Below are 72,089 nucleotides of genomic sequence, written 5' to 3'. Positions count from 1 at the left end.
ATAATTGCATTTGCCTGCCAGTGTGTGTCAGGCCCACAGACTGTACTGAGCCCACTGCCCACCACTCATATCGGGTGGCACAGTACCTTGCACGCATAGTACCACTAATCTAAAAAAAAATGACAGGCAGAGGCAGGCCACCCCGCAGGGGCCATCGTGGTCGTGGTGCTGTGATTTCCTTTGGCCCTAGAATAATGCCCAGTGTTCAGAGGCCACGTACCCTGAACTCGAAAAGTTCTGAGGACATAGTTGACTGGCTAACACAGGACACCCAATCTTCTACAGCTTCTGCTCGGAACCTTGACGCACCATCCTCTTCCAGCTCAGCTTCGGGCACCTCTCAAGTTACCACTCGCCCGCCTGCCGCCACCACCAACACTAGCACCACAGCCGCTTCACTTGATCTGTCAGATGAGTTATTTACACATCAGTTGGAAGAAATGAGTGATGCGCAACCATTATTGCCAGAGGATGTAGATAACAGGGATATGTCTCCGTCAGGCAGCATTACACACATGGACGTACGGTGTGATGATGATGATGTTTTACCCGCTGCTGCTTCCTTTGCTGAGTTGTCAGATACAAGTGAAGCGGTTGATGATGACGATGTGTCCGTGGATGTCACATGGGTGCCCGCTCGAAGAGAAGAAGAACAGGGGGAAAGTTCAGATGGGGAGACAGAGAGGAGGAGGAGACGAGTTGGAAGCAGGGGGAGGTCGTCGCAAGGAGCTAGTGGCACAGTCAGACAGCACGTATCGGCACCCGGGGTCAGCAAGACAGCACGCCAATCAACGCATGCTGTTGCCACCACCAGAATGCCGTCATTGCAAAGCTCAGCAGTGTGGCATTTTTTTTGTGTGTCTGCCTCTGATAACAGCGATGCCATTTGCAACTTGTGCCAAAAGAAACTGAGTCGTGGGAAGTCCAACACCCACCTAGGTACAACTGCTTTGCGAAGGCACATGATCTCAGATCACAAACGCCTATGGGATCAACACATGATGAGTACAAGCAGCACACAAACTCAAAGCCACCATCCTAGTCCTGGTCCAGCATCTTCAGCCACGTCAACCACTGCTGTCCTCCTTGCCCCCTCTCAACCACCCGCCACTCCGCCTCTCACCTTCAGCAGTTCCTGCTCATCTGCCCACAGTCAGGTGTCTGTCAAGGAAATGTTTGAGCGTAAGAAGCCAATGTCACAGAGTCACCCCCTTGCCCGGCGTCTGACAGCTGGCTTGTTGGAACTCTTAGCCCGCCAACTTTTACCATACAAGCTGGTGGAGTCTGAGGCCTTCAAAAAATTTGTAGCTATTGGGACACCGCAGTGGAAGGTACCCGGCTGAATTTTTTTTTCACAAAAGGCAATCCCCAACCTGTACTCTATTGTGGAAAAGGAAGTCATGGCATGTCGGGCACACAGTGTTTGGACAAGGGTCCATCTGATTACTGATACCTGGTCTGCAAAGCACGGTCAGGGCAGGTATATCACGTACACTGCGCATTGGGTAAACCTGCTGACGGCTGCCAAGCATGGAATGCGTGGCTCTGCAGAGGAGTTGGTGACACCGCCACGACTTGCAGGCAGGCCTGCTGCCACCTCCTCTACTCCTCCTACTCCATCCTCTTCACTAACCTCCTTGGCTGAGTCGTCTTCTGCTGCTGCGTCTTGCTCCACATCAACTGCATCCCCCCAGCTCCCCAGGGGCTATTCCACATCCCGGATACGACAGTGTCACGCCGTCTTGGGGTTGACTTGCCTGAAAGCAGAGAGTCACACCGGACCAGCACTCCTGTCCACCCTGAACGCACAGGTGGATCAGTGGCTGACCCCGCACCAACTGGAGATCGGCAAAGTGGTGTGTGACAACGGAAGCAATTTGTTGGCGGCATTGAATTTGGGCAAGTTGACACATGTGCCGTGCATGGCACATGTGTTGAATCTGATCGTACAACGCTTTGTGCATAAGTACTCAGGCTTACAGGACGTCCTCAAGCAGGCCAGGAAGGTGTGTGGCCATTTCAGGCGTTCCTACACGGCCATGGCGCACTTTTCCGATATTCAGCGGCGAAACAACATGCCAGTGAGGCGCTTGATTTGCAACAGCCCGACACGTTGGAATTCAACACTCCTAATGTTCGACCGCCTGCTCCAACAAGAAAAAGCCGCCAACGAGTATTTGTATGACCGGGGTGCTAGGACAGCCTCTGCGGAGCTGGGTATTTTTTTGCCACGTTACTGGACGCTCATGCGCAATGCCTGTAGGCTCATGCGTCCTTTTGAGGAGGTGACAAACCTAGTCAGTCGCACCGAAGGCACCATCAGCGACATCATCCCATTTGTTTTCTTCCTGGAGCGTGCCCTGCGAAGAGTGCTGGATCAGGCCGTAGATGAGCGTGAAGAGGAAGAGTTGTGGTCACCATCACCACCAGAAACAGCCTTATAAGCATCGCTTGCTGGACCTGCGGCAACGCTGGAAGAAGAGTCTGAGGAAGAGGAGTCAGAGGAGGAATGTGGCTTTGAAGAGGAGGAAGACCAACCACAGCAGGCATCCAAGGGTGCTCGTTGTCACCTATCTGGTACCCGTGGTGTTGTACGTGGCTGGGGGGAAGAACAGACCTTCAATGAGATCAGTGAGGATGAGGAACGGGACATGAGTAGCTCGGCATCCAACCTTGTGCAAATGGGGTCTTTCATGCTGTCATGCCTGTTGAGGGACCCTCGTATAAAAAGGCTGAAGGAGAACGACCTGTACTGGGTGGCCACGCTACTAGACCCCCGGTATTAGCAGAAAGTGGCTGAAATGTTACCAAATTGACGGAAGTTGGAAAGGATGCAGCAGTTCCAAAACAAGTTAAAAAGTATGCTTTACACAGCGTATAAGGGTGATGTCACAGCACAACGGGAATCTAACAGGGGAAGAGGTGAAAGTAATTCTCCTCCTACCACGACAACACCGGCAATGACAGGACGCTTTACAGACGTGTTGTTGATGGAGGACATGCAGAGCTTTTTAAGTCCTACGCATCGCCACAGCCCTTCGGGGGTTCACCCTCAGAGAACGACTCGACCGACAGGTAGCAGACTACCTCGCCTTAACTGCAGATATCGACACTCTGAGGAGCGATGAACCCCTTGACTACTGGGTGTGCAGGCTTGACCTGTGGCCTGAGCTATCCCAATTTGCGATAGAACTTCTGGCCTGCCCCGCTTCAAGTGTCCTGTCAGAAATGACCTTCAGCGCAGCAGGAGGTATTGTCACTGAAAAGAGAAGTCGCCTAGGTCAAAAAAGTCTAGATTACCTCACCTTTATTAAGATGAATGAGGCATGGATCCCGAAGGGCCTGACAGTGGGGGATGCATTTGACTAAAAAAGGCCTGATGAGATGCCTTGGGCTAAAAATGGTCCACACGCTGCTGTATTTAATCTCTGCATGCCGGATGACTTGCGTGACTTCTCCGCCACCAACTAGGGTTCAAGCCGCAATGTTTTAGTGCACTTTCTGCCTGGAAAACAGCAGCGGCTGCAACAATACCTAATCTTTCAGGCATGTGTACATGCTTAATTTTTCTGGCCTCTGGTGCTGCACTGTGGCTGCAAAAACAAAACAAAAAAAAAGGCACATACATGTGTCAATTCCCCTTCGTGATCGTTACCTTGTTGTGGTGAAGGGGCTTGCGTATCACAATGAAGCGACGACCTCTACACTGCGTGCAGAATTATTAGGCAAATGAGTATTTTGACCACATCATCCTCTTTATGCATGTTGTCTTACTCCAAGCTGTATAGGCTCGAAAGCCTACTACCAATTAAGCATATTAGGTGATGTGCATCTCTGTAATGAGAAGGGGTGTGGTCTAATGACATCAACACCCTATATTAGGTGTGCATAATTATTAGGCAACTTCCTTTCCTTTGGCAAAATGGGTCAAAAGAAGGACTTGACAGGCTCAGAAAAGTCAAAAATAGTGAGATATCTTGCAGAGGGATGCAGCACTCTTAAAATTGCAAAGCTTCTGAAGTGTGATCATCGAACAATCAAGCGTTTCATTCAAAATAGTCAACAGGGTTGCAAGAAGCGTGTGGAAAAACCAAGGCGCAAAATAACTGCCCATGAACTGAGAAAAGTCAAGCATGCAGCTGCCAAGATGCCACTTGCCACCAGTTTGGCCATATTTCAGAGCTGCAACATCACTGGAGTGCCCAAAAGCACAAGGTGTGCAATACTCAGAGACATGGCCAAGGTAAGAAAGGCTGAAAGACGACCACCACTGAACAAGACACACAAGCTGAAACGTCAAGACTGGGCCAAGAAATATCTCAAGACTGATTTTTCTAAGGTTTTATGGACTGATGAAATGAGAGTGAGTCTTGATGGGCCAGATGGATGAGCCCATGGCTGGATTGGTAAAGGGCAGAGAGCTCCAGTCCGACTCAGACGCCAGCAAGGTGGAGGTGGAGTACTGGTTTGGGCTGGTATCATCAAAGATGAGCTTGTGGGGCCTTTTCGGGTTGAGGATGGAGTCAAGCTCAACTCCCAGTCCTACTGCCAGTTTCTGGAAGACACCTTCTTCAAGCAGTGGTACAGGAAGAAGTCTGCATCCTTCAAGAAAAACATGATTTTCATGCAGGACAATGCTCCATCACACGCGTCCAAGTACTCCACAGCGTGGCTGGCAAAAAAAGGGTATAAAAGAAGAAAATCTAATGACATGGCCTCCTTGTTCACCTGATCTGAACCCCATTGAGAACCTGTGGTCCATCATCAAATGTGAGATTTACAAGGAGGGAAAACAGTACACCTCTCTGAACAGTGTCTGGGAGGCTGTGGTTGCTGCTGCACGCAATGTTGATGGTGAACAGATCAAAACACTGACAGAATCCATGGATGGCAGGCTTTTGAGTGTCCTTGCAAAGAAAGGTGGCTATATTGGTCACTGATTTGTTTTTGTTTTGTTTTTGAATGTCAGAAATGTATATTTGTGAATGTTGAGATGTTATATTGGTTTCACTGGTAAAAATAAATAATTGAAATGGGTATATATTTGTTTTTTGTTAAGTTGCCTAATAATTATGCACAGTAATAGTCACCTGCACACACAGATATCCCCCTAAAATAGCTAAAACTGAAAACAAACTAAAAACTACTTCCAAAAATATTCAGCTTTGATATTAATGAGTTTTTTGGGTTCATTGAGAACATGGTTGTTGTTCAATAATAAAATTAATCCTCAAAAATACAACTTGCCTAATAATTCTGCACTTCCTGTATGAGTGTGTTGGCAATGGCAACGTTGGCACACCCCAGATGATAAGGTCGTTGCTTCATTGTGAACAGACCAAAAGCGATCGGCTGGATAATTTTGCATAGAAAAAACATTAACTTTCTTTGTGATCATCTAAGGTGATCATTAAAGCCTACTAGGCCAACAATGGGCCCACACTGCAGAATCATTGTTTTCTGGGTCACTTAACTGTCACTGAACTACCTCAGCACGACCATAGGCTTTGAAAAACCGCCATCGCCTGCAATCTCCCAAACGTGCGCACGAGCACAGTCATCACTACACCAAGATTGACGCATAGAGGAATAAAATTTATGTCATGAGTGTGTCAACTATTGACATTTTTTTGCGGTTGTCTAAAATCTATTCGTAACAGGGATTAAACTGATAAGAATAGTACTACTTAACACACCAGGGTGGCACAGTACATTGCACGCGCAGTGCCCCAAATTGGAAGTAAGAGGACCAACCAAGCATCTTTTTCCATCTCCCGGTTCCTAAAATCTATTCCATACACCGGCCCCTGATAGGGGACTTAACAGGGATTAAACTGATAGGAATAGTACTACTTAACACACCACTCATATCGGGTAGCACAGTACATTGCACGGTGCACGCGCAGTGCCCCAAATTGGAAGTAAGAGGACCGACCAAGCATCTTTTTCCATCTCCCGGTTCCTAAAATCTATTCCATACACCGGCCCCTGATAGGGGATGTAACAGGGATTAAACTGATAGGAATAGTACTACTTAACATACCACTCATATAGGGTAGCACAGTACATTGCACGGCGCACGCGCAGTGCCCCAAATTGGAAGTAAGAGGACCGACCAAGCATCTTTTTCCATCTCCCGGATCCTAAAATGTATTCCATACACCGGCCCCTGATAGGGGACGTAACAGGGATTAAACTGATAGGAATAGTACTACTTAACATACCACTCATATAGGGTAGCACAGTACATTGCACGGCGCACGCGCAGTGCCCCAAATTGGAAGTAAGAGGACCGACCAAGCATCTTTTTCCATCTCCCGGTTCCTAAAATCTATTCCATACACCGGCCCCTGATAGGGGACATAACAGGGATTAAACTGATAGGAATAGTACTACTTAACATACCACTCATATAGGGTAGCACAGTCCACTGCACGGCGCACGCGCAGTGCCCCAAATTGGAAGTAAGAGGACCGACCAAGCATCTTTTTCCATCTCCCGGTTCCTAACATCTATTCCATACACCGGCCCCTGATAGGGGACGTAACAGGGATTAAACTGATAGGAGTAGTACTACTTAACACACCACTCATATAGGGTGGCACAGTACATTGAACGGCGCACGCGCAGTGCCCCAAATTGGAAGTAAGAGGACCGACCAAGCATCTTTTTCCATCTCCCGGATCCTAAAATGTATTCCATACACCGGCCCCTGATAGGGGACGTAACAGGGATTAAACTGATAGGAATAGTACTACTTAACATACCACTCATATAGGGTAGCACAGTACATTGCACGGCGCACGCGCAGTGCCCCAAATTGGAAGTAAGAGGACCGACCAAGCATCTTTTTCCATCTCCCGGTTCCTAAAATCTATTCCATACACCGGCCCCTGATAGGGGACATAACAGGGATTAAACTGATAGGAATAGTACTACTTAACATACCACTCATATAGGGTAGCACAGTCCACTGCACGGCGCACGCGCAGTGCCCCAAATTGGAAGTAAGAGGACCGACCAAGCATCTTTTTCCATCTCCCGGTTCCTAACATCTATTCCATACACCGGCCCCTGATAGGGGACGTAACAGGGATTAAACTGATAGGAGTAGTACTACTTAACACACCACTCATATAGGGTGGCACAGTACATTGAACGGCGCACGCGCAGTGCCCCAAATTGGAAGTAAGAGGACCGACCAAGCATCTTTTTCCATCTCCCGGTTCCTAAAATCTATTCCATACACCGGCCCCTGATAGGGGACGTAACAGGGATTAAACTGATAGGAGTAGTACTTCTTAACACACCACTCATATAGGGTAGCACAGTACATTGCACGGCGCACGCGCAGTGCCCCAAATTGGAAGTAAGAGGACCGACCAAGCATCTTTTTCCATCTCCCGGTTCCTAAAATCTATTCCATACACCGGCCCCTGATAGGGGACATAACAGGGATTAAACTGATAGGAATAGTACTACTTAACTTACCACTCATATAGGGTAGCACAGTCCACTGCACGGCGCACGCGCAGTGCCCCAAATTGGAAGTAAGAGGACCGACCAAGCATCTTTTTCCATCTCCCGGTTCCTAACATCTATTCCATACACCGGCCCCTGATAGGGGACGTAACAGGGATTAAACTGATAGGAGTAGTACTACTTAACACACCACTCATATAGGGTGGCACAGTACATTGAACGGCGCACGCGCAGTGCCCCAAATTGGAAGTAAGAGGACCGACCAAGCATCTTTTTCCATCTCCCGGTTCCTAAAATCTATTCCATACACCGGCCCCTGATAGGGGACAAAACAGAGATTAAACTGGTAAGAACAGATTTTTTTAATAAAAAAAAAAGAGGACAGCCTTTGCGGAGCTGGGTATTTTTTGGCCACGTTACTGAACGCTCATGCACAATGGCTGTAGGCTCATGCGTCCTTTTGCGGAGGTGACAAACCTGGTCAGTCAAACCCAAGGCAACATCATCGACCTCATCCCATATGCGTTTTCTGGAGCATGCCCTGCGAAGAGTGCTGGATCAGGCCGTAGATGAGCATGAAGAGGAAGAGTTGTGGTCACCATCACCACCAGAAGCAGCCTTGTGGTCGTCGATTGCTGGACCTGTGGCAATGCAGAGAGAGGAGTCTGAATAAGAAGAGTCAGAGGAGGAAGGTGGCTTTGAGGAAGTGGAAGACCAACCACAGCAGGCGTCCCAGGGGGCTTGTTGTCACCTTTCAGGGACCCTTGGTGTTGTACGTGGCTGGGTGGAGGAAGAGACCTTCAATGACGTCAGTGAGGACAAGGAACGGGACATGGCTAGCTTGGTATCCAACCTTGTGCAAATGGGGAGTTTGCGGTTGTGCAAATGGACTGTTTGCGGTTGTTTGCGGTGCGTTAAACGGGGAGTTTGGTCTGTCACTGTGAAGCAGGCGTAACCCTTACACTACCTGATCGATCCAACATCATACCTGATCATATACACACACTGGATGTTTTAAAGCACGTTATTCCAAACAATTTAGGAATGTTAGGTGATTTATGCCCTTTATGGATTAAAACCCGACTCTGCGTCAACTATGTAATTTTCCATAGTAGTTTTGCCATGGATCCCCCTCCGGCATGCCACAGTACAAGTGTTAGTGCCCTTGAAACAACTTTTCCATCACTATTGTGGCCAGAAAGAGTCCCTGTGGGTTTTAAAATTTGCCTGCCTATTGAAGTCTATGGCGGTTCACCCGGTTCGCCCGTTCGCGAACATTTGCGGAAATTCGCGTTCACCGTTCGCGAACGGAAAATTTTATGTTCGCGACATCTCTAATCAGCACCTAGATTCAAAAACATTTGCAATTGCATATAATTTTAAATATAGTATAGCCACTGAGCTATTCAATAAAATGGATCTGTATAGCGCCACCTGCTGTTTCTCCATTTCCTTATTTCTCTCTCCACCTCATTGAGGTGGTCATATATGCTCAGTTTAAACCTTCAACTATCACCAGCCTTATCTTCTATTAGGACAGCTACAGGGAAAGAGCTACAGCAGAAAGGTCACACCCTCTGAGAATGGACACACCACTGAGCTGCCAGTTTGAAATCAATGTAGCAGAACAATTGGAGCAAAGAATGAGATCCATGTGTGGTACAGGATTGGTTCTAGCTTTGTTAGAAAGAGATTGTCATGTACTATATTATGTCTGATTTTCATTTTTTTAAAAACCCCTTTAAGGGTAAAAATTCACTTTAGGCTAAAATGTGTGAGATATATGTAAAGTAGAATTGTGACACAAACAACCTGAGCAATGGATAAACAATGTCACAAAAGTGTTAACACTAGATGTGTCTGTGACTCTAGGGTACAAATTTTATTATTACATGTTCAATGCTACACTTTAAACAGCGCAGTGAGCAACATACCGCCAAATATCCCAAATACATAAAACACAAGAAACTCTCTAAGGAAAGCAAGGTATGCATTAGAAAAATGATATGCTATGGTAAGCAACACATGATACTAAGCAATATATTTCAAAAATTCGAATCGCCGGTTCGCTGAATAAAAAAAAAAAAAGTGGTGCGATCCTAAGATATTCACGGCGAATTTTGTTAAAAAAAACAGCTATTTCCTGGCTGCAGAGAGCCTTTATAGGGGTGTAAAACACTGTGCCTTAACACGCATAGGGAGTCTGCTTTGGTAGTGAAACAATACTGTGAGTCAGTAAGACATGTAGATGACAGACGTCGCACTTAGAATCACTGCACACTTCACTTATTTGGGCTGTCACGGGGCCAATAACTCAAGTATGAACCCAGCCTTACAGGTTGATGTTAGCGTCAAGAAGAAGCGCACTCCTTTTACACCGTCATCAGCTGATTCCACATAGATGTCTACAGAACCTGTTCTATTAAACGCTTATACAAGTAGAGCCCCCCCCTCCCCCCCGACAGAGTGGGGAGTGGGTGCCAGAATTAAGTTTGTGTTGACGTCACTGATTATTTTGCCCTTCCTCTGATCCATCAGAACAATAACCCCCAAAAAACTGATCCGCCTTCACTCGGTCAGCATTTGGTGAGTAATTATCCATAGATACACAATATAACAAAACAAGTCTGGGATCATATCAGAAAACCTAAAAGTAATCAAAGCCACACATAGATAAATACAAAAATAACATCTTTATTATTCAATACAACAATGAGTAAAAAATGCAGGGAGTGTTGAAAAGTGGAAAAAACAGGCAAACCCCAAAGCAGAGGTAATATGTGGTAATAAATATTTCATAGGTATATAACCATAACTTGAGACATATTGTATCACCAGTTAATCCAACACAGAAAGTACTGATCAATGAGGTAAAGTACAGTACCAGTAACATAAATGATCTACCCCATAAATGGATCATCCCTTATCCCAGGAAAAAATTTCCTCTGCAGCTCAATATGAACAGCAAATTCACTGTGTGAAAAACTGGGTATAGCACTAATAAGAACGGTTTGCTGGAATTACCGAGCTGTATAAAGGCAATTTGGATCCGCAGTCAGTGGAGCAAGGTGTAATAGGATTGTTCCTATTACCCAGGCTGTAACCTCCCCTACTGAACCCTGTTCAACATAAATGCTGTGGAATGATTCCTCCCTATCCTGTCCCTACACCCTGAATAATCTTCCCCTGCACTTGTAAATCGTTTTTTAGCAAAATGAAATCTACCCTAGCACTGTCCCTAGCGCCTGCTGACGTCTCTTCCTGCACTAAGTACACTGGTAAATGGCTGATTCCAAGATGGCTGAGGCTATTTATAGGGCTGTGACATCACAGGGGCTGGCTGGCTGCTGATTGGCTGCATGCATGTGCAGTAAGCCGGACTGGGACTGATGCACACTGGCGCAATATTAATAGTTTTTGTTCGTGACGCCAATTGCAATGTGCGCAGGTTATAGTCTCAGGGCCCTTTAAGGTGTTATAACTCACGTACCAGAGGAGGAATGCCAGAGTGGGGATAATGTCTCTGTGTAATGTCAACGGTGTCTCCTACCTTGGTACGGCTGGACTCCTGGATCCTGGCTCACATGCAATAAAATGAGTGTTGTCAGTAGGAGTAACTGAGGAATGAATGGAATCCTGACTTGGAGTAAAGTTCAACTTGTCTTTACTTAATGGCAGCATAAATCCATACGAGTAACAGCATTAATGTAAAGGATTGAACTGGCACTCATATATGGAATATAAACATGGTTTAATAAAGTAGGAATAATATCACCTGTCACATATATATCTTCAATAAAATACAATATCAATAAAATAATAACAAAACCAATAAGTTAAAATATATGTATCAATTCAATGGTACAGAAGCCGGCAGCACCAAATGTCTATGGGCCTATTGTGGTCCTAGGTGGAATGGTATAGACAATAGTGCTGTCGAATGGTATAAGACAATAGTGCTGTCGGTCTCTGTTGATGCGGGACATTCCTAATATATAGGATACCTATGGAATCCATTTGATTGTATATGAAATCTTTCATGCACAAGAAAATTACCATTTGCAGCTGCAGAGACCGACAGCACTATTGTCTATACCATTCCACCTAGGACCACAATAGGCCCATAGACATTTGGTGCTGCCGGCTTCTGTACCATTGAATTGATACATATATTTTAACTTATTGGTTTTGTTATTATTTTATTGATATTGTATTTTATTGAAGATATATATGTGACAGGTGATATTATTCCTACTTTATTAAACCATGTTTATATTCCATATATGAGTGCCAGTTCAATCCTTTACATTATTTAGACTTCATTTTGAGGGGTGTCTCAATTTTTGAGCTAGAGCACCTACCCTGAGGGGACATTGGTGAGCGGGTCCCCTTCTTTAATTATTCTTTGGAGTAACAGCATTAGTCTTGGGTCCCAGCAGGTATTGGCAATATGTGGCAGGAATCAATATATATTCTGTTTCTTGTCATATGCCTAGTAAATCTGGCAGGTATGTATCTTCTGCTTTGTCTGTCTGCTTGGTGTGGGCCTGACTAGCTGAGGAGGAATTTGGCTTCTCCTGGTCTCTGGATTAACACTCACAGTTCTGCTCGCAGGGAATAGTTCGTCCTGGAGATCTGTAGTTCTGGAGGTGCTGCTTTCTTGTCCACCAGCACTGAGGCGGATGGCTCAGTCTGGGAAGAGGGATCCTTGGCCTCAGCCGAGGCTGGATCCTAGGTTGGGATCCCTGTAACTGGGAGCTCCTACCAACACAGCCTACCCCAAGCAGGGGGGCTGGTGCACTAACTAGAACTTTCTTCTCCTCCCCATGAGACAGGACATGGGCCAACCCACTTCTGCTCAAAGAGGGGGGAGCTAGACTGGAATGAACTATTCCAGTCTAGCAATACTAAACTGGATAGGGTTCTGCTAAACATATTGCTGCCACCTGCTGGTGTACATGGAAATTACAGCATAATATATAAAACAGGTCTGGAAAATGCACATAATTGAGAATGCAATGTTAGATTACACGAGATGACAATACACATACACACCTAACATGTTGTAGCGGGGAGAAAGAGTTTAGTGACATACTCCGGGATGTTACACATGCCATTATGGGTTATCCTGCCTTCCCAGAGTTTCTTTCTCCATGTCCTCACACGTGCAGCAGCCATTTTAGGAAAAAATGTGATTCGTTACCATGAAGCGCGAGTAAATTCGGCTTCGGTGCGAATCGAATTTTTCCTGAAATTCGGATCGAATTCCACTTCATCAGCTTCGATTCGCTCATCTCTAATAGCCACAATTATTAAATAGAATTTGAAACAGTAGTGGTTTTCTATTGTGTTTTTTGACATTCTGAATCCAAATTAGTTTCTGACCAATTTTTTCATTGTCGCATTCCAAGAGCTATAACTTTTTTTTTTCTCCCCATCAATTTAGCCACACGAGTGCTTGTTTTTGCTAGACAAGTTGTAGTTTTTGATGCATCATTTTGGGGTAGACTTAACTCATTGATTAACTTTAATTTACTCTTTCTGGGGGGAATGAAAAAAAGCAATACCATTATTGTAATTTTACGTTGTATATTCTGCTGCATAAATAACGTGATAACTTTACTCTTTAGGTTAGTAATGATTACAGTGACACCAAATAATATAGCTGTTTTAACTTCTAATTTTGCACAATAAAAAAACATAAAAAATAATCTTTTTTGTATCCCATGACCCATCACATTTTTATTTTTCTCTCTATGGAGCTGTATGGGGGCCAAATTTTTGCGAGATGACTTGTAGATTTCATTGGTATCATTTTAGGGTACAAACAATGTTTTGATCACCTTTTTTATTTTTTTCATTGAAAAGTATTTTTTCTATAAAAAATGTGCGTGCGTTTTAAATAAAATGTTATTTCTTTTTTTTTTCTTACACTTATTAGTTCCACAAGGAAATTTTGACATGCAATTCTCAGATCTTTTCTATAATACACTGTACTACTTATGTAGTGCAGTGTTGTAGGCTTTCAGTAGGATACTTAAAGGCAACATATTAGGCTGTGCCTCTGGAACAGCCTAATAGGCATACACTGAAGGTAGACCTCGGGACCTTCACTAAAGCCCCAGCTGCTGTGTACAGACATCGAAACCCCAAGATCTCATTCGTAGGGGTGCCAATGGCTGACAGAGGGAGCCACCTCCCTCTGAAACAACTTAAATGCCGCTGCCACTATTGACCATGGCATCGGGGGGTTATAGCAGGAGCTGATCCAGGCCCTTACAGCAGGAGCCCAGCTGTCATAAGAAAGCCGAGCTCATGCTCTTCACTACATATAACTCTCCTATATATGATAGTTTGTAATATACTTTCGGTCTCTAAGTCAGGTGAATCGGCTGGTTGGGAACTCGGTGAAATGACACTCCTCTTCTGAAAATCCTGCTTCCCCTGATGTCATGACCTTTGTCAGGTTTCTGGCCTGGGCTACTTACAGGATGTCACTTCTGCTTCCCAATACAGGGGAGGTGCTGTGGATGGGTCCAGAGAACTATTCCTACCCCTAGTGCACGCACAGATTAGGAGTATTCAAAGCTTTGCCCATGCCCGAGAGAGAAGAATAATTTTGGGCCCATCCTCAGTACCTCCCCCATCTTGGGCTGCAGAAGTGACATCTCGTCCATTGCTCTGGCGGGAAACCTGGTAAAGAGCGTGATGTCAGCAGAAGCTGGATTTTCAGAACAGGAGCACATCAAGAGACTGGCTCCCGAGCAGCCGGTCTACACAACTTTGAGATGGTAAGTATATTATAATCTTTCTTCAGCAGATGACTTTTGTGTAATTAATGTGGTTTTGTGGGGCCTACTCGTTTCTGGAAAACCCCTTTAAGGACAAAGCTGTCACAGCTGTATGATAGTAAATTTGTATGATGGTAAATTGGCAGCATCTAATTAGCTCTAAACTACTATCCAGAATAGTATATTCTTAAACGTATGCAGCTAGATCTGCTACCCAACACTATAATATCACTGGAATCTGTTCAGGGACAAAAGGGGGGCAGAGACAGTTGTATCTAGGTCATGGTGGCTAAGCGGGTCTAAAGGCCGCTCCTTTGGCACATGAGAAAACACCACCATAATTAATGGTACATGGAATGTAAAAGAATTAGCATTAAGGGCCAGGAGATTCTGAATTTTCTGCTTTTCTCAGGGATAACACGTGTCAGATAAGTGGGGCCTGCAAGAATGAAAGGAGCTGTGGGAAGAAAAAATCCATATCAGAGAGTGAAGCATGAGCTCCTGAGTGGTCATGAGCCACCCTAGAGCTTGTGTAGGAAACAATCTTCGATGATGTTGAGAGGAAACCAAATTCTTGTGGTTTCCTCTCTAGGAGCTTCTTTAATTGACACATACTGGAGATTAATGTTGGTACTTGTGGTGGATGTCTCTGGATAAAGGATTGTGCTTTTTATGCCTATTGATCGTGCCGATCTACTGTATTTATTTTCCTCACATTACCTGTGATCAATGCTATTATCTTAGCGTATTAGCGTAAGGTAAGTACAAATTATGCCCTGTCCATATCCCAATAGTGAGGTATGTTTAGCGCATATGCCGCACTCTCACCGTCCCACCACACAAACACACTCACAATCCCAGCAGTACCTGTGATCTATACGTATCTGTTCCTTCGTACTCTATTCCATATCCCTGGCTCCTTGGCTGTCTGCAATGGACTTCTGCTCCCCACCTGACAACTTCTGCAAAAAAGAGGGTCACGTATGCCTCTGCAGCCAAAGACTGGCCTCAGAGGTGACATGTAGCACATCACTGCTAGGTCACTCGTCCATGAAGAATTGACAGGCAGGGACTGGAAGTCCAATGAAGACAGCCCACGAGCAATGGAGTTGGAATGGAGCAGCAGGTAGGAGGTAACTATAGAGCTCTTCACAGGTCCCACTGGGTGGAGAAGAGGGGGATGATAAAAAAAAAAATCCTGGACAAAGCCTAAACCTTTCCATATATTAACCAGCCAATTTCTACCAAGTTCCCCGGTGCTGCTGTCTAGGTCTCCTGCCATACCTCTGCGTACTTGTAATGATGTGGCGCATTCAGTTATCACCCATCGTGGTAATGTCGCAATGGCAGACATTGTACAGAATGTGGTTAAATGGCCATTACAATGACCTGATATGGTGCAGCCGAAGTTGCTTCATATAGCACATTAACCTAAAGGCTCATTTAGATTATTCGCTATGCCTCAACCTATCTATTATCTGATCAACAAATAAAATCCCCATGATAGGAAGTTGCACCGGAATATTGCTGGGATTATATTTCTCTAGAAATGATGTAGAGGAGAAAGCTCTGGCTTTCACAGGAGAGCATTGCACAACTTGTGATACATGGCCACGATCCGAAGGGAAGGCTTTATTTTATAAGTTCCAAAAGCTTGGGTTTTTCAGTGGAAAATTATCTAGTGAAGAAATATTTGCATTGTGGCGAACCTAAAACGACATGGCCGTGGGTGCTTATCCTTGAACATGCACTTTGGGGTTTTTAAGCTATCACCCCCTCATTTCTCATTCGGGGGTGAGTCCCCAGACAGACTGTATGCTATGAGTAATGAGATGCTCCACACACTGGGATTTTCTAATGGAAAACAAATGTCATTTCTTTTTTTTTCCGTAGTTTCTCTTGGAGACCAAAAAATAAAACATACGGTTCTCTTCCAAGTGGTTTTAATTTAACGGAAAAAAAGGAAGAAGCAGAAGTTTTAACTCTTTCCATAATGTTATGGAAAAAGTGGTGCACTGAGGTTTGAATTGAAGCAGTTAATTGTGAAGAATGTTGTAATGTTGCCATCTTGCAAAAGAAACGGTAAAGAAAAAGACTTAGTATTATTCACTCTTGTCTTGGTGCAAAACATCTTTAAAAAGTAGCATAAAACTGTGTATCCAGAAATAGAAAATAGAATTTCTATTAACAGACTGCATGTAATATAGAGAAAAATAGTCAAAATTTTAGGCTACTTTCACACTTTCGCGTTGTTGTTTTCCAGTATTGAGATCCGGCTGAGGACCTGAAAAAAGTTTCAGTTTAGTCCTCACGCATTCTGAATATCTTTCATTCCGGCAGCATTAAATTTTGTGACCGGACACAAAAACGCTGCAAGCTGAGGTTTTGTGTACGGTCATAAATACGGAAAAAAAAAGGATCCGGCACTGAAAACCGGATCCGTTACCAATTGACTTTCAGTGTATTTAGCGACGGATGCGGTTTTTTTCCATTTTGATTTCACACTAAAGCATCCTAACGGAACGGATGCACCCTGATGTGCAAAATCAAAATAGATGCGTTTAATTCTGGTATTTAATTCTAATACAGGAATTAACAATGCAAGTGCGAAAGTAGCCTTAGAAAATTCACTTACAATCCTCTATGTATGTACTGAAAAACAGAAATATCAGCTAACAACCTTTACCTTACAGTCCTTTGCATCAGCGCACAGGAGAATAGGAGAAGGGAACACTACTGGAGCAACTTGAGGTCTAGTGGGAAAGGATTGTAGGTGGTCTATGGCATAACCGCAGCAACCACTTGCTTATGGTATCTGACCATTATGGAAAGAGTGCTGTTGTTGGCTGAGGGAAGCTGGTCATCTATAAAAACTACACATCTGCCACTTCTAAACAGCCAATAAAACTCTTAGGTCGGCAGTATAGCATTATACGCAGTGGGACTGGGTTCAGTAATGAGATGTAGGTACAGAGTTAGTTACCAGAACAGCATAACTTGGATGTCCCCAGAACAAAAAGGTATACCATGGCCTGAGCCGCCAATAACTTCACTATGTCTAATTATTAGATCATATGTAACATACATATTACATATTACATACAATACAGTAAATAATATACGGTATGTTACATTGTAACATCATTACTTCTATTTTTGTTACCCATTAAAAGGTATCAAACCTGCAATACTCTTATTTAGTTTCTCTTAGGGCTCATGCACACGGCTGTTGCCCCGCCGTGGTCATATTGCAGCCCGCATACGGCGGGTCTGCAATACACAGGGCACCGGCTGTGTGCACCCCGCATCACGGATGCATAGAAACATAGAATGTGTCAGCAGATAAGAACCATTTGGCCCATCTAGTCTGCCCAATATACCGAATACTATGGATAGCCCCCGGCCCTATCTTATATGAAGGATGGCCTTATGCCTATCCCATGCATGCTTAAACTCCTTCACTGTATTTGCAGCTACCACTTCTGCAGGAAGGCTATTCCATGCATCCACTACTCTCTCAGTAAAGTAATACTTCCTTATATTACTTTTAAAATGGGTCCGCAAACACGGAGATGCGGTGCGGAAGCACAGATCGGAACCCCACAGAAGCACTACAAAGTGCTTCCGTGGTGTTTCTGGCCGTGCCTCCGCACCGCAAAAAAGTAGTGCATGTATGGTCGTGTGCATGAGCCCTTAATCAGAGAACTAAACCATTATAGTGTATGTAAGATTTCATCGTTTCGTTACTTAGGGCATCAATTAGTAAAGCTCCAGTACCTACAAGAGTGGAATGTAGCATATTGATAAGATTTTTATAATTCCGGTCCTGGATAAACACTAACGTAATTGCTTTCGGGGCACTTTATGGGGCTATGGATCTTCCCACACTGAGAGGTATGTACAGTAACTTGGATGGGAGGCACAAAGGAAAAGGACGGGAGTGGTAGTAGTGTGTGTAAGGAGAGTCTGAGAGTAAAGGGTTTCAACACTTCTTATAAAGTTATACAATATCCCAATATACTTTCTGTATGAATTCTGCATAGTTTTTAAGATCTCTGTTTACAGTCATTGAATATCACCCTTCAGGGAATAGAATGCAAATTATCATGTTTATGTCTGAAGAAGGGGAGCAATACCCATAAACGTGGTCCACAAGAGAGCCTCCAGAGGATAGGTCATCAGTATAGCAATGTGCAAAATCACAGATCTAACATAACGCAGTACACGTCACCCTGTAGACAAAAAACCCTAAAACCCACAGCTATCAGCCGTTATCAGCAGGAGAACCTGTGCAAATGGAAATGTGGCTCTACAGCTGACCTTTGAAATATCTCCCTGCAGTCGTGTGTTACTCCCATCCATCTGTCCCTTACCAAAGGACTTTCCATCTGTCCCCTCACTCATACTGTCGGTCTTTTGGTAAAAAGTGGGGCAAATGAAAGGTAGCTTGACTGCAAGGTCAGGGTTTGTTTATAGTCTGTAGTCATGGAAACACATAACCCTGCGCAGAAACTGCATACACAGAATAGAATATTTGTAATCACTACTCCCTTTACTTTATTTTGCATGCGTTGGGTCAATAAAAATGTTTGAAAAAGTGTTCATAAGTGTCATGTATTGTACTAGTCAAAGGTCTCCATATCCCACAACCTCATTAAAATTGCTTAGGGCTTTTTCACCTGGTGAGCCCTACACAGTGATGCAGCTTAAAACAGGTCATTTCTGGAATCAGTTTGACTATGTGGGAATTCCTCTTTCCATAAGCCTGTAAAATGTATGCATTCACCATAATATTGCAGTATCTTCATGATGTAGACCTCCAGAATGTAAAGGATACCGGGCCCCAGAGGAACCATGACCACAGCAAAGAAAACTGCAAACCACAACAGTTAGCCACAAGAGTATGCAGTATATGAATCTACAGTAGTAGTGTCTTCTATAGCAGAGCTTTATTAATATTATTATTATTATTTATTATTAAAGCGACATTCATTCCATGGTGCTGTACATATGAAAAGGGGTATACATGCATAATGCAGACAATTACACTAAGCATGAACAAGACGAGTTACAAACTGGTACAGAAGGAGAGAGGCCCCTGCCCGTGAGGGCTTACAACCTACGAGGTAGGTAGGAAGGACACAGTAGGTGAGGGTAAAGCTGGTCATGGCGGTATACAGTAGCAGCAGCAGGGTCACTGGTTGTAGGCTTGTCTGAAGAGGTGGGTTTTCAGGTTTCTTTTGAAGGATTCCACTGTATGTGAGCGGGCTTGGACTGGCCCACCGGGGAGCCGGTTAATCCCTCGGTGGGCCCCTGATCTATTCAGTAAAGGAGTCTTTATGAAGCGCTGCCACTGTATTACCCTGCACCGCCCCCTCTTGCTTGAGTTCCCATAAGTATCAGCAGTGTGGTATACAATCTCAATTACCGTGTCAGGGAAAGCAAGTGGCAGGGTGACATTACAACTTGCCACTTGCATCCTGTGTAGTTGCAGCAATAAGACACATCCTCTCCAGTCATGGGCTCCACTGACCTGGCTGAACTGACCACGGCTCCCATCCTGTTAGCTGGCAGCTTCTCCCTGCTGGACGGCTTTTACACATTCCCTGCTGCCTGCCCGCCTACATCCGGGAGCTCTCTGCCTCTGCAGAGCTGGGCTGTGTGAAGCAAGTGATGGAGGCATCTGTGTGTTACAGTCTGAAAGGCAGGCAGACACTTGCACTTAGTGCGCACTTCTCTCTCACTGACAGTGACACAGTGTGGAGGAGACTGAGCAAATAAGAAACCTATCAGGCTGCAAGCAAGAGGAGAAAGTGTGAGCATTTCCCCAGGCCAGTCCCCAAAGAAAACTAGATATTTACTGTTAAACAAAAACTTTCATTTTCAATTTAAAAACTTTGTGACTCTCACAAGGAACTACAGCTCCCAGCATGTTCTGGCAGCTGCAGACCATCAGGACCTGCTGGTAGTTTAGTTTACCTTAAAGGGGTTGTCCAGGCTTTTTCTGTTGATAACTTATCCTCAGGATAGGTCATCAAAACCAAATCGGCGAGGGTCCGACACCCCCACCCGCGCCGATCAGTTGTATGAGGAGACGGCATCTGCAGTGTGCACGTGCCGTCTCCCTTCTCTATGTCTTTGGGACAGCAGTGGACAGGAAGAGAGAAGGGAGACGGCATGTGCGCACTGCACGCGCAATCTCCCCGTACAGTTGATCAGCCCGACACCCAGCACCGCCACCGATCTGATATTGATGACCTATCCTGAGAATAGGTCATCAATAGAAAAAGCCCGGAGAACCCCTTTAATGCAAACCACCGTTGCAATGATGCAGGCATAGCCGTTGTTTCCGCACTATTACTTGCTGGTGCAAGCTATTTCATACTTGACATTCTGCACTAGAAGTGGTGTCCCCCATAGTGCCAGTGCACAGCCATGCCAAGGTGCAGCCACTCTGTGACCAAAAATCTGAAGTCCATCAGTAAGAAATTAGATAACCCAAATTAATTTATAGACCGTAGGAACTTCAGGTTTCTGGCCACACGATGGTCACATCTTGTCTCAAAATTTGCTGTGCAGTGGCTACTACATGGAATACCAGCCTTATGGCTAGGATCATTGATCAAAGAATACTGATTCCATACCTCCCAAGCATTTGAAAATCAGAGTAGCGCGCCATGGCACATTTTTTTAACACTAAGCCATGCCTCTAAATCTGTCCAATGCCTACACCATACATGCCCTATCCAGCCCAGTCCCCTTAGTGCCCCTACATGGTAATTATTCCCTCTTTTGCCCCCACAAAGTAGTTATGCCCATACTGTGCCCCTTCACAATAGTTATGCCTCTCAGCAGTGCCCCCCCTTTACTGTTAAAAAAAACAAAACACTACATACTCACCTAAGCATTCCCTTATGATCGGAGCAGTTCCTGCGCTCCCCGGGAGGCATGATGCTGTCACACATACATTGAGCCCCTTTGGGGATGGATGGCAAGGGAAGTTTACAAAAATGGACAACAGTTCCAGACAGTAGATGGCCTTCGTGCGGCCTTCTTCACCACTTGGAGAAATGTTCCCACTCACCACATGGAAACGCTTGCATCAAGCATGCCGAAACAAATTTTGGAAGTAATAAACAATAACGGCGGAGCTACTCATTACTGAGTTCATGTTTGGAAGTTGGATTTCTGTTTTGGGGGGGATTATTTTTTTTTTGGAGGTGTGGTCCTAATTTTTTGATCAGCTGAAAAACAGCCGGTTTCAGTTTATTTGCTGTTTTCATTAAATTGAATGCTCAAAAAATGTTTTGTCTCACTCCCATTTCTTCTTGTTGCATGTTGAAGCTCTACTTGGAACCTTGTTAAGATCCAGCCATGCTAAATATGATTTTTTGCCATTTTTCAAGTGGTCTTAAACTTTTGATCAGGACTGTATATATAAGCTAACTGACGCTGATATCCTTTGTATGAGCATAGGATAATTCCTGGCCTAAAAATATCAGTTTTTTTCCTGCTTTTCCTATTCTGACTAAAAAAAAGTACTGGTAATAAAACAAAAAAAATTATAATAATTTTATATATATATATATATATATATATATATATCCTCAAATAATGCTAAAAAGAACTATGACTTGTCCCACAAGCTGTCAATTAGTAAAATATAAAATAAATGAGACATATTTGGTATTGCCACCAGTTATATAGTTATTTATTCTGCACAACACTTATCATTAAAAAGATGAAAAACTATTTCAGATTTACATTTTTTCCTACCTCCCCAAAAAATGAATAAAGGTTACTCAATAAAAGATATGTACCCCCATATGGTGGCATTGAAAAAGGTAAGCTCTAGTCAGTGCGAAAAGATGGATCTTGAAATGCTACGATGAAAACTCAAAAAAAAAGTCTGAAAAAAATGAATTTGCAATATTTGTATACAACTAAAGGGTGGGCCCCCAGAGTCAGTTCTACTGGTGGGCCCTAGGCATCCCAGTCCGACACTGTATGTGAGAGTCTGATATGTTGGGGTAGCGAGTTCCAGAGTATGGGGGGTGCACAGGAGAAATCTTGGAGGCGATTGTGGGAAGAGGTGGCAAGAGGAGAGGAGAGAAGGAGGTCTTGTGAGGATCGGAGCGTGCGTGTGGGGATGTATGAGGAAAGCATCAGGAAAGTAGATCAGAGATGTATGAAGGGGACAGGTTGTGGACGGCTTTATACGTATTTGTTAGAATTCTGAACTGATCTTTAAAGGGCATCTGGTGTCCTCATTACACCCTGCTCTCTCTGCAACTACCATACCCTCTACACTTTGATTGGCAGGGCCAGGCGTGATGACCTTTTCAATACCTGGATCTGTCAATCACAGAGGGCGCCCCCATCGCTCCTAGAGGCTGATTTGCATATATTAAAACATAATTTTGGGGGCACATATGAACATGGGACCAACACAGATCCCTTCAGCTGCCAAGTGCACATGTAACAGATTATCCATAAGTACAAATCTGCTGGCAGATGCCAAGTAATGCACACGGCTGTTTGCAGAATTTTTGAACACTTTGGGAGTTGATGTCAAGCATGGCATATACGAGGCATACATTTTAGTTTTCATGTCTGTAGAAGGATAATGAATATAACTAAAAATCATGTAATAGCAGAGAGCGTCACAGCCAGGGGGGAAAAAAACTCACCTTCTTCCTGGCTGTGACGCTCTCCCCTGCGATTGGTCAGCGCTACAGCCAGGGAGAAGGAGACGCCCACAGAGAAAGACTCAGTCTCCTCCTTATTGCTCCAATGCTAAAATTAGCATACCAGGCAAGAGAATACAACGGGGGCCGCAGCGGGCGAGCGAGCGCGGCGCCCGAAAAAAGAGTCAGTGCAGTTAGATCCCTGCACTATGCCCTAAGTATCCTGATACCTAGTTTATAATGTTTGACCCATGAAAGGTCCTCTTTAAATGGGTTGTATAGATCTTCCCTGATACAAAGTCATTCCACAGTCATTGGCTGCAGAGGTGTACATGACACCTGTCCAAAGATGACAGATAAGCACCGGTCCAGTCCAGTGAAAGGACAGACACAGAGCAGCAGGACCAGGTGAGTATGGGACTTCTCCATAGGTTCCCCTGGTTGAGGGCAGATTTAAGGCCAATAAGTATCAGAAGCTTGTACTATACAGCCCACTATGCAGACACAATACCTTTGTATCAGGGAAGATGTGCAGTCTGCTCCACCTGAGAATTAATACTACTATATGTGAGTTGGACTGTTCTAGCATTAAAGAAACTGTGCTGACCATGACTTACCCTATCTGGAAGTGGCCGGAGCTCCGTTCCCGACTTGGGGTGCTTTTGTGACCTGCCACTCCACAGCAAAAGTTAAAAGGGTTGTGAGTGCGGATATTGGTGACAGGTCATCAATATCAGATCAGCAACCGGTCCAGACCTCCCAGCATCACTGCCGGTCATCTCTTGCACTGCACGCAGTTAAACATTAAAGAGAATACAGCACTTGACCCCTTCAAACAGCTGATCGGCGGGAATGCCGGGAGTCTGACCCCTGCTGATCTGATATTAAGGACCTGTCCTGAGAATAGATCATCAATATAGTGCACAAACTCTATAACTATTGTTGCTGCGCCAACTGCCTTTGCGGCAATTTATTATGACTGGTGTGCAGCAGCCACACTGGGACATTTCCAGCCCTGCATACTCCTGACTACGACTACACAGCAGTGGTCCCATTGTCTTACACTCCTATGGAGAACCTACACTGGGTCCCCTTTCATGATCCCCATATCGTCTGCGTGGACTGCCTGTATATATACCGGTATGTACTTTATACTCTTGTTTCTGTATATCAGACACATACTGTAGTCTGTCTATAAAACTGTCTATAGCTTGTTGAGAGTCAAATCAGGCAGAGACACTGAGGGTAATTTAGTCACCTTTATTCTCTCATACAAAGGTTATCAAAGTTATAGTATGCAATGGTGTACATGTATAAACTCCTGTATACATTCTTATATGATTGCCTTTAATACAGTGTGTGACTATATATTGCCATAGTTCATAATGAAGAAGAAATCATGTGCAATAATATAGTAAATATTAGAGCATTAGAACAGGAAAAGGCCACTCAGAAGTAGTGTTGGCCCGTGAATATTCGAATAGCGAATATCGGGCACCTTTGAGAATTCACAAATATTTATAATATAGTGATATATATTCGTAATTTCGAATATAGGCTGCAATGTCTTTTTCTGAGCTTAGCAACATCCCCTAGCAAACCAATAGGAAAGTTGCCCTACCCCTTACTATATAAGAAACTCTCCCCAGGAGCCCTTGTATGCAGTATATTGCAGATCTGAGAGAGAGAGCCAGTGTTATTGCTGTGCTCTGTGCTTTCCTGTGTAATTACATTAGATAGTTAGTTAGTTAGTTAGTTAGTTAGTTAGTTAGCTTATATATACAGTCCCTGATCAAAAAGTTTAAGATCACTCATATTTAGCATGGCTGGATCTTAACAAGGTTCCAAGTAGAGCTTCAACATGCAACAAGAAGAAATGGGAGTGAGACAAAACATTTTTTGAGCATTCAATTTAATAAAAAAACAGCGAATAAACTGAAACAGGCTGTTTTTCAGCTGATCAAAAAATTAGGACCACACCTCCAAAAAAAAACTAAACCCCCCCAAAACAGAAATCCAACTTCCAAACATGAACTCAGTAATGCGTAGCTCCGCCGTTATTGTTTATCGCTTCCAAAATTAGTTTCGGCATGCTTGATGCAAGCGTTTCCATGTGTGAGCGGAACATTTCTCCAAGTGGTGGAGACGGCCACACGAAGGCCATCTACTGTCTGGAACTGTTGTCCATTTTTGTAAACTTCCCTTGCCATCCATCCCCAAAGGTCTCAATTGGATTTAGATCAGGGGAACACGCAGGATGGGCCAAAAGAGTGATGTTATTCTCCTGGAAGAAGTCCCTTGTCCTGCGGGCATTGTGTACTGTAGCGTTGTCCTGTGGAAAAACCCAGTCGTTACCACACAGACGAGGGCCCTCAGTCATGAGGAATGCTCTCTGCTCTCTGGACATAGCCAGCGGCCGTTTGACGCCCCTGCACTTCCTGAAGCTCCATTGTTCCACTGAAGGAAAAAGCACCCCAGACCATTATGGCGCCCCCTCCACTGTGGCGCGTAGAAAACATCTCAGGTGGGATCTGCTTGTCATGCCAGTAACGTTGGAAACCATCAGGACCATCAAGGTAAAAAAATTCTCATCAGAGAATAAAAAACTTTCTTCCACCTTTGAATGTCCCATGTTTGTGCTCTCTTGCAAAGTCCAAACGAGCAGTTCTGTGGCGTTCAAGGAGACGAGGTCTTTGAAGACGTTTTTTGTTTTTGAAGCCCTTCAGTCTCAGATGCTGTCCTGATGGTTATGGGGCTGCAGTCAGCACCAGTAAGTTCCTTAATTTTGGTCGAGGATCGTCCAGTGTCTTGACGGACAGCCAATTGGATCCTCCGGCTCAGTGCTGATGACATTTTTTTGGGTCTTCCACTTGACTTTTTTGTTCCTTAGAATTCCAAATGACTGTCTTACTGCAGTCCCACCTCAGCAGCGATGGCGCGCTGTGAGAGACCCTGCTTATGCAGTTCAACAACCCGACCACGTTCAAAAAGGGAGAGTTTTTTTTGCCTTTGCCATCACAACGTGTGACTATCTGACAGAAATGACAATGAATCCACATCTTTGCACAGATTTGGCCTTTTAAAGGCATGTGGTCCTAAAATTTGGATCAGCTGAAAACAGCCTGTTTCAGTTTAATCGTTATTTTCAATTAATTGAATGCTCAAAATATGTTTTGTCTCACTCTCATTTCTTCTTGTTGCATGTTGAAGCTCTACTTGGAACCTTGTTAAGATCCAACAATGTAAAATATGATTTTTTGCCATTTTTCAAGTGGTCTTAAACTTTTGATCAGGACTGTAATACAGATAGTTTGTGGGAGACAGTCAGTGTAGGTTAGATAGTGATATAGTGTTGCTGATAGGTTCTGCTGTCCATACATACATGCTACATACATAGTGCTGTGATGTCACAAGTTCGCAACAATACTTAGTGCACCAATCACTAATAAGTAGTCAGACCTGTTAAAATGTGAAGTTGCATGTATTGCGCCAAAATATTCGGATCATTAGTGCCGATTTTGCAATCGCAAATATATTGGAGAACTCTATCTGCATATAAAGCTATTGTAATGTTCTGCCGTGCCAACCATTTTCTCCAGTCTCAGGAAACTTCTAGCAGCTTGAAAAGTGTAGCTATAGGGACCCACGCCTATATTTCGTGCGCATTACGCAAATATTACATTGCTGATTTTTCGCGATCAAGAAAATAATCTCGAATTCGCGAATATATGACGAAAATTCTACCAAACATTCGCAAAATATTGCAAATTCGAATATTGCCCCTGTCGCTCATCACTACTCAGAAGGCAGAGCATGCTGTGACTTGCAGTCCTACAACAACCTCTTTGCAAAGATTTAACAGCCCAGCTTTTAGTCATTCTTCTTTTTTCATATTACACAGGAAATAAACTAATTGGGGTATAACAATATGATTTTTCTCATGAAAAAAAAACCAACGATTTGTTGGAAAAACTGTTGAAGATTAGACACATTCCCTTAGCATGAAGCAGCCAAATGACTTCCACACCCTTTAGTGGATCCACAGTGCCACCCTGTGGTAAGAGATGGAAGGACGTCTCCATATAACTTGCAAAGACTCGAAGGGGCTGACCCAAATTTGGAGAGAAAAAAAACTGCAGAGCTAGAAGGAGCTTGGGTGTAGGAAGGAAAGTTTTCTGTGCTAAGAAGAAGGTCCCATCTCAAGCATCAGCTTCTCTCTTCCTACAAAGAATGCACTGATCCTGCCAGCAACTGACCCTATAGAAATTATTAGCTTTGTTACTATCCTTAAGGTAAGATTTCTAATATTTAGTGTTAGTTGTAGGGTTATGCTTTGGGACATCAGCAATCAATGCCAGGGATCAGCTCCGCATTGTAACACTATAGAGGGTTGGTATGCTTATGGCTATCAGGTGTGAATATTACAAGTAGGCTGGCCCCCCTACTGATATTATTGGACTGAATATATGATATTGGATAATGGAGTCTTCTCTAACCATTATAATTTATATGCTAGCAATATAGCAGTACCTAGATCATTTTCCTGTCTGATGGAGTCCATGATTATTGCTACCCTTTGTCTTTTTGGTTTTATCCCAGATAATATCTCTATGCTTGAGAATAGAAAAGAACAGATTTTTTTTTTTTTTTTCGAAAGGAGGAAACCTCAATATGAACAGTGTATGATCCACATCCAACCCTCTTTTTTCATTTGGGTGTTGGATTGTATCTAATCTCTCATTATATCCATCCTATTTTGTGAGATTATGATATTGTCTACACCTTCTGTCCCCTACAGTTTAAGATTTTATACATTATATGTGATATGCATGAGTACCCGCCCTATCCAGCTGTAGGCTGGTTTAGATGTTTGCTGTGGATGACAAAACCCTATTAATCATTCAAGATGCCAATGAACTAAGCTACAACTGCAACTTTTGTTGTACTACAACTCCCAGGGCATGTTGGATTTTATAGTTTTACAAGAGCTGATGAGTCTCAGGTTGTGACTACTGGGCTATGACGTGAGCTACAAGTCTGTTGCTGAAGCTATTTATGTATATATTGTTGTTTATATGTATACATTGTTAGCCTGTCTACATTTATATACTGTAATCTACAAATATTTGGGACATAATGTAAATAAGGCTACACTTCGTCAGTATTAGAGAGTGCAACTATTTAGAGCACATCATATCATTGTTATGACCAACCAGAGACCAGGATGGGTGGGACAAATGGTTCCCAAAGCTTGACATGAATGTTATATTGGCCCCCCATTGTGAATACTGTTGTATGGTGACTGCACCAGTAATATAACATCCTCCACGTCTAGAAGAATGAAAGTCTCACCAACATAGAAAAGGAATCTTTACGGTAAGAGCAGTGAGACTATGGAACTCTCTGCCTGAGGAGGTGGTGATGGTGAACTCACTTACAAAGTTCAAGAGGGGCCTGGATGTATTTCTGGAGTGTACTAATATTACAGGTTATAGTTACTAGAATATTGGAGAATGGTCGTTGATCCATGGAGTTATTCTGACTGCCTGATTGGCATCCTGAAGGATTCCCCTAAAATGAGGAAAATTGGCTTCTACCTCAAGGGTTTTGTTGCCTTCCTCTGGATCAACTTCGCAGGACAATAGGCTGAATGGATATATGTCTTTTTTCTACTATACAAACTATGTTATGTTGGCACAATTGTCTACTGGCTCACGAGCAGGCTGTTCCGGCATAGAATAGCGGGAATCGGACAGAAAAAAACTTTTGCTTGCAGTGGTTTGTGTCCTGCCCGAATCCCAGCATATTTGCCGGGTAATGGTCTCTGTCAACAGGGTCAGTGGGCATTGCGGTAACATCCAACAATGTTGGACCCAGAGAACTCCAGCAGAATGTTCTGTGCCGGAACAGCCTGCAGGAGAGCTGTGCCGCAAATGTGAAAGTAGCCAAAGCTTGGCAGATATTGCAGGCTTTTCTGCTGGTTGACCTCTTGCTTAGAGCATAGTGGTCCAATACATTAAGTGTACAGTAGTGAAAATATCATTTACCCCAGAGAATTGTTAAAAAAAATTATTGTCTGGATTCAGAGCTGAACCCAGACATATCCCCATTTTCACCCAGGCAGCCCCCCTGATATTAGCATTTCATGCTCTGATTCTCTCCCTTGCCCTGCGCTGTATTGCGCAGGGCAAGGGCTGTTTGTTGATATTTTTACACTGCTAGGTGGAGGCTTCCGCCTAGCAGAGTTCCCGGTGACATTACCGGCACTAATGGGTGGGCTTTAGTGCTGCCCTAGCCATTTTACAGGCTAGGGCAGCGCTAAAGCCCACCCATTAGTGCTAGTGACGTCACCTGGATCACTGCTAGGTGGAAGTCTCCACCTAGCTTACACTTGGTGAGCACGGTACGTCACCGAGCGATTCAGCGCAGGGCAAAGGAGAACATCAGAGCATGAAATGCTCTGATGCTCATATCAGAGAGGCTGCCTGGGTGAAAAGAGGGATATATCCGGGTTGAGAGCTGAACCCGGACAACCCCTTTAAACAGTATGCCTACCTTTGCAAAGATATTGTATTGTTCGAGTGTATCTTGATTGTAATGCCATTTTTGTGTATACACTGCATCTCCATGGTTACAGACTACAAACAAACCCTGTATGTAGTCTGATCTTGTAGTTGTTTGTTAATCCTCTCCCACTGGTTCTCATCTTTCTAATCTACAGACATGAGGAATTCTTAGGAGGGTGGCAGCAGGATCAGACTGTACAGGGTTTGCTTGTAGTAACCATGGGAACACATACAGTACAGACCAAAAGTTTGGACACACCTTCTCATTCAAAGAGTTTTCTTTATTTTCATGACTATGAAAATTGTAGATTCACACTGAAGGCATCAAAACTATGAATTAACACATGTGGAATTATATACATAACAAACAAGTTTGAAACAACTGAAAATATGTCAAATTCTAGGTTCTTCAAAGTAGCCACCTTTTGCTTTGATTACTGCTTTGCACACTCTTGGCATTCTCTTGATGAGCTTCAAGAGGTAGTCCCCTGAAATGGTTTTCACTTCACAGGTGTGCCCTGTCAGGTTTAATAAGTGGGATTTCTTGCCTTATAAATGGGGTTGGGACCATCAGTTGCGTTGAGGAGAAGTCAGGTGGATACACAGCTGATAGTCCTACTGAATAGACTGTTAGAATTTGTATTATGGCAAGAAAAAAGCAGCTAAGTAAAGAAAAACGAGTGGCCATCATTACTTTAAGAAATAAAGGTCAGTCAGTCAGCCAAAAAAATTGGGAAAACTTTGAAAGTAAGGGCTATTTGACCATGAAGGAGAGTGATGGGGTGCTGCGCCAGATGACCTGGCCTCCACAGTCATCGGACCTGAACCCAATAGAGATGGTTTGGGGTGAGCTGGACCGCAGAGTGAACAAGTGCTAAGCATCTCTGGGAACTCCTTCAAGACTGTTGGAAGACCATTTTAGGGGACTACTCTTGAAGCTCATCAAGAGAATGCCAAGAGTGTGCAAAGCAGTAATCAAAGCAAAAGGTGGCTACTTTGAAGAACCTAGAATATGACATATTTTCAGTTGTTTCACACTTGTTTGTTATGTATATAATTCCACATGTGTTAATTCATAGTTTTGATGCCTTCATAGTCATGAAAATAAAGAAAACTCTTTGAATGAGAAGGTGTGTCCAAACCTTTGGTCTGTACTGTAGGTCTGCGTAGATGCTGCAGATGCATATTTTAAAGAAGACTATTTTCAAAGTGACTTCATTATATATATATATATATATATATATTTATATACAGTATATAACATAAAGCCTTTTTAGGGTCCATTCACATGTCCGCAAATGGGTCTTCATCTGTTCCGCAATATCGGGAACGGGTGCAGACCCATTCTTTCTAAATGGGGCAGGAATGGATGCGGAGAGCACACTATGTGCTCTCCACATCCGCATTTCCGGAGCGCAGCCCCGAACTTCCGGGCTTCGGCCCCGAACTTTCCGCAAAAAAATAGAACATGTCCTATTTTTGTCCGCAAGTCAGCTCTCCGATGATCATATCCTAGGAGTGTGCCTTTTAAGGAAGCAATTTTAGGAAATGTTCTTACAACTGCTAGTGATCAGGCATGCTTGTTGTTGTAAAAAATCTAACTACACATAAAGAAATGTCGTTCACATATTTGCTATGTCCTATTGACTATTCTGTGTACATGTCTGTGCATTTCTCTACAGAGTGGCCATGGCCCAGCTACGAATGCTGTGTTTGCTGCTCTGCATTGCCTTCGGCTCTATATCAGCACAGAATGATGAAATAAAGACATGTGAAGGTAACCTGCTACTATACATAGTGGTCTCCAGATTGCACCAGAGCTACTGAATGATGTGTTACGTATGCGATACAAATGGAAATGTGTACAGAAAGAGGCATTCAAATGTTGTAGCCATAAGAATCTATGTACTGTATAAATAATAGCTTCTTGAATAAGTCTATGAATTGTTGAACATGATTGTGAGCAGGACAACCCTGGCGTCACCTGCTAACATTATTGAAGATATTTCTTCCATTAACTGATTTCCAGCACCCTTTTTGTCATGTTGGCCTTGATAATGTCATATTGTAATACTGCATTGCAATTCCTACTGCTGGATAAATAGACAATTAAATGGCAGACATTAATGGCTGTACATGGACTACATGGAAGGCTTGAGTCCACCAGATGAAAAAGTTGTTGATTGCTAACATCTCTATTCTGTGGCTCATTTGTGATTTATTAAAGGGGTGGTCTCACTTCAGCAAATGGCATTGATCATGTAGAAAAAGTTAATCCAAGGCACTTACTAATGTATTGTGATTGTCCATATTGCCTCCGTTGCTGGCTTGACTCATTTTTTTCCATCACATTATACACCGCTTGTTTCCATCTTTACGACCACCTTGCAATCCAGCAGCGATGGTCATGCTTGCACAATATAGGAAAAAGCTCTGTCCTTTCTAGTGGCCAGGAACGTAGAAGCGCACATAGGTTAATGCTAATCCACTGCTGGATTGCAAGGTGGTCTTAACCATGGAAAGGAGCATTGTATAATGTGATGGCAAAATGAGTCCAGCCAGCAAAGGAGGCAATATGGACAATCACAATACATTAGTAAGTGCCTTGTATTAATTTTCTCTACATGATCAATGCCATTTGCTGAAGTGAGACAACCCCTTTAATAATGACTGAAATCTCTGGCAGTTAAGAGCTGTTGTAGATTTCAGTTTTTTTGCATGGACAATTGTCATAAATATCTGCCCCTGTGATGCAGACCCTATTGAGACAGGAATAGCAAACACCAGCCTTGATTAATAAGGGCCTTTGCATTTATTTGAATAATATTTTGGTGGAGATTTATCAAAACTGGCAAGGTAAAACTGGCTTAGTTGCCCATACCAACCAATCAGATTGATCCTTTCATTTCCCAAAGGAGCTCTGAAAAATAAAAGGTGGAATCTGATTGGTTGCTCTGGTCAAGTAAGCCTGTTTTCCTTTGCATCACTTTTGATAAATCTCCCATATATGTTGCCTCTACCAATTTTTTGGCTAGTGTGGGATTTACAGTATGTTCAAAAAAGGAGAAAACTCAAGGACTTTACGCTCTACTCCTCTTGACATTTTCTGTGAACATTTTTTCTAGACAAGGTCAAATGTCCCATCAATGTGTACTTCATCATTGACACATCTGAGAGTATAATTCTTCAGACCGCTCCCATCCAGAGCTTGTTGGATCACATGAAGAGATTTATTCCTGCTTTCCTGGCAAAGCTAGAGAATGAGGCCTACCTAGATCAGGTCTATATGAACTGGCACTATGGAGGTCTACATTATTCAGATGAGGTCCAGATCTTCAGCCAGCTCACCACTGACAAGAATGAATACATTTCGAAACTACGAGGAGTCCAGTACATTGGCCGAGGCACCTTTACAGATTGCGCCATCTCTAACATGACCGCCCAGATAAAGGCGCAGATACAAAACCAGGCTGGGCAAGGAGGACGTGAACCTGTGAATTTCGCTGTGGTGATCACTGATGGCCATGTAACTGGTAATCCATGTGGAGGAGTGAAGACACAAGCAGACAGAGCACAGCTCGCCGGTATCAAGCTTTTCTCAGTAGCTGCCAGCCGCGATGTTTATGAATCTGGCCTACGTGAGATTGCTAACATGCCACATGAGCTCTTCAGGAACGCTTACTCAGTGACCAGACCTGATGACCAAACCGAGATTGATCAGAGAACCATCGATAAAATCATTCAAGTTATGGTAAGTGGATAGAAAAGGAAGAATGTTTTAAGGGTATTGAAATTTAATATTTAGGATATCCGAAGATTTGCATTGCTGAATTAATTACTAATCGTTTGTTATGTGTAAATTCATGCTGTTCCTGGAATTTAGATGTCAACTTTGTTGGGTAGTGCACCCTTTACATGCAAGCAACTCAACTTAATACAACGGAAAATATAGTAGCACAAAATCTTATTGGTTTACATCACCGTTTCATATTCCCTTCATCGGATCTGTCAGAAGAACAGGAAACAACGAAAAACAGATCCTGTATGTTAAGCATCCATTGTGCTCAGTTATGCAGATTTAGCATCTGTTTTAGCCATGTCCATCTGAGAGCCGTTATTTTAGACAGAAGAAAATGTCCAACATAAATATTTATTTTTTTCTGTCTAAAATAACGGATCTCAGGTAAAAATGGCTAAAATGAATGCAAAATGGGCATAACTGAGCATAACGGATGCTTAAAATACAAGATGCTAAGAAATTCAAATAAGGGACGCTACAACTTAGGCTAATTTCACATCTGCGTTTTTGCTGGCTCCATCATGGATCAGCAAAAATGCTTCCGTCATGATCATATAACCGTCTGCTTCCGTTATGAACGGATCTGGTTCTATTAGCTTTAAAAGAGCCATGACGGATCCGTCTCTAAAACCATTGCAAGTCAATGGGGGACGGATCAGTTTTCTTTTGTGTCAGAGAAAACGGATCATTCTCTATTCTCTTACATTGTGAGTCATGATGGATCCGTCTTGCTCCGCATCCCAGGATGCACTCAAAAACGCTGCTTGCAGCGCTTTTGTGTGCATCATGGGAACGCAATGAAACAGAATGGAATGAATTCTGGTGCACTCTGTTCCCTTCAGTTTTCTCCCCATTGACAGTGAATGGGGACAAAACTGAAGCGTTTTCCTATAAAGGATCTCAGTAGCGGAAAGGGAAAGCGCAGATGTGAAAATAGCCTTAATCATTGTAAAGTTTCACTGAACAAGCACAGTAAAGAAGAATAATGTAGTCCTCTGTCCACAGTTCTGCTCAGTTGACCAGGTTGCCTCACAAGCCCAACTGTCTCTCAACCTGAACTGACTTTAAGTTGGCAACTTCATTCCTGTGTTCTGAGGGCTTCACTCCTTCTAATCTCCCACTAAATTCGGATGTTGCCATATAACTGAACTAATTATCTCATTCAGTATAATTCTGAAATGGCTCGGTCACTTCCCAGGCCCCACGCATCCAATTCTACCCTACAGTTCCACCTCAACACTCCCATGGCATATGTTGCCATTGTTATTACATGGTAGTCAAAAGACAAAGTGTTAGTTTAGAAAAACTGAGCACCAAATAATGAAATCATAAATTTTTATTAATTATTTTATTGCTGTCAGACTCTACTTTGTTTAAAGAGGGTGTCTCATCACTGAATAGGTGTTAAGTGCCTGATTGGCGGTGATCTAACCACTTTCACCTGCACCGATCTAGGAACAGCGGTCCCTCAGTCCACCAAATGAATGGAGCAATGGTGAAGCACACGCTGCTACCCCATTCATCTCTACTTTACTGCAAAGCACAATGCTCGGCTCTACGTATCACTAAAGTTGGGGTGGGGCCACCCCTTTAAATCCTATTTCAACTTCCCAGGAATCTGGGATCTGGAAATTTTTATGGCAGTCCTGAAACTGTGGTGGTCATGAGTACATTTTTTTTACCAGAAGTATTTTGGTTTTTTTCTCATTTTACATTTCTAACCCGGTTTGCATTTGACACCAAAGCTGAATTGTGAGTGAGCTAGACATACTGTATACACTAGACATACGGTATCATAAAAATCTATTCAGGGAAGGTCCAGCTGCTGGGATCCTCTTGACTAGAGACAACTATCAGTCTGGAATATTGGCCTCACATGTGTCTCAAGTGTGGACTCTTTATAGTGAAATTAATAGAGGTCATGGAAACATCTGAATGAGAGGTCACCATAACTCTTACCAAGGTCACAAGTGGATGCTTACTTTGGGGAAATGACAGCACATGCGCTGTTTCTCTTGATGGAAGCCTTTGGGCATTATACAGACAAATGAAGGAAAACCAAACCATAATGCCACAAGTGGGCAGTGATAGATAAACATGGGTCAGCCCCAACTGCTCCCATGTGAGATGGATGTGGTTATATGAGGATCCTACTTACATGTAGGTGTTTATTTCAACATTGTTATCTGAAGTGTTTCAGATGGTGATGCAGATAGGAAGTGCATTGTACAAGAAGGGTTTCAGAGCCTTAAATGTTATACATCCTAATATGCTCATGCGCACATTGTATTTGTTTATGGCTATTATATTTATCTACGGTACTTAATATCTATGTATCTGTTCATTTCTTAAACATAAATAGTCTAATTACATTTCCATTTGTTTTTCTCTACAGAAACACGAGGCTTATGGAGAGGTATGTAAACTCTGTTTTTTGTATCATTTTGGTGTGTCTTTCATTAGAGTATAATATTCATTATGACATGACACTGGTCCCAACACAAGTTAAATACATCTATATTGTAGATAGATAGATAGATAGATAGATAGATAGATAGATAGTTAGATAGATTTAGATAAGATTCAGGAAAAAATTGACTTAATGTGACTTAGGTGTGTAAAGAGTTTACTAAACTATAATAAGATATATACAGTACAGACCAAAAGTTTGGACACACCTTCTCATTCAAAGAGTTTTCTTTATTTTCATGACTATGGAAATTGTAGATTCACACTGAAGGCATCAAAACTATGAATTAACACATGTGGAATTATATACATAACAAACAAGTGTGAAACAACTGAAAATATGTCATATTCTAGATTCTTCAAAGTAGCCACCTTTTGCTTTGATTACTGCTTTGCACACTCTTGGCATTCTCTTGATGAGTTTCAAGAGGTAGTCCCCTGAAATGGTTTTCACTTCACAGGTGTGCCCTGTCAGGTTTAATAAGTGGGATTTCTTGCCTTATAAATGGGGTTGGGACCATGAGTGGTGTTGAGGAGAAGTCAAGTGGATACACAGCTGATAGTCCTACTGAATAGACTGTTAGAATTTGTATTATGGCAAGAAAAAAGCAGCTAAGTAAAGAAAAACGAGTGGCCATCATTACTTTAAGAAATGAAGGTCAGTCAGCTGGAAAATTGGGAAAACTTTGAAAGTAAGGGCTATTTGACCATGAAGGAGAGTGATGGGGTGCTGCGCCAGATGACCTGGCCTCCACAGTCACCGGACCTGAACCCAATCGAGATGGTTTGGGGTCAGCTGGACCGCAGAGTGAAGGCAAAAGGGCCAACAAGTGCTAAGCATCTCTGGGAACTCCTTCAAGACTGTTGGAAGACCATTTCAGGGGACTACCTCTTGAAGCTCATCAAGAGAATGCCAAGAGTGTGCAAAGCAGTAATCAAAGCAAAAGGTGGCTACTTTGAAGAACCTAGAATATGACATATTTTCAGTTGTTTCACACTTGTTTGTTATGTATATAATTCCACATGTGTTAATTCATAGTTTTGATGTCTTCATAGTCATGAAAATAAAGAAAATTCTTTGAATGAGGTGTGTCCAAACTTTTGGTCTGTACTGTATATATATAAAAGTTTGATCTATGTGGGAGAAACAACCATGGAAATTAGGGAGCGTATTAACAAACACAAAAGCACCATTAGAAAAAAATGGTGGACAAACCGGTGGCTAAGCATTTTGTTGACTGTGGACACTGTCAGCCAATTGAGATTTAGGGTCATTGACTCTGACGTCCCCAAGAGGGGTGGTGATAGGGAGCGCATGTTGAGGATAAAAGAGCTGAAATGGATCTTTACATTACAATCGCTACAACCCCAGAGACTCAACATTGAATTTAATGTAAACAGTGTAGATAGATAGGTAGTGTTCTATTCATGTCTGACTCAGTATAGACAATGTTTTTAGGTTGGATTATGGTTTATTTGGATTATTTTGTTTGATCACTAAATTCACATGTCTATTTACAATATATATCTGTGTTGTGTATCTGATACATTGTTTCGTCCGGTTCCGTTGGAATTAAGTTTTTTTTTCCCCCCATATCCATTAAATTTTAGACGGCCATGCTCTATATGTGTCCGACCTCATGGAACATCCATCTAGATAAAGTGGATATATTGCTTTGCCCCTGTGTGGTTGTCTGTGTGTGAGACATGATTTTGTCCCCATTGACACACACAGGCCGAACAGTTAGGTCTGTTGACAGGACCTTCCAGTTGGTTGTATCTTCATGTGTACAAAGGACCTTGCGCCCAACACGTGATCATCATGTGACTTAATGACACATTATGCACGTGACTGACGGCAGCGCGTCATGGCGATAGCGCGATGACGTCATCGACATGCGCACTGCGATTGGCCAGACGCCGAGGTGGATGGGAATATGTCTAGCGCTATTGGACAATGTTTTATATGTTTCAGGTACAGATTTATTTCATTATATGTTTTAGATGGCCTGATTACTGAAGAGGCTGTTTCTAATTGCACTGATACATTGAGTGGACGGAGCCTTTTAATGATTGGCTCCAACATGTGGTGGGAGAGGTCACATATCTGTATTTAACATTGCCAGTTTTTACCTTTTGTATACTTGACAAAGGCTACTGTGTAGCCGAAACGTCGTACAACTTTATCTCACTGTGATTTTGTAGTAAAAAGGTCACAGAGAGGCACGAAGCAATATCAATCATGTTAATGCTCCGTGCTTCTTCTGTCCGCAGCGGGTCTTGGCTCTCATTCACGCAGCCAATGTCCCGCTCGTGTGAAACAGCCCTTAAAAGTGATCTACTGGCAGAACCTGACCAACTTAAAGGAGTTGTCCATCAAATTCAACCAAGGGATAGGAGGTGATGTGAACCTTTCACTCCACCTCTGAAAGTGAAGTGAGAAAGCACAGCTCACAAAAAACCGCGTATTTTACGACTTTTGCCAAAAGGTTGCAAGTAACATCAGTTCCAACATTTTTATGCTACGAAACTGGCGTAACATATTTGATAACTGTCCCCCTGTATTTGTATTTAGGTGAGAAGCGGAACTGTAATGCTATCATACTAATCTTTATGAGTATGTTTAACCAGCATTCACCTCTTTACCGTATATAATGTTTGATATCTTGCAGTGCTACAGATTGAGCTGCCTGGCGATTTCGGGACCTCCTGGTCTGCATGGTCAGAGAGGACAGAAGGTAAGTGAAAATTGCTTAATTTTGTCATATACAGGGCTGCATTTATAACTTATGCTGCCCTGATGCCACCTCTACCTGCATATAACCCACGTTAACCATCCTTAACGCTGGTTATATTTTCCTGTCACAACATGATAGCTACAGTATATGCAACATGACTCTCATTTTTTCAGTAATATAATGCCAGAATACTCTCTAATTTTGCACATGTACTAATCCTATAGATGGCTGTCTAGACCTTCAGCAGAACTATCACAGGGACTTAGGTTGGATGATAAATGTGGTGCAAAGATAGACACTTTCGTCTTGTGGTACAATTTTGGCTCAAAACCTGCCATTATGGGCCAAGCCCCTTTTAACTTTAAGACGCTTCCCTTCCCGCTAAGTCTATCCCCTTTTCGAGCAAGTTTTTAAAAAGCTGTAGAAACCCCAGTTGTGCCAAATTGTTCCACGTTTTAGACACTTTCTATGCACAGGCACATTAGTAAATCTGGGGCAGAGTTTCACAAGAGGAGCAAAACAATGACCAACTGTTCTATGATGTAAAGGCAAGTATAGATGGGGACTATATAAAATAATTAAACCAAGCCTTAAGAATAAAAAAAAATGACTGATGTGAATAGTGACAAAAATAATATCTTCATTTGATAAGGACATATACAAAACCTACATACAATTTTAGTGTCTGAAAACTGAAAATCATTAAATACAAATTTAATACAACCAGTTACATGAAACTAAGGGTGGGTTCACACTAGCGTTAGGGATTCCCTTATGGCTTTCCGCTATAACATGGTTATAACAGAAAATAACGGAATACCCAGACAGAATGCAAAACTGAAGCCTTTAAAAGGCATTCTGTTTGCTTTCCGTCCTAATAGAAGTCTATGGGAAAGCATAACGGATCCGTCTGGGTCCCGTTATGCAAGACAGGACAGGACTTTGTTTTCCGTCTTGCATAACGGGACTAGACGGATCAGTTTTGATTCCCATAGACTTATATTAGGACGGAGAGCAAACGGAATGCCTTTTAAAGGTTTCAGTTTTGCATTCCGTCATAATACAAGTCTATGGGCAGAAGAACGGATCCGTCCTTCCGTCTTATTGGTTCCGTTATTTTCCGTTATAACCATGTTATAATGGAAAGCCATAACGGAATCCCAAACGCTAGTGTGAACCCACCCTTAAGAGAAGATGTTTGGTTGTTCTTGACTGAAAAATATTTTAATCTGATTTTATTTTCTGCTCTCTTTCAGGGTGCCAAAGGTAATGCTGGTGAACCTGGAGATCTTGGTCTGAAAGGACGGCAGGTGAGAGGTGTTGCTTTGTATATCATTCAACCTCTGTGTCATTTCGTGCCGAAGAGCTCACATTGTTATCTTTTACTTTTAGGGAGATCCTGGAATTGAGGGACCAATTGGATATCCTGGACCCAAGGTATGTGGTCATTTTCAGAAGTATGGTACACATAGCCAAAAACCTGTTTCTAGCCATGCCTTTCAAGTGATTGTTCATTTAACCTCTTCCTCTCTTGTGTTTTAGGGTGTTCCTGGTGCTAAAGGTGAAAAGGTAACCCCTCCATCTATGGCAGGTCATGTTTGATTTGTCATCAATATTTCTTCTCCACTAAACATGTTGCTTTTTTTCGCCAGGGAGATTTTGGTGCAGATGGAAGGAAGGTAAGTTGGATTTGGAAAATTTATATATACATATTTTAAAACATGGAGTGGATTGTAGACTAATTACTGTATTTCTTTTCATGCCAGGGCATACCCGGGATTTATGGAAGAAATGGTACAGATGGGCAGAAGGTACGGAGAAAACACTGTGCTAAATTGATACTGTATGTGAATTGTTAGACTGGCAACACTTCATAGGCTCAAAGAGAAACCAAGGAATAGATCTGTATAAACTCTTTGAACATGTAGTGTATTGCTGAATGAAAGGCTTAAAAGATTAAGAAAAATCTACAGACCAATTTTACACCAAAGTGTCACTTTTCTAATTTACTTTCTGTTAAAGATGCTGCAGTTGTCAGATGTTCTCTTTACTTCATTATAATGGCTCCCTCTGGTGTTTAATCTGTATAGTAATGTGCAGGTCCACATGTTGAGGTGGTCATACATGCTCAGTTCCATCCTTCAACTGCCACCAGCCGTATCTACTGCTAGAAGCTGTGACACTTACAGGGAGAGAGCTGCGATAGAAAGTGCATACCCACTGAGAAAGGAAACACTCCCTGAGAAGGAATATTCTACCGTGAAGACCACTCCCCCTTAGAAAAGATACTGCCCCTGAGCAGCCAGTTTGAAGAGAATCTAGCAGAGCATTTAAAGCAATGAATGAGACCTCTAGATCCATGTGAGGAACAGTGCTAGTTTTAGCTTTAGAAAGAGATTGTCATGTACAGATAACCCCTTTAAGAGAAATGAATACATATCACATTAAAGAGGTTCTGCCACTATAGACATTAATGGCATATCCACGATTTATGCTATATGTGTCTCATAGGCAGGGACCTCCTCCAGTTGAGAGAATAGGGATCCATTCCCTTTTGTTAGGCTAGTGCCAGCAGTCAAAGCTAGGTGAACAATGAATGAAAGGTTGGCCACATATGTGGTCTATGGGAGTTACCAAACCACTGAGCATGGCATAAATAGCTATAGTTTGAAGACCCCTTCAAAGTACATTTCCCAGCTTTATAAACTGTAACTCACTAAAGTTATTCTAGACATCCTGTTATATTTTTTGCTCAGAACCTTTACTGACAATAAAACTGACATTGTATGACAGCACTCACCAGGATTATTACCCATATTTTCCTGCGTCCTTAAAGGAGTTGTCAGGCCTTGGAGGCAACAACCCCAGCGCCCCCTGTGTGCCTCCCCCTTCCCGTCCCCTTGAATGTAAAAAATCCACTCACCTGGCCGCAATCCCAACACTGATCATTTCCGGATCACTTCCGGTTCCCAAAGGACCAGGAAGCAGTTCCCATTGGATTGTTGGTTCCAGACAACCCCTTTAAGGCAATTCTTAGGCAACATTACTAGAACAGAGGATTTATCACTGGATATCTATTAATATATATTTTTGTGACTTTAGAAAAGCTGAATGACAGGCCAAGTGGAAGCTGTAATATCAGCCATATTGGTTGTCACTAAGCTTTCTAATAAGCAGATTTAACGATGAGATACCCGAATAGAATATTAAACAATTTGACAAAAAAAGACTGTGCAATTATTTCCAGATTTCAGCTCTTTTATGCAGGGCTATCTTGTTGATATTGTGGTAAGCTTCTACAACTAGAATTATGGTATTAGTTCAGCAAACACTAGTGTTTTTGGCACGAGAGATGTAGTTGTCCAATCATTTTATCTGGCTACAATTAAAAGTTGTTGTTCAATAGCAAATCCCAAATTTGTAAATCATGTAGACTCCTTGTGTGAGCCCTATCATTTCTGCTAGACATCCTTACCAGTGTTAGTTATCTAATACAACTTTTAGGGTACGGCTACTTGGTAAGGATCTGCATGCAGTTTTGGAAACCAAAATCGGGAGTGAATTAAAAAATGAGGCGACATCATATATGTCCTTTATATTTTTTCTCCTTTTAAAATCCACTCCTCACTTTGGCTCGAAAAAATTCATGCAGAAACCTGACCGTGTGGTTGTACCCGTACGGGTTGGATGCAGGCCCACTAGCCCTTTCCGATTAAGCAACTCTTTAATATTTCAGTGTTTCTGCACAGGTTTGTATTCCAGTTTTTTTCTCCACTTAGAATACCCTAAACACAACCTTTGTTGCATATATCTATGCATACCTATAGACTATATATATATATATATATCATAACATAAAGAAAATAAGAATGAATAATAATAGGATGATAGACACTGACTCTTTCTCTATCTCTAGGGTAAGACAGGTCGGATTGGTGCTCCTGGATGTAAAGGAGATCCTGGAGATAAGGTAAGGTTTCCCTGTGGTTCTGCTGATTGTCTTTTTAAGGCCTCATGCACACGACCATTGTTGTGTTCCGTTCCGCAAAATTGGGTTCCGTTGTTCCGTGATCCGTTTCCGTTTTTGTTTCTGTGTGTCTTCCTTTATTTTTGGAGGATCACCAGACATGAAGGAAAGTAAAAAAAAGTCTAAGTCAAGTTTGCCATGCCAATGATAGGAAAAAAAACGACGCGGATGACAATCTTGTGTGCCTCCGCGTTTTTTCACGGTCCCATTGACTTGAATGGGTCCGCGAACCGTTTTCCGTGAAAAAAATAGGACAGGTTATATTTTTTTGACGGACTGGAACCATGGATCACGGACGCGGATGATAAAGCAGAGATAATGTAGGACTGATGATCTTGTAGAGGAGGCACATATGATTATATCATGCAGTTCCCAGATGAGTAGTTAATACAGTTTATCTAGTCCCAGTACAAGGTGCCCAATTCCAATATGAAAAGTATATCTAGTACACTGATGAATTTTGCCTTAAAGTACGCCAAAAATAGTGCATACAGTGAGCATATAGTATCACACAGTGCCCAGAAAAATAATGGTTATAGTATTTAGATAAATAATACCTTCAGTGCCTATAAACTTAGTGCAGAACCTGCCCAAAAGAATAGTGCTAACAATAGTGAAAGATTTATAGACGCATATAGTGCCCATTTAGATAGCTTACAGCTTATATACATACAGTGCCCAGATGAAATGCATGATATGGTGCCTAGAGTTGTATTGTTTCCAAATGAGTCGTGTCCGATAGTGATGAGCGGCAGGGGCAATATTCGAATTCACGATATTTTGTGAATATTTGGTAGAATATTTGTCATATATTCGTCAATTCGACAATTCGCAAATATGGTCTTGATTGCGAAAATGTAATATGCGCGTAATGCGCACACAATACAGGCGTGGGTCACTATAGCTACATTTTTCAAGCTGCTAGAAGTTTCCTGAGACTGGAGAAAATGGTTGGCACGGAAGAACATTACAATAGCTTTATATGCAGATAGAGTGCTCCAATATATTCGCCATTGCGAAATCGGCACTAATGATATTTTGGCTCAATATGTGCAACTTCACATTTTAACAGGTCTGACTACTTATTAGTGATTGGTGCACTAAGTATTATTGTGAACTTGTGACATCACAGCACTATATATCTAGCATATATGTATGGACAGCATACAATTAATTTTTTTATTTATGGCATCATTGTAATTTTCCGTGGAATATGTGTAACTTCTTTTTCAGGGTCCTGATGGCTATCCAGGAGATGCAGGAGACAGAGGAGAAGATGGAGACCGTGGAATTAAAGTACGGGCTAGGTTTAATGTAGTACTCTGTCTAATATAGCATAGTACTGCAGTTTCCTCCCACATTTAAAAACACACAGGGTCATTTATTAAGACCGGTGATTTAGACGCCAGTGTTAACCCCCTATGCTGGTACGGAATGCGCCAAAATTATGTAGCGGCACAAGTCTCTACATAACTTTGGCACGTGGTGCAGCCGGCCATGCAACATGATTTAAACGACATTAATAGTAATGGGACGGCTCACTCTCCATATACACGGATTGGTGCCAATGTCCAAAAATGAATCACCCCTTCAAAGACAGTAAATTTAAATAGTATTGGACCGGCACTCAAACATATGGGTTCACGCAAAGAACCAATAAAGTAGAATAGTGCAATTTATTAAAACATTAAAAACATAAAAGCATACATACACGTAATGGTGGGTGTAGTTTTCAGACTCTTTATGAATATCCAATCGATCCCAGACGTGTTTCGAAATAGATTCCTCACTGAGGAAGAAATAGGGATCTATTTCGAAAACGCATCTGGGATCGATGGGATATTCATAAAGAGTCCGAAATTTTAAGCATGGCCATGCAATATTGAAAGATACCAAGGAAATTATTTTCTTAAACGAACGAAAGCAAACCGACTGGTGGTCGACTTTATTAATGGCTGGCTACTGATAGCAATCACAAGATCACAAGATCGAAGCTTCACTGTGATTTTTTGCCGCGATTGAAGAGTCTGTATTATACGAAAGAAAAAGTAACAGCTCATCTCGCGATAATTGAAGCGATCTTACGGAGATCCGATTTTATGACGTCAGTAAGCAACTATACTCTGCCGTTTGCATTGGATTGAATCGACACCGAGGTAAGCGCTCTTACATGTGGGACGCCACAGAGTTGTGCAGTAAATAGTGAGTATCATACTCATCATACTATGAGACTGTTTGCTATCGATTTTGCCTAATAGGTATTATTTGCATAAGTACTGGACATTATCCATTTTCTCCAAAAACCTGCATCTTATGGACTTGATACATGAGATAGTCCACCCATTATCTCATCCATCCCACCATTACGTGTATGTATGCTTTTATGTTTTTTATGTTTTAATAAATTGCACTATTCTACTTTATTTGCGTGAACCCATATGTTTGAGTGCCAGTCCAATACTATTTAAATTTATGATTTAAACTACGCCAGTCCCCTGGCTGGCGTAGGTTAAGACCATTTTCACGCCATAAACTGGTGTGAAAAATGATGAATGAGACTGGCCGGCCTGCCCTCTTCCCCGCCCACGGCACGCCCTTTTTCCTCCACCTCAGAAAAGTGGTGTGAGCAGGGAAAAGGCACAGATTCGGACATTAAAAAAACTCTTTTCAAACAATTCTTCGACAGAATTACGCCCAAAAGTGGCGTACTACCAATAAATGACCCCCATACTGTTGACAGTCTGTGTACTGCGCTATGGAATATGTTGGCACTTTATAAATGAGTAAAATGAAATAAAAATAGAGGAAATAGCCCAGGTTATGAAGGTCTGAGGCATTTTAGAAAGTCTTGTAGACTTTAAATTCACCATATAATAATTCAGTGATTGCCCACATATTAATGAGGCAGTTAAAATATTGCTACCAATATTGAATGTAAAAACATATTTTATTATAGGCTGATCTAAATAAAGTGTTACTTAAATTGGTTCTCTGTACTACAGATATTGATGACTGATTGGTCTGTATCAGATCGGTGTGACTCTTGGTACCCCCACTGATCAGCACTATACAATGTACTGTATGGCCCTGGAGGCAGACATATGCGGTGTAGTGGCTGTGCCAGGCTACTGCAGCTCAGAGCCATTCAAATGAATGGGAGTTAAGCTTCAGTACACAGGCCCCAGAAACTACCCAGCATACAGAGCCTTCTGCTTCCACCGTATACACTGTTTCCGGTGCAGTGCCAGATCAAAACAGCTGATCGTGGGGGTGCCATGTGCCAGATGCCCACCGATCTGATATTGATGATCTAACCTGAGGATATGCCATCAGTATGTGTAACCCAGTGAAGCTCTTTAATGTTACTGTTATTTTATTATGTGCTCTGTATTATTTCTATCTTAGGGTGACCCCGGCCGGCCTGGAAGTAGTGGATTATCTGGGTCTTTTGGAGAGAAAGGAAATAAGGTAATAAACATGGTAACACATTCTTAAAGGGAATGCGTCATCAGAAAATGGCCTATTGATTAAATCATATTTTTATGCTAAGCATATTTTTAAGAATGCTTGATGCTATTTTTAAAATTTTTTATATCATTAACTGTATTCAAAAAATACTAAACCACTATGCCTATAATAGGCTGACCCTTCCTGTTCTGTGGAGATCACTTTTCAGTAGTTAGCTTGTTATCAGCAGAGACATGATTGCAATCGGAATACCCTGAGGTGGAGCAGAGAAACACCCAGAGGTTAAACCGGAGGTGTATGCCGGTGGCTGAAAGATTGCCACCCGTAGGTGACCTTCGGCATCTGGGTCGGAGTCATCAGCCAGGATGTTTGTATGCTAAAGTTGCAGAAGTGCCCTGGGATGCCTGAGGTCACTGGGGATGGGAGACCACTGAGTGACTGCACATTTGTACGCAATTCGTTTTCACACATTTGAGCGCACTCACCTCTCTTTGCCCGGCTTTACAGACTGGCATAAGAAGAGCAATTTTTTATAATTCTGGACGAATTATGTTAACTTTACACATTTTTTTTGTCACTAGGATTTTCAGGGTTGCGACGCCCTTACGGGCAAACTCCCTAAGGTCTAGTAGGTTGTATGTGGCCATCTGGTTTCTCTCCCCCCATAAAACCCTTTGGGGAGGGGCCAGACCTCGAATTTGGCTCTTGGCCAACATCTTGGGTGACAGTAAGGTGCAAACCAGAGTATCGTTTGGTGCTTCTCCAGCTTCGGATGAGGGATGGCCACTACTCCCAGACCCTTTGCAGGTGTTTTCTGGCCGGCAGGACTGGGATTAGTATATGGGGGGACCTTTTCATACGGAGAGGACCTGCGATAGACCGCGACCTAGTGCACATTTTTGTGTGGCACGCTGCATGACTTTGTTGCACAGGTGTAGAAAGTACGTACCTTGGGCTTTAAAAAAAAACCTGATATAAGCTTCAGATTCGGAATCTGCAAGATTTTATCTTTATCTTTTCATTTTTGCAAGAAAACACATAAGTTCCTATAATCAAAGCTGCATTTATGTAGTCAATGTCAAAGCATGTTTAGTATAGGAAATTACTTGCAAATTGTTAAGTTGTTACTTGGATAACAATCGATTGCTGCTGATGTCTAAGAAGTGGATTAAAATAATACATATGTTCCACCAGCGTCAGAGTTGACCACTAGTGTACCAGAGGATCCTCTGAACGGACCAGGCTTTGGTCCAGGAGAAACAAATCTGCCTTTGGAGACACTTACTTGCCACTAGGATATATTTCTTTGAATCCAAAACCTGTTAGACTTTATTGATGATATGGGGGTTAAGCCCCGAGAAGAATTTCCTCTGGTGGGGCCAGGGAACCCCAGCACATATCTGCATTCCACCCCAACATAACTCCACTTCTATCACCATTGTCCAAGGCTACCATATCTTTGTTGAGAGCCTTTCTCACTACATATGATGTGTTAACCTTTCTTACTCTCAACCTCTCAAATTGGGTTTACTGCTGGTCTCTTAATTTAACATTTCTACACGCATCTCTCTTTTCTGTTTTTAGGGTCCTGCAGGAAATGTTGGAGCTCCTGGATCCCCAGGTGTGAAAGGGAATAAAGGTGGACCTGGAATTCAAGGACCAAAAGGGGAGCCAGTAAGACCATATTTGTTACGGACTGTTTTTACTGACTTATTATGGCATACAGATCATTTGTATCAAGACTTTATGCTAACGCATATTTTATCTATTTTATCTGGCTAATCTTGTAGCTCATCTGTGATAATGCATGCTACTTTTGGTTTCTTGGACACTTTTTCAGAAATTGTTTTCATTTAGGGTCGTAGAGGAGATTCCGGCACCAAAGGAAGTGCAGGAACTGACGGTCCCAAAGGAGAGAAGGTAAACAAACTGGAGGCTTAGACTCCAATTACGTGGGGAGATAAATTAGCCATAACAATCACCGATAAACAAGATTGGTGCCCATTTACTCCCATTTATGCGTAACTGTAATCATGTAGTTGTTTCGTACATAGGATCATTCATACGATCGTTTGATTTTACCCTCTCATATGTTTCCACTGCAAGCAACAGGCAGGTGCCTGGTCATCCAATGATGGTTTTTAGGTCAGCATAAACAATGCAATCAATGAAAAATGAGCTAATATTATACATCATCACTGTGATTATAGTCCTGTGCAAATAGGCATGAAGTGTTCCTTGTTTTTCCTGTTGAAAAAAAAAAATGTTTTAAGGTCTCTTATGACTGTTCTGTTAAGTAACCTGTTGTCTTTAAATTTAGGGTGATCCTGGACCAGAGGGTCCGCGAGGACTCGGTGGAGAAGCTGGTGTGAAAGGAGCAAAGGTAAAATCAGATTAAATATTGGGGGATACCATTTGATCTATTGACCAGTGATGTAGTGTTCTTGTGATCTTATAGCACAACATAACATATATTCATTTAATATCAGGTCAAATTTGATGGATTATGGACTTTGTTCAACCTCAGTAATTATGTAATCATTTATTGACTCACTATTATTCCTGAAGGGTGATCGTGGAGCTCCAGGCCCAAGAGGAGTTCAAGGACCTGCTGGTGTACCTGGCAGAAATGTAAGTTTACCTATATATATATATTTATATTTATTTTTTATTTTATTTTTTCATTCTCATTGTATTACCTAAAAGTATAATAATGGAATTCAAGTTCCGGCATGTGGATTACCTCTGGCCCACAAAGGGTTGCACACTTTCCTTCTGGCCATAGTAGTTCCCTCTTAGGAGTTGTCTACAATGTTGCCTCTATGTTAGATAATATATAACAACACTTTATAGCACATTATCACAAGGATGCATAGTGATAGTTTCTCACCACTCAATACTTCAGAAATGGTATATCACACATGGAGTATGTGTTGCAGAAATTTCAGCAACTGAAAGGACTTCCATAATATGAGTGGGGTTGTTTCTGCCGCATGGGCATGGATTTTTGCAGGCCCCATTCAGAATGGAAAACTTCTGCAACCCTTCTGCCATGTTTGATCTTATCCTTATACTCCTGTGTTGATCATATAACATGTTTAGAAATGCTTTACCATGGTCACAAGCACGGTGTGCAAGGATAACCAGAGAAGTGGCAGCAGCTAACCCAGGTCTGCAGCCCCTTTATTCTCAGGATAAAGGGGGTTTCAGAGGTTGGACCCCATCAAACAAACACTGATATTACATATACAGTATGTCATATTTTACCTATATGCCATTACTTTTTTAAGCTGGAAATAAGCCTTTAAATTTATTATCCTTTATTTACCATCCTTTACATGTGGCTGATATATAGTCTTGTTCTTAATGCCTTTGATTTTCTATACAGGGGTCACGAGGAGACCCAGGTGACATGGGAGAAAGAGGGAACCCAGGGCCAGCAGGACCTAAGGTAAATAATTGTAGCACCTTGATTTTTTTAGGATCTTTATTGATAGTATTTTTGTACTTACCGTAGTTGGTCTTCTATGCTATTACTTTAAATTTTTATGTGTCATTTTGTAGGAGACATACCATAATAAAATGTATCTAAGGTTGATACATAAAAGGTCTCTAAAATAAGATACATAAGTTCTTGTATGGAGTATTCTACATAAATATATTAATATTATATTCTTTTCTTACAGGGAGACAGAGGGAGACCTGGTATTAGTTATCCAGGACCACGAGGTCCTTCAGTGAGTAGTATCTATAGTTCCTAAAAAAACAGATGTTAAAGAAGGGGCAGATGATTACTGACTTTTTTATTTATTATTCTAGGGAGATAAAGGAGAAAAGGGATTCCCAGGACCACAGGTAGGCCACCATTTAGTCTTCAAACAGTAATTCCACCTAATGGGTAATTTTGTATATTATTAATATTTGCCCTGGTGCCATGAATTATGACTGGTGAAGGTACCTTTTTAAGGACCTTCACTGTTGTATTAATTCATGCAGGATCAGGTATTTCCCAAAGCACCATATATATGAGCCACAAACTTGCTAATGGATCTCATCCAGCTAATGTCCTATCTTTATACTTTTGCAGGGAGGACGTGGAGACTTTGGTCTCAAAGGAGGAGCAGGACCAAAGGGAGAGAATGGAGAGCCTGTAAGTAGCCACTGAAGTAGATTGCCATATAAATGTCACCATGCTGTGAGATTCTCTGCCTTCCCATGTTATAGAAATAAGAAATTTACTGCAATTACAGTAGAATTTTAACCAGTCAGAATGTAGTTATTCTGTTTATTTCCACTTTGTACAGGGTGACCCAGGACCTGTAGGAGAACCAGGACCCCGTGGACCAACTGGAGGTTCTGGACTTCCGGTATATGTTTTGTTTTTCTTTCTACATTTTAGCTATCTGCAATTTTGTCATCACTTTTATTTATACAGATATAACCATATTAGTTAATCTTATCCCATTCTCCCTGCCTAAACATCTGCTGTATTGTATGGTATTGTCATGGCGGACAGGATATCAGATACATAGAAAAATAAACACACAAGCTTCTAGGCGAGAAGCTGGGGATCAAGGTCACCTCCTGACAAATCCCTACCAGCTCTCCCTATACTGCTATGCCCACATTCAGACCCTTAAGGTGGGAATAACGTGTCCTCGTGCCTGGGCTGAAAATACCCTAAAATCTTTAAGATGGTGAAAGGGGGATAGAGGCAGCCTGCTCCCTCAGAACCTGGAGGGACACGCGTCTCTCTAACAGCCTAGACAGCAAACCACAATAGAACAGAAACCAACTTATCTTTTCCGAGCAGGAACAGCCAATCCTTCCTTCCTTGCTTCCACAAAGCCAGACAGAAGCTATAACCCGCAAGGAACACTGGGAGTGGGTGTGATTTAAACTGAAACCAACGACCCCACCCAGTGCACCTGAAGGGAGGCGGATCTAGCTTGACTCCAAAACAAAACAAAAGGCTAGACACATGCTGCTAATCTAGCAGACCTCCGCACATAGCCTGAGCAGGGCATGACAGTACCCCCCCTTCTACAGGTGACCTCCGGACACCCCGGCCCAACCTTTTCCGGGTGGGACCTGTGAAAAGCCCTAACCAGTCGGCTGGCACTAACATCCAGAGCCGGAACCCACATCCTTTCCTCAGGGCCGTATCCCCTCCAGTGTACCAGGTACTGAAGGGAACCCCGAAGAACTCTTGAGTCAAGAACCCTGGAGATCTCGAACTCTAAATTTCCATCAACCAGAACCGGAGGAGGAGGCAATGGCGATGATTCCATGGGTTTCACATATTTTTTCAGTAAAGACCTGTGGAACACATCATCGATCCTCCAAGTCTGCGGAAGATCCAGCCGAAACGCTACTGGATTGACCACCGCAGATATTTTGTACGGTTCAATAAATCTTGGACCCAGTTTCCAAGATGGTACTCTCAGTTTAATATTTTTAGTAGATAACCACACCAGATCACCCACACACAGGTCCGGACCAGTCATACGTCTCTTGTCAGCCATTCGCCTTTACCTCTCTATATAAAGTGAGCCATTTTACTAAAACGGTCAACAACCACCAAAATTACTGTTTTCCCAGAGGAACTCGGCAGATCCGTAATAAAGCCAATAGACAAGTGTGTCCAAGGACGAGACGGAATAGACAAAGGAAGAAGTGAACCAGCAGGTCGAGTATGAGCAACCTTTGACCGCACACAGGTTTCACAAGCTGCCACGTAATCCTCAACACTCTTACGTAACCCGGGCCACCAGAACCTCCGGGACACAAGATCAAAGGTGGACTTACCACCAGGATGTCCAGCAAGGACAGTATCGTGACGTTCCTTGAATACCTTGTATCGCAGTCCATCAGGAACAAACAACCTCCCTGGGGGACAAGAACCAGGAGCCCCCTCCTGGGCTCCCAACACCTCCATCTCCAATTCGGGGTACAGAGCGGAGACCACCACCCCATCAGCCAAAATCGGAGCAGGATCCTCTGAATCACCTCCCCCAGGAAAACTGAGAGACAGCGCATCTGCCTTGACGTTTTTAACCCCCGGGCGAAAAGTAACCACAAAATTGAACCTGGTAAAAAAACAGTGACCATCTGGCCTGTCTAGGGTTCAGACGCTTGGCAGATTGCAGGTAAGCCAAATTCTTATGATCCGTATATACTGTAACGGGGTGAGACGCCCCCTCCAACCAGTGACGCCATTCCTCAAAGGCTAATTTAATGGCCAGCAATTCTCTATCTCCTACATCATAATTCCTCTCGGCGACCGAGAGCTTCTTGGAAAAAAAAGCACACCGGAACCAATTTGCCAGGAGAAGAACCCTGCGACAGCACTGCTCCAACCCCCACCTCTGATGCATCAACCTCCACCACGAATGGCTGAGACACATCGGGCTGCACCAGAATGGGAGCAGACGCAAAACATTCCTTAATAGTCGAAAAGGCCTGCAATGCCTCATCCGACCAGACAGAGACGTCGGCGCCCTACTTAGTCATATCGGTCAGAGGTCTTACAATGGTAGAATAGTTCAAAATAAATTTTCTAGAATAATTAGCAAACCCCAAAAACCGCATCAAAGCTTTCTGATTTTCCGGTCGGTCCCATTCCAGAACCGCCCGGACCTTTTCGGGGTCCATACGAAAACCAGAGTCGGAAAGCAGATATCCTAGAAACGGAAGCTCCTGCACAGAAAACACACATTTCTCCAATTTGGCATATAATTTATTCTCCCGAAGGATCGTCAAAACCTGTCTCACGTGATCCTGATGGGTCTTCAGATCAGGAGAGTAAATTAAAATGTCATCCAAGTAAACTACCACGAACCACCCCACAAAATGATGGAAAATGTCATTGACGAATCGCTGAAATACCGCTGGCGCGTTCGTTAACCCAAAAGGCATAACCAGATTTTCAAAATGACCCTCGTGCGTGTTGAAGGCCGTTTTCCACTCATCCCCTTCCTTGATTCTGATCAGATTGTACGCCCCTCTTAAATCCAACTTGGAGAACACCTTGACTCCAACAATCTGATCAAAAAGATCGGCGATCAAAGGAAGGGGATACGGATCACGGACCGTAATATGGTTCAATTCCCGTTAATCCAAACAAGGTCTCAGCGATCCATCCTTTTTCTTTACAAAGAATAAACCCACTGCCACTGGCGACTTAGATGGCCTAATATGACCTTTTGCCAAACTCTCGGGAATATACTTCCACATGACCTCTCTTTCAGGTTGAGAAAAATTGTAAAGCCGAGACTTTGGCAACTTAGCCCCTGGGATGAGATTAACTGGACAATCATAGTCACGATGAGGGGGCAATTCCTGAGCCCCACCCTCCGAAAAGACATCCGCAAAATCTGAGAGATACCGAGGTAGAGGCGTAGTAGACACTCTAGAGATAGATGTGCCAAGACAATTATCCGAACAAAATTCACTCCAACCAATGATCTGTCTTGCTTGCCAATCTATAATTGGGTTATGTTTTGTCAACCACGGTAACCCTAAGACTATAGGAGCGGGCAAGTCCTTCATGACAAAACAAGACATAATCTCAACATGTGAATCACCCACCCTTAACATAATACCATGAGCAATATGAGTGAGACTCCTTTGAGAAAGAGGGGAAGAATCAATTGCGAAAACAGGAATCTCTCTTTCTAAAGTGCAAGTACTTAGACCCAGATTTTGAGGAAAAAGAAAATCAATAAGGTTTACCCCAGCACCACAGTCAATGAATACTTCAACAACAAAAAAATCTTGAGTCTAGAGCCACTATAGCTGGAAGGAGAAAACGAGTACTACAGGGAGCTTGCATATCTGCTTGCTCAACCACTCAATTCACACTACCAAGAGTTAGGAATGTTTTTTTTTTATTTTAGTAAACCTCTTTGTGATTCTTTCTCATCAACATGCGGTTTGACAAAAGGACAGGCAAAAATAAAATGACCACTTTTATCACAGTAATAACATAGTTTATGCAATCGCCTAAAGTCTCTACCAGAGACCAGAACGGAAAGATACCTGACCCAGCTGCATGGGTTCCTCCCCTACCCCAGAGTTACATAAAATATATCACCCTGGGGAGCAGGTGAGACGAAACCACTCACAGAAGGGATCCCTTGCGCGGAGGGAGCCTTATACCTCTCTCTAATACGTCTATCTAACCGTACTGCCAAAGACATAGCATTCTCCAATGTATCCGGGTACTCATGAAAGGCAAGGGCATCTTTCAATCTCTCAGATAACCTGACAAAACTGACTACTTAACGCTGGGTCATTCCACTCTGACTCGGTAGCCCATCTCCTAAACTCAACGCAGTAAGCCTCTGCAGTATGTTCACCTTGCATTAAATTATGCAATTTAGAGTCCGCCATCGAGACCCGATCTGGGTCATCATAAATGAAGGTTTTAAAAAAATTATTTCACCGACCGGAGGGCCAGAGAACCGGGCGGCAGAGAAAAGGCCCAGGATTGCACGTCCCCTTTAAGCAGAGAAATAATTATACCAACCCTCTGACTTTCATAACCAGATGAAGATGGACGCAGCCGAAAATACAACTTGCATGACTCTTTAAAGCGGATAAAGTCATCCACACCCCCTGCAAATCTATCAGGGAGAGCGACTTTAGGCTCCCCATAAATTGGACTTGCACCTGATGCCAGAGCATTCTGACACCGTGTGACCTAATTATGCAGATCCGCAACCTCTAGGGATAATACCTGCATGCAATCAACTAGCGCATCAATTGACTCCATCTCAAAACCGCTGAGCAATGGCAGTCAAAGTATTGGCGGGTTATAATGTCACGGCGGACAGGGTATCAGATACAAACAAGTTTCTAGGCGAGAAGCTGGGGATCAAGGTCACCTCCTGACAAATCCCTACCAGCTCTCCCTATACTGCTATGCCCACTTTCAGACCCTTAAGGTGGGAATAACATGTCCTCGTGCCTGGGCTGAAAATACCCTAAAATCCCTAAGATGGTGAAAGGGGGATAGAGGCAGCCTGCTCCCTCAGAACCTGGAGGGACAGGCGTCTCTCTAACAGCCTAGACAGCAAACCACAATAGAACAGAAACCAACTTATCTTTTATGAGCAGGAACAGCCAATCCTTCCTTTCTTGCTTCCACAAAGCCAGACAGAAGCTATAACCCGCAAGGAACACTTGCGGGTTATAGCAGGGCATGACAGGTATCTATGTACAAAGCATAGACCTGATGTGTATGATTGCTAATGTATCAGAGGTTGCATTATAGAAGTCAAGTTTGTCAAGTTTTGGCCCTATCACTGTATGACATTAGAAACAGGGTTCTCAGTTTTTTTTTTTTTTTTGTATGTTTCATAAGTCTCTTTTAAGCCTCTTTTAGAGCTTAGTTCATCTAGAGTATATCTTTATCTTTGATAGACAGAACATTTCTTGACTAATTACATTTTGTTTTATCATCTTAGGGTGACTTAGGACCTTCTGGAGACCCTGCTTTGACAGTGAGTATTGCAGGATGTTCTTCAAGAGAAAGGAAGCATCTATTCTTTAATTATGTATTAAGTAATAATGCAACAACTTGAAACTGTTAGAAAAGTGGAACATGCACAAAGACATATGAGGATATATTGCCTAATTTCTCAGGTACACTTGATGCAACTATCTCTTTTTTCGTTCCCTAGGAATGCGATGTCATGACCTACGTTCGAGAGACATGTGGATGCTGTGGTTAGTTGAAAAATATAGAAAATACAGCTTCTTATCTTTATGCATGCTATGCAGATGAACATTGAGGAAGCTTCAATAGTCATACCAGCACTGCGGTTCCATGAAACAGCTGATTGGCGGAGGTGCTAAGAGTCAGATATTGATGGCCATTCCTGAGGATAGGCCATCAATATTCTGAAGCCAAAATATTTAACCATTTTGCATGCAAAATGGTTTACTGGCCAACTGGTTTGCTGACTTAAAGGGATTGCCTTTATTTCCCCTGGAGCCAGTGGTACATGTGGAAAAAATCCATACTTATCTGCTCCCCATCTCTATGTTCAGGCTCTGTGGCTCCTGGGTTATTCTCACTGGACTTATGGTCCCTGTCTGTCAAGTTCCACACAGACAGGGTCATGTGTGCTGCTGAACCCAATGACTGATCTCAGCAGTGACGTGTCTTGAATCAGCATGTGACCAAGTAGTAACACGCCGGATGGGGGACAGTTATTGACTGTAGCTGTGCACATAACCCCGGCTGTGTGAAAGTTGATATATCGGGACTGAGAGTTCAGTGAAGAAACTGTGGAGCAGGTAAATATGGATTTTTCCACAGGTATGGCTTGCTTGGGGGGTGGGGTGGAATAAAAAAAAAAAGGCCTCGACAACCCCTTTAATTATTTATTGCTTATAATGACCTATCAGTTTTGTCGTGTACTGAACCAGAATACACACACCTCTATCATCTATCATAAGCGCTAGTTTTTGCAGGTGTTGCATTTGACTTTGTACTTATACTTTTATAATTTCTATATGTTATTGATTATGTTACATTAATGCTCTTGTTTGCTCTTCTGCAGACTGTGAGAAACGTTGTGGTGCTCTGGATATTGTGTTCATTATTGACAGCTCCGAAAGTATTGGATACACAAACTTTACTCTGGAGAAGAACTTTGTCATCAATGTTGTGAGTAAACTGGGATCTATCGCTAAAGATCCAAAGGCTGATATTGGTAAGTTGTATTTCTTCATGGATTAAACTACATAGCATTCAAACCAGACAGGATTTGTCTGATTGCCAAGTGTCATCCAGCAGGTGTAGTAATGCATTGAGAGACAGATTGGCAAAAACATGTTAACAGCAAACATCTTATGTAGTTGTCATTGATGCCAATTTCCTGTGTAATAGGGGATAATGTTTATATTTGCTTGGTTTTCATTCAAATGAGTGCCATATACTTCAGATTTACATTTCCTGTTTTACTGTCTACTTTAAAATACCCTGGCAAGCATGCATAAAGTCTGTTGTCATTACCCCAAACACCACCCACACAAATATGCACTGCCCTCTTTGGTAGTTAAAGGGGTATTCCCACCTTGGACATTGGGGGCATGGCACTAGGATATGCCCCCAATATCTGATAGGTGCAGGTCCTACCTCTGGGACCCGTATCTATACTTAGAACTAAGCCCGCAAAGTGCAACGTGCATGCGTGGCCGCCCTCCATTCATTTCTATGGGAGTGCTTCGCTCTGCGATTTTCGGAAGTTCCACTGAAATGAATGGGAAGTGCACTGCGCAAGCGTGGCCACTGCTGCATTCAATTGTATGGGGCTTATGGAAATAGCCAAGCCAGTGCTCGGCTATTCTCGGGGCTCTCATAGAAATGAATAGAGGTTGGCAGCGCCTGCGCGGTGCACCCTCTGCCACTTTGTGTGCTCAGTTCTGAATAGAGGTGCGGATCCCAGAGGTGGGACCCACACCATACAGACATTAGGGACATATCCTAGGGATATGCCCCCAATGTCCGAGGTAGGGAATACCCATTTGGGAAAAAATACCTTCTGCTCTATTTCTGAAGATTTTTACCTACCTGTTTAAATAGGCACTGTAGTTTCAACAGACTTTGCATAACACAATAGTAAAAGTGAATACAAGAAACGGTAATATATCTTGTTAGTAAAAAATCTCTTTCTTCCTTATCAGTCACTTCTTCAACCCCTCCTCAACTAGTCATTCACCTTTAACTCACTGCTAAAATATATTTTGAAAGGCAAGACAGATTAATCAGCCTAATGTATCTCTGGTTACATGTTGCCCATAGAAGTTTATGTAGAAGGTAGAGGAGGATTGAGCAGCTGGAGGGAGACAGAGGCACCGACACACAGAGACACTGCCACTGGCTCTTGTCATTTTTCTGTCTAACCAAATTGTTGGATTCACAGCAACACTGTACAGTACTGCGGTATAATGTCCTCCATGGTGCTGCATCTACAGCGAAATAGGGAAGCTGGATCTCCTCTTTTCTCTCTCTGTGCAGTATATGGGAGACATGATAGCAGCTAGTCCCCACAAATGGCTCAAGTAAAAAACTAGAGGTACAGCATGTAGAGGGGAGAAAATGCAGTCATATAATGGCACATGACAGCTTCTGAAAAATCATAATCACAATGAAAAGGGGCAACCGCACTACCATCCACTAAAAATGCCAGTTTGCTGTCACTGAGTATAAAAAAGTCCTCCTGCTCTGCCCTATACCAGAAAGAAGCAAAACACATGTAAGAAAATACTCCTGCTAACACAAAATGCGCCAATGGTATCACATGACGTGTGCTCAAATGAGCTCTTAACAAGCTCTGCCTCTGATGCCACCAGATGTAAGGCAGCTATCCTATAAGTCAATCTTCAACCTTTTAAATAGGCCTTGAGACATGATTCGGATATTAAATAAGCCAGTACCTCATCTGCAGACAGCTGTTTCGGGGTGATTTCCCCTCATCAGTGCAGAGCAGAGAGTACTGGCTTAACTGGGTGAGAGGCCTAAGTCAGATTTTGGGGGTTACTATCTCTAATTGGGGAGAGCGCCATAATCGGCATGAGGAGGCTTATAGGCCATACTGGCTTATTTAACATTTATAAGTCATGTCTCAAGGCCTATTTAAAAGGTCAAACATTGACTTAAAGGATAGCTACCTTACATCTGGTGGCATTAGAGGCCGAGCTTGTTACAAGCTCATTTGCATCCCTTTTTCCAGAATTCCAGAGGAGCATATATGGCCTATAAGTCTCCTTACACCGATTAAGGTGCTATCTCCAAGTAGAGATAGTACCCCCAATATCCATTCTGAAAAGAGACACATGAAATGCTGAGTCTCTACATTATGTGGCCTTTCCACATAGGAATATTACATTTTATATTAATTTAAACTGTTGTATTCATTTCACTTTATCTAAAATCAGTAGTAGTTTAATACTTTATAACCAAGAAAGAGTCTATCCTGCAGGTACTCGAGTTGGTGTTGTTCAGTACAGTCATGAAGGCACATTTGAGGCCATTCAACTGAATGACCCCCGCATTGACTCTCTATCAAGTTTCAAGGAGGCAGTGAGGCGTCTTGAGTGGATTGCTGGAGGAACGTGGACACCATCAGCTTTACAGTTTGCATACAACCAGCTGATCAAGGAAACAAGACGAGACAAAGCCAAAGTCTTTGCTGTGGTCATTACTGATGGCCGTCATGATCCAAGAGACCCCGATGATCGTCTACAATCGCTGTGTAACCGCAATGTCGTAGTAAATGCTATTGGTATTGGTGATATGTTTAACAAAGAAGATGACTCTGAAACCCTGACTTCCATTGCCTGCGACAATAAGCAGCAAGTCCAGAAGATGAAGCATTTCTCTGAACTCGTAGCTGATGAGTTTATCGACAACATGGAACAACTACTCTGCCCAGGTACATACCATGTGTGAGAAATTGACATCAATAGATAACTGATGTTTGTATAAAAAAAAAGTGTATTGCTATGAAATGTAAGATAGTAAAGACCTGTATATGAGTAGAAATAGTCAATGTCCCAGAATGACAACTTATCACTTATCCACATGACAGATGATAATTGTCTGATCACTGGGGGTCTGATCGTTGGGTCTCCAATTAAATATGAAAAAATAAAAAAAGGGGGATCTTGTGTTCTCCGCTTGAATGGGGCAATGGTTAAGAATGCGCACTACCACTCCGTTAAAAGTTTAAGGGACTGTTGAAGATTGCCGACCATAGTGCTCAGCTATTTCCAGCAATCCCCTAGACTTTGAATGGACTGGTATTGGACATGCTCAACCACTGCCCTATTCAAATGGGTGCGCTGGATTCCCGTTCTCGGGATTGGTGTGGGTCCCGGTGATCTGTGGATAGGTGATAAGTTGTCATCCTGGGAAAACCCCCTTTAAAGAATGCAATAATGTCTGAGCCTTAAAAATATTCCTTCTGCTCACTACATTTTGTATAAGAATGTCAATGTGCATATAAATAATATAATTGTAATTGTATTACAGAATTTTAAAAGTTCAAGGTATTATCCCATGATTAATGTAAAAAATGAAAATCTAACAACACTCATATAGTATCTTTGTAACAAAGCTAGAACCAGAGATCCAGAGTTCTCCCCGTCCACTGTTCCAGTTGGACTGCTAGATTTATATCAAGCTGGCAGCCCAGGGGGTGTGTACTTTCTGCTGCAGCCCAGGGGGTGTGTACTTTCTGCTGCAGCCCAGGGGGTGTGTACTTTCTGCTGCAGCCCAGGGGGTGTGTACTTTCTGCTGCAGCCCAGGGGGTGTGTACTTTCTGCTGCAGCCCAGGGGGTATTTCTCACTGCTCAGGAGACAAAGGATGGAACTGAGCATGTGCTTCCACATCCGCAAGGTGGACATAGAAATAAGAAAAGAAGAAAAAAAACAGCAGATAGCGCTCTACAGATACATTTTATTGAATAACTCAATGGCTATTCTACATTTTTAATTGCATTCAATTACAAGAGTATTCAGATCCAGGTGCTGGTTTGAAAAACTGAAGCATATTTTTCGTGGGACTACTACTTTAACTCTTTTATCTTGTCTTCTTTCTAGACCCTCAGATTGTATGTCCGGATCTGCCTTGTCAAGCAGGTAATACATTTGGTCATTTTAGCTTTAGTAGTGGTTGATCCTGGAAGCAGTGTTCTTGTGTGTATGTGTGTAAGCCTTTATCTTATGTCCTATGATCATACTTCACATTTTGGCTTTATATGTTTCTTTGCTTTGCCGCATTGTGTGATAGGAATGTTGATTGTATTATTAGCTGTTGTATATCTACATGTCCACCATTCCCTAAATTAAAAAGAGCCAATTAAAAACAACAAAAAATACTTTGAAGGGGTATTCCCATCTGAGACAATGGGGGCATGTGGCTAGAATATGTCCCCATTGTCTGATAGGTGCGGGTCCCACCGCTGGGACTCGCACCTACATCGAGAACGGAGCGCGGAGAGCTGTGGCTTGAGGACCCCGTGCGGCCACTGCCCCTATTCATTTCTATGGTCAAGCCAGTGCTCGTCTATTTTCGGCGGCCCTTAGAAATGAATGGAGGGCAGCTGCGCTTGCACGGTGACTTTGTGTTTACGAGATACAGTACAGACCAAAAGTTTGGACACACCTTTTCATTCAAAGAGTTTTCTTTATTTTCATGACTATGAAAATTGAAGAAAATGCCCCAATTGGCGTGCGCGCTGATGTGTGACGTCACCACGTCATCACGCTGGCCAGGTGCGGCACATTTTCTTCAATCAGGATGGCCACGATGGCCTCTCCGCGATCAAATGGATGAGGCGAGTGTATATTTTTTTTTGTTTTAACCCCTGATTAACCCCCTGATAGGCTGATTGTGACTTTCAGATGACATGGTTAGAGTTGAACGCGGTATCTTTGAGGTTATATGACGGGGATGGTGCGATCGTAGTTCCTTGTCATTGTGCCCGCTCCATACAATGGAATGTGATTCGTTACAAAGTAATTCGTAAAAAATCGAATTTCTTTTTAAAAACTTTATTCATCTCTAACCTTAAGATATCAGATTAGTAGCATAAAGAAGGATTTCATCCCTTTCTCCCAGTAAAATAGTGACACCAAAGAATGGCAGGATTTACTAGTTCTTTACACTTTAGATTTGAATCTATTGTTTAAATTCCACAAATGTACACTGTGTGTAATTTTGAGCCTTTTCTGTTATTACTAATATCTATATGACTTGAGCAGTTTGCATAAGTAACTAACTAAATCATAGTGGTCAAGGATACATAGTGGTCAAGGATACAGAAGGTAGGGCAAAAGCAGGAAGAAGTTTAATGTATATTGTCTCAGGGGAAAGGGAACCCTGACCCTGTCCTTCTGGCCCTCACTTGCAGGTGGCAGGGAACATAACCCCGAAACTATCGTTAATTACGACCTTAACGAAGAGGGTGTGGAGATCGCCTTTCCTAAAACCTTCCCTCAGGTTGCTGAATTCCTTGAGTCACAGAAGGCGACTTCCGAGCCCCCAACGCACTCCCAGCTCATTGCTATGATGGTTTATACGGCTGAAAGAGCCAAATTCTCCAACGGAGACGAGAGGCAGAACTGGACCGGGCTGTTTGTTGATTCTTTTAGAAAAGTTCATGCAGACATTGTAGGCGATGCCAATGCACTGACTGGAATTTGTTGATGCAGTGTTCCTATTGCAGAAGAGGCAGCGTGTACCTGTTACAGGTTTAACAGGCGTATATGATGAGGTTAATGAGGGTTCTCCAAACGTAAACTTAAAGGGGTTGTCCGAGGCTATGAGCAGGTAAACTTTGGCCTCAACGATCAGATGCCATCATGCCCATGTGACTGACTGGCCTCATTGGTCACATGGTTTTCATGCACACATGATTGCTGAGGCCAGTAATTGGCTGCAGAGGTCACATGAAGAGTATGCTGAAAATAGCAGGGACTGTGCTGGCGGGGCATTTAAAAGACAAGTATAGCTTGTTTAATTATTTTCTATGGTTTCCTGCTCATGGTCTTTATTTCTAAAATATCTCGAACAACCCCTTTAAAAAGTGAGTAGATGTACTTTCAAAGCACAACTACATAAAGCTATATCCCAGACAGGACTCTGGGATGATCAAATGATTTCTAAATATATATTACATTTTCCATAATGTAATTTATTACACTTACATAAAATATTATATAAAATATAACATAGTTATAACTAAAAGTTTAGTACAAATTGTATTTATTTAATCAGTACATTTATGCTTAACTCCAAACCTAAAAAAATTAAAGTGTAACTGACGTTTTATTTATGGCCCATTTTGAGCCTTAGGCTTCGTTCACATCACCGTTCAGACTTTCTCCTGTTTAGGAGCAGGAGAACGGAAAGGACAGATTCGACGTATTCGGCACATAACTGAGCAGAATGGAACCTAAGGACCCCATAGACTATATTGGGATTCGTTAGGTTTCTGCTCAGAGGAAGATTTTTGAAGCGGAGACAAAAGTCCTGCATGCACTACTTTTGTCTCCGCTCCAGAATCTTCTTTTGAGCGGAAACCTAACGGACCCCATTATAGTCTATGGGGTCCGTAGGCTCCGTTCGGCTCAGTTATGTGCCAAATCCGTCCTTTCCATTCTCCTGCTCCTAAACGGAGCAGGAGAACCGAAAGGCTGAACGCTGATGTGAACGAAGCAACGCTCCTCTGTCTTCTGTTTACATAACACAGTCAGTGTTAGCAAGTCTCCACTGTTATGTAAACCGAAGACAAAGGAGCATTGCTAAGGCTCAAAATGGGCCACTTTAGAGCTATTTTTTTTAATAGAAATGTATGATTTCAGCAATTAAAGTATATAACAAAAATGGTCAGTATCACTGCTCCTATACATTGCACAAATAAAAATAAAACGGCAGTTACTCTTTAAGTTTTTAATGTAGGGTTCCTTAAAAGGCTTGTCCAAGTTCAATAAAAACTTGGTCAGCCCTTGTAATAAGATATAAAAAGAGGTACTTTCCCCTACTCCTCTACTTCTTCCAGCGGTAGGCTCCAGTCCTCCCCTGCTGCTGACATCATCTTCCTGGCTGCAGTGGTGACGTTTCGTGCACACAGGTCACCATGCAGCCAATCAGCATCACCAAGTGATGTCTCGTTTGCTGCTGAGGCCAGTAATTGGCTGCAGTGGTGACCTGTGCACACAGAATATTACCGCTGTAGCCAGGAAAACAAACAGCAGCAGGGATGACTGAAGCGCAGCACAGGAAGAAGCAGGGGAGAAAAGGGGTGAATATTGATTATTTTGGTATTTTAGACCATTTACAAGGGCTGACCGAGTTTTATTAAAATCAGACAACCCCTTTAATCTGCCACTCTCCTTCCCTTCTGACTAATATTTGTAGGGCTTCAAGTGGCTGTGAAAGAATAGAGGAAGGGTTTTGGCAAACCCACCCACTTGTAAAGGGAAGTTTACCTGCTTCCTGGCGCTGGCTCCCTGCTCCTTCTCCTCCTGGCATGCGATGCTCCACTGGGCTCCCTCACCAGTTTGACATCAACTGCAGCCAATCACTAGCCCCTGCTCTAGCCGGCTCCCCTAACATCATGACAAATGATTACATGATGCAGGGGGATCCGGTAAGGTAAGTAGGTAAGCCCCCCTTACTTCCAGGTATGGCCAAGTGGCCACCTCCACCCCCCCCCCCCACTTAATTCTTGCACAACCCCTTCAGAAAGCTGAGACATTGAGTGCATATTTGCAAGGACTTTGAACTCACTAGCTTCACCATTTGTCCATATGTCTGTCTGTGACATGCAGGGATATTGGTTATTTTGTTTCCATGTCAAAACATGCAAAATATAGGCAAGAAAAGGGACAGGTAAAGCAATTTAAAGTTCTAGACCTTTGCAAACAACGCCATATACCTCAGCTTCCAGGTGTTAGCCGGTGTTAAAATTGCATAATTAGCAAGGGATGTACTCAAAAAACATTAATATGACTTACTTGGAATATCCCCTGCTGCTCCAGTGCTACAGCTGTGGTGCTCCCATCAGTTTATGTTGCTGTCCTGCAATTATGACTTTGCAACTACATGTACATCACCATTCCAGCCAATCACTGGCTGCTGAGAGGCTGCAGCCGTCATGTGCAGGTAGCTGCAAAGTCATCACTGGAGGACAGCACTAGATACTGGTGGGAGCAGTGGAGTAGCAGCACTGAAGCAGCAGAGGTTTTTCTAGGTGGGTAATATTTATTAAGTCCAAGACAACATGGTGGCTCAGTGGTTCGCCCTAGTGCCTTGCAGCGCTGGGGTCCTGGGTTCAAATCCGACCAAGGACAACATCTGCATGGAGTTTGTATGTTCTCCCGTGTTTGTGGGGTTTCCTCCAGGTTCTCCGGTTTCCTCCAGGTTCTCCGGTTTCCTCCCACACTCTAAAGACATCCTGACAGGGAACTTAGATTGTGAGCCCCATTGGGGACAGTTTAATGCTAATGTCTGCAAAGCGCTGCGGAATATAGTAGTGCTATATAAGTGCATAAAAAAATAAAAATAAATAGGAGATGACCCTGTTAACAGAGAATTTACATCTGTGTATAGGTAGGCAACCCCTCTTAAAATAGAAGCTGGCCATGCAATCACTTGATTGCTTCCAGATTGGCAACACATTTTGCCTTCAGTGGCCTCTGCAGGGAGAATGTGGTATTACATTACATTACGTGGTGACTCTTTGAATTACTAGTCAACTTTGTAATACATAAAGGGACCAGAGCTGTCCTCCATGAGCAGCTTTTCTCCCTAGCTCTTTGATGGGTTCCCAAGTGGGGACCCCCCTATCATGATGTCCAAACACAACTCCTCTAACTTAAAATGAATAATTTAATATGACAACCAAACAAAAAGGTCTTTTTGGCTAAGTGAATTTTATGAAATAAATAGAAACATACTTCTTGATAGTTGTCCTTCATTATCTCCTTTCACGTTTTTTTTTTTTTTTTCGCTTTTGTCGTTTTGCCTCCATCTCACTGCTCTTTTGTATGTGCTCTTGGGTGAATGTGTGGAAAGACATGCAGTTTGCTAACTGCAATATACTCAAAAAGTCATATTTATATTCTGCGTTACACCCGTACACAGATGATTTTGCTAGAATTGGAGCAGATCCACCTACAGGAAAGCATTGTTCAGCATGCACTTGTTCTTGGCTAGAAATGTAGAGATGTAATTCAAAATGAAAATATGGCGGTGTGAATGCCGCTTGTTACATTGTAGCATTATGCATTTACACAGCCGTAGTAAACTCATTGTTACCAAGGGCTACTGGCCTATTACTGTAGAAACTTCATATGCTATGCTGAAAAGCTGCTATTATGACTTGGTTGAAATCTTTTGGTAGACTTTGTTATCAGGTTATTATATTCACATTAAATGCCTAATATATGTGTGTGTATGGATAAAAAAATGTGTAGCAAGGCGTGCTACATTTGCACCCCCTATAGTTAAACTCCTGCAGGCACTTCTGGGGATAGAATACATTCTATGGATTTCCTGCAGTCCTTAAAGGGCATCTGTCAGCAGATTTGTACCTATAAAACTGGCTGACCTGTTACATGTGCGCTTGGCAGCTGAAGGCATCTGTGTGGGTCCCATGTTCATATGTTCCTGCATTGCTGAGAAAAATGAAGTTTTAATTTATGCAAACGAGCCTCTAGGAGCAACAGGGCCGTTGCCGTTGCACATAGAAGCTAATTGAAAGGGCCAGGCAGTGAAAATGTGATCAAGCCTGGCCCTGTCAATCAAACTGTGGAGGGTGTGGCAGTTGTAGAGAGAGCAGAGCCTCTAGGTGTAAAGGCAACGCCCCCGTTGCTCCTAAAGGCTATTTGCATATCTTAAAAAAAAAAAACATTCTCAGAAATGTGGACACATATGAACATGGGACCAACACAGATGCCTTCAGTTGCCAAGAGCACATGGAACAGGTCAGCCAGTGTCATAGGTACAAACCTGCTGACAGATGCCCTTTAAGCAGTGGACACTTGAATCTGTTGTGCCATTCTTGTTTGTTTTAGGCTACCCAAAATACATTTCTGCAAAAGCTATGAATATTGCTTTCTATCCATAGCCATTTTTCTTTTATCATAATCATTCCCATTCACAAAGAATTTTACTAAAATATATTTATTAGGGGAATATTGTAAATGCAATTATCTAATAAACTACTCTATAAAGGTCCTACACTATAAAGGTCTTCTCCTATGTGGACATTTTGTGGCATAGCCACAAGATATACCATGAATATCTGATAGATCCAGGTACCACCTTTTGGAGCCCACACCCATTTTGAGAGCAAGGCCCCAAAAATAGCCAACATGGCTTCCTTGAATTTTTTCAGAGCTCTCACAGAAGTGAATGGAGAGAGCAGTACGTGCGCGCAGGTCCACCTCTCTATTCATGGCCTCTTTTGTGAGTTTGGTGCAGGTTCCAGAGGTGGTACCCACATCTATCAGACATTTATGGATTATCCCATGAATATGCCTTGAATGTCGAGATGGGAATACCCCTTTAAGTTATCTAAGTACATGCATGCAGGTTTAATTAGTATATTTAGTGAGTATATCAGCTGTATACATAGCATATATGCACCTTTTTCCCACAGAACTTGCAGTTGCTCAGTGCACTCAGCGCCCGGTGGATGTTGTCTTCCTTCTGGATAGCTCTGAACGTATGGGGAGACAAAACTTCAGACAAGCAGCAACATTTATCGAGGAGGCATCTAGACGCCTGTCTCTGTCAAGGACCGATGATGACCCTAACAATGCTCGTGTGGCCCTATTGCAATATGGTGGAAAGGATGAGCAATCTGTGTTATTCCCACTTACCCATAATCTAACAGAGATTTACCAAGGACTATCACGTCTTACTTACTATGACTCATCCTCCAATATTGGAAATGCCATTGTGTATGCCATCAATAATATCATTGGGGACAGAAGCAGAGGTGCAAGAAAGTTTGCAGAAACCTCATTTATCCTAATCACTGATGGAGTTACTGGTCAGGAGGGTCTGGAGGAGTCTGTGACAGCCATGAAAAAGAATAACGTTGTGTCTACTTTGGTGTCTGTTGGATCAGACCTTGATACACAGGTGCTGAAGAAGCTCAGTTTAGGAGAGGGATCAGCCATATTTAAAGAGAAAGATTATGGCAGACTCACTGAAAATGCATTTATGGACAGATTTGTGCGTTGGGTTTGTTAAACGTAAGCCTAGATTTATCAAGAAATGAGAAAACAAGGACCCCCTTTAACAGTACCTAATGCTCTTGACAGTAACAGAAAATATTACTGTCTTACGAGCTATGTATACTGTGTAAATGGCCCCTTGTAGATTTCTTCTAAATGTCATCAATTACTATGGTTCCTTAGGGTACGGCCACAGTCAGGTTTCCTGATGCAGTTTTGAAAAACAAAATCAAGGGTGGATCAGAAAAGGAGAAAAAGTATAAAGTACAGATACAGCTTCTTCTCTTTTCGAATTCACTCCTGGTTTTGGATTCCAAAACTGTATCAGGAAAACCTGACCGTGTGGCTGGCCACTAAAAAGTAAAATGCCATAAAAGTTGGAAATAGTAATAGCAAACTATTTTCTCATGTCTCGATAAATCGTGACCAACATTGCAAATTTCACACATAAACACTAGAACCACATACACCATATACATATACATACACCAACAGACAGACTTCAACAAAATGGGGGTCTATTTCTTCCAAAGTGAATAGTGAACCAGATTATTGTGAACACAAGACAAAGGGAAGTGTACACATACACATCTACAGTCAGATGCAGGCTAATTGGTATAAGTAATGTTGTTTCTACAATTGGAATCTTTTGTGTTGTAACTGTGCAACAACAGGAACACAATCTTGGGTGTGTACATTGCATTGTGTCATGCGCAAGCGTGGTCAGTGTCACATTCACGAGGTGCTAACTGCAGGTCACACGTCATGGTGTCCTGAATATTAAACCTGTGGCAGGGGATGTAATAGAACAAAGGGTTGGTTAAATGGAAGTGTATTTTTCTACATCTGAAAAAGGAGATCTCGCCCTTGCAACAATTTTGTTGTCAAATGATACAGTAGGTTAGGATTAGTCTGTTGTTTGTCCTGGAATATCCTGCTGTAAAGACAATAAAATGTTCTCCTGTCAAGTTTTGTCTTCATTTATGCATGGATTAATACAATAGTAAGCGAATGCATGCCCTCATCATCTCCCACCTAGACTACTGCAACAACTTTCTCTGTGGCCTCCTATCTAACACTCTTGCACACCTCCAATTCACCCTCATCAACTCTGCTTCCTAGTTAATCCACCTTTCTCCTATCCATTGCCCAATGAATTCAGCTAAAATATTGACAATGCCATGCAAGGCCATCTGACCTGTCCCCTCCATAAATCTCTGATCTACAGTAATCTCCTGGTACATCCCCACATGTAAGCTCTGATCCTCACAAGACCTCCTACTTTGCTCTCCTCTTGTTTGCTCCTCACACAACCATCTACAGGATTTCACATGCATCCCCGATACTCTGCAACTTGCAAACCCAACACATCAGACTCTTCCTCACCTTTGAAACCTTCAAAAATATATCTGAAATGTGCCACTTCAGGAAAACATACAACAAACCAAGCTGCCATTACACTACCATATGATCAGCTTCTTCCCTCACCTACTGTCTCCTTCACATGTAGATTGTAAGTCCTTAAGGGCAGGGTTCTCTTTCGCTCTTTACCTTTCTGTCACTCATATAGTCATTGTTTACTGTACTTCTATTATGTATGTATAACCCTTTTTCATATGTACAACGCCCTGGAATGAATGCTGGTAGGCAACCATTATTAAACATTGAAGGGGCAAATGCAAATCAAACTATACTTTTGTAGGCAATCATTATAACATACTAGAGAATGGCAACATCAAACTCATTTGTCGAATTGCTCATAATAGATACAGTGTACAGCCTGTGGTTTTCACATTTCATATATACCTCGTACCTTTCCATGGTCCTGTTGGTACAGTATTTAAGACTAGATCTTCCATTGAACATGACTCACTTTTATTTCATTGAAACCTCCACACAAGAGCTATAACTTCAGGTTAAACAGCTAGTCCTACTTTTACAGTTCCTTCCACAGCATAGTCACCACCATACTGCTATCCAAAATCACCTTTTATTTGGAAGCACCACAGTTCTAGAGAATAAACCATGTAAGTCTCCATAACAGTGTATATACCATAGATGGCCCCATAAGTGACCGTCACAGATGCTCACATCACTGTAGTGTCAATCATCATCAAATGCCCCAATAGAATTCTTCAGCGGAGCTGCACTTGGACGTCGGACATCAAGGCATCTTGATGTCCCAACTTTCTGACATGTCGCTGTTCACCCTCATTTCAGCAGGGAAGCCGCAGTGAAACTATAACAGATTGGGATTATATAAAAGGTAAAGGAAAAGTGCAGCAACTATTAAATGTACAAAGTTCTCAAACAAAAAGAAATTAAATGAGATTGAGGTGACAGTTAAAATGAATAGAAAGAAAGGATTCCAGCAACAGCAGAATGTCCAAATTTATTATAAGTGACGTGAAGTGGATGTTAAAGGGCATCTGTCGGCAGATTTGTACCTATGAAACTGGGTGGCCTGTTGGATGTGCACTTGGCAGCTGAAGGCATCTGTGTTGGTCCCATGTTCATATGTTCCCGTATTACTGAGAAAAATGATGTTTTAGTATATGCAAATGAACCTCTAGGAGCAACGAGGGCGTTACCGTTACACCTAGAGGCTCTGCTCTCTCTGCAACTGCTGCACCCTCTGCACATTGATTCACAGGGCCACTTAGGTGTGATGATGTCTACACTGCCTGGTCTTGTCAAAGTGCAGGAGGTGTGGCAGTTGCAGAGAGAGAAGAGCCTCTAGGTGCAATGACAATGCCCCGGTTGATCCTAGGGGCTCATTTGCATATATTAAAATATGTTTTTTCTCAGTAATGCGGGCACATATGAACATGGGACCAACACAGATGTCTTCAGCTGCCAAGTGCACATGTAACAGGTCAGCCAGTGTCATACGCAAATCTGCTGACAGATGCCCTTTTAAGGCCTTGTTCACATTTCAGTTTTTCATGGATGTGAGCTGCCCGCATTTTCCACCGACAGCACATGTACTCATTAATTTAAATGTGTCTAGTCATGGAGACATGCACTACTTTGGTCCGTGATGCGGATCAGACACACCCATTGAAGTCTATGGATCCATGAAAATCACAAACATAACACAGATGGCATCCGTGGTGCATCCGTTTTTCACAGAAAAACGGAAGGTAAAAACAGACACGCGGACCGTCCACTGATCCTTCACGGACATCTTCACGGGTTTAATAAGGATGCTTTTTTCACATACGTAATACTGACACGGAAATGTGAACGAGGCCTAATTCCTGCTCACAACACCACCAGGTAACTGCAAATTCACACCTGATTTTGGCTTCCAAAACTGCATCAGGAAGCTGACTGTGTGGCCTTATTTATGGAAGTTTAGTTTAAGTGTTTCGTGTGGTTTTCGCTACGTTTCCGCACCAAATCCACACAAAAATCTGCATGTATTTCCTGTACATTTTGACGCAGTTTTGCCCCAGATCTTATTCTTTGCATTGAACTAAAAATCCATACAAACAATTAACATGCTGCGAATTTAAAAATCTTCTCCACAGGTCACTTTCCATGAGGAAAATTTCCACACCGCGTACACAGGATTTTTTAAATCTTATCTACTTAGCTGTTATTGTATTACACTACGGATTTTCTGCACAAAAATCTACACAAAAAATGTGCGTGTAATTGTAATGCACACCATGTGCATATACCCTTAGGTTGCTCAAGTTGCTGATACAGCTAATTGCCAGGCTACACTGGGAATTGGGGCTCATGCACATGGCCAATTGGATGCGGACCCATTCATCTCAATGGATAATTTAACTCACCTTAATCCACTTGCTCGCGCAGCCCGGCATCTCTTCTGTCTTCATTTTAGCTGTGTGCAGGAACAGGACCTGTGGTGACGTCACTCCGGTCATCACATGGTCCGTCACATGATCCATCACCATGGTAAAATATCATGTGACGGAACATGTGATGACCGGAGTGACGTCACCACAGGTCCTTTTCCTGCACACAGCTAAGATGAAGATAGAAGAGATGCCGGCTGCGCGAGCAAATGAATTAAGGTGAGTTAAATTTTTTTTTTTTTTTTTTTAACCCCTCTAGCGCTATTTTACTATGCATTCTGTATTCAGAATGCTATTATTTTCCCTTATAACCATGTTATAAGGGAAAATAATAATGATCAGGTCTCCATCCCGATCGTCTCCTAGCAACCGTGCGTGAAAATCGCACCGCATCCGCACTTGCTTGCGATTTTCACGCAGCCCCATTCACTAAAAACGCAAAATAGAGCATGCTGCGATTTTCACG

General features: G+C 42.5%; 1 protein-coding gene across 1 annotated transcript; it reads left to right on the top strand.

Annotated features, from left to right (window-relative positions):
- The first annotated feature begins 27,092 nt into the window (after window positions 1-27,092).
- Window positions 27,093-68,764, top strand: COL6A2 (collagen type VI alpha 2 chain). The gene is made up of 28 exons (XM_040439223.1): window positions 27,093-27,252; window positions 31,209-31,303; window positions 32,652-33,277; window positions 35,721-35,741; window positions 38,467-38,532; window positions 39,789-39,842; window positions 39,925-39,969; window positions 40,075-40,101; window positions 40,185-40,211; window positions 40,299-40,343; window positions 42,449-42,502; window positions 43,793-43,855; window positions 45,965-46,027; window positions 47,612-47,701; window positions 47,885-47,947; window positions 48,348-48,410; window positions 48,596-48,658; window positions 49,416-49,478; window positions 49,714-49,764; window positions 49,847-49,882; window positions 50,115-50,177; window positions 50,332-50,394; window positions 55,498-55,533; window positions 55,714-55,759; window positions 56,599-56,751; window positions 59,023-59,475; window positions 60,645-60,683; window positions 67,214-68,764. Exons 2-28 carry the CDS (start codon window positions 31,216-31,218, stop codon window positions 67,810-67,812), a joined length of 3,060 nt encoding a protein of 1,019 aa, XP_040295157.1. The 5' UTR covers window positions 27,093-27,252; window positions 31,209-31,215; the 3' UTR covers window positions 67,813-68,764.
- Window positions 68,765-72,089: the final 3,325 nt, after the last annotated feature.

The sequence above is a fragment of the Bufo bufo genome, chromosome 7 (assembly GCF_905171765.1).
Source record: "Bufo bufo chromosome 7, aBufBuf1.1, whole genome shotgun sequence".
NCBI classification, from domain to species: Eukaryota; Metazoa; Chordata; class Amphibia; order Anura; family Bufonidae; genus Bufo; species Bufo bufo.
The sequence above is the reverse complement of the archived record's forward strand: the minus strand, read 5'-3'. Positions and strand labels throughout refer to the sequence as shown.

Coding starts and splice junctions, on each gene's coding strand:
- COL6A2 (XM_040439223.1), top strand. CDS start 31,216: ATGGCCCAGCTACGAATGCTGTGTTTGCTGCTCTGCATTGCCTTCGGC. Junction 42,503..43,792: donor AAGGAGATCCTGGAGATAAG/GTAAGGTTTCCC, acceptor CTTCTTTTTCAG/GGTCCTGATGGCTATCCAGG. Junction 56,752..59,022: donor AGATCCAAAGGCTGATATTG/GTAAGTTGTATT, acceptor TCTATCCTGCAG/GTACTCGAGTTGGTGTTGTT.